Source organism: Phyllobates terribilis, unplaced genomic scaffold (assembly GCF_046119375.1).
Source record: "Phyllobates terribilis strain yellow unplaced genomic scaffold, ASM4611937v1 Scaffold_5__5_contigs__length_657084704, whole genome shotgun sequence".
NCBI lineage: Eukaryota > Metazoa > Chordata > Amphibia > Anura > Dendrobatidae > Phyllobates > Phyllobates terribilis.
This window is the reverse complement of record NW_027362765.1, coordinates 507,220,186-507,292,274: the sequence shown is the minus strand read 5'-3', so window position 1 is coordinate 507,292,274 and position 72,089 is coordinate 507,220,186. Positions and strand designations below refer to the sequence as shown.

At 44.2% G+C, this 72,089-nt stretch overlaps 1 protein-coding gene and 2 long non-coding RNA genes across 3 annotated transcripts; 1 reads left to right on the top strand and 2 right to left on the bottom strand.

The window, feature by feature from the left end:
* Positions 1–19,325: 19,325 nt before the first annotated feature.
* Positions 19,326–71,478, bottom strand: LOC141271647 (uncharacterized). The gene is made up of 6 exons (XM_073681689.1): positions 71,371–71,478; positions 71,099–71,293; positions 56,198–56,275; positions 55,540–55,606; positions 40,071–40,176; positions 19,326–20,834 (listed from the first exon to the last, which is right to left on the bottom strand). The coding sequence occupies exons 1-6, from the start codon at positions 71,476–71,478 to the stop codon at positions 20,717–20,719; spliced, it is 672 nt and encodes a 223-aa protein (XP_073537790.1). The 3' UTR covers positions 19,326–20,716.
* On the bottom strand, positions 45,374–46,437 carry LOC141273585 (uncharacterized). Its single transcript, XR_012322109.1, has 2 exons — positions 45,932–46,437; positions 45,374–45,471 (listed from the first exon to the last, which is right to left on the bottom strand). It is a non-coding gene; the product is annotated as an uncharacterized lncRNA (long non-coding RNA).
* On the top strand, positions 46,448–47,355 carry LOC141273584 (uncharacterized). Its single transcript, XR_012322108.1, has 2 exons — positions 46,448–46,797; positions 47,258–47,355. It is a non-coding gene; the product is annotated as an uncharacterized lncRNA (long non-coding RNA).
* Positions 71,479–72,089: the final 611 nt, after the last annotated feature.

Sequence of the window (72,089 nt, the reverse complement as noted above, 5' to 3'; positions counted from 1 at the left end):
CATCATTCTTGAATATGCTTTAAGATTGCTTAGTATACATCATCAATATCAGATTAGTGGGTGGTCCAACATCCAGCACCCCCACTGATCAGCTATTATAAGTTCCGGCTTAATGTAAACATACTGAATACAGTTCCAATGTTTAGTCCCAGTCAATGTATAGGGATAATCACCAGACAATGCAGATCAGGTCCTAGAATAGCTTATAGTAGTTGATCTTTGGGGATAGATTATATCACATAAGTATATCCCTCACATTTTTGTAAATATTTTATTATATCTTTTCATGGGACAACATTGAAGATATGACACTTTGGTACATTGTAAACTAGTCAGTGTACAGCTTGTATAACAGTGTAAATTTGGTGTGCCCTCTAAATAACTCAACGCACAGCCATTAATGTCTAAACCACTGGCAACAAAAGTGAGTACACCCCTAAGTGAAAATGGCCAAAATGTGTCCAAATATTTTGTGTGGCCACTATTATTTTCAAGCACTGCCTTAAAGAAGTTGTCCATTACTTTTACATTGATGCCCTATCCGTAGGACAAGGCATCAATGTATGATCAATGTATGATCAATGTATGATCGGCCGGGGTCCCGCACGCGGCACACACGCTGATCAGCTCTCATCGGTGCCGGTGGCATCCGCCGGCCGGAAGTGCTCACCTGCGGGGCTCCGCCATCAAGTGGTACTGGCCGCTGCAATGTTCTGCACATCTGCCTCCCATTCATTTGAATAGGATGCGGATGTGCAGTACACCTCGGCGGCCACTACCACTTGACGCGGGACCCCGGCCGATCATACATTGATGCCCTATGGATAGGGCATCGATGTAAAGGTGGTGGACAACCCCTTTAACTCTCTTGGGTATGGAGGTCACTAGAGCTTCACAGTTTGCCACAGAAATCATCTTCCACTCCTCCATGACAACATCACAGAGATGGATGTTAGAGACCTTGCGCTCCTCCACCTTCTGTTTGAGGATGCCCCACAGATGCTCAAAAGGGATTAGGTCTGGAGACATGCTCGACCACTCTAGCACCTCTACCCTCAGTTTCTTTAGCAAGGCAGTGGTCGTCTTGGAGATGTGTTTTGGGTCATTATCATGTGGGAATACTTCACTGCAGCCCAGCTTCCGAAGTGAGGGGATCATCCTCTGCTTCAGTATGTCACAGTACATTTTGGCATTTATGGTTCCCTGAATGAACTGTAGCTCCCCACAGCCGGCAGCATTCATGCAGCCCCAACCATGACACTCCCACCAGCATGCTTGACTGTAGGGAAGACACACTTGTCTTTGTACTCCTCACCTGCTTGCTGCCACACACGCTTTACACCATATGAACCAAATGAGTTTATTTTGGTTTCATCAGACCACAGGACATGGTTCCAGTAATCCAAGTCCTTAGTTTGCTTGTCTTCAGCAAAGTGTTTGTAAGCTTTCTTGTGTATCATCTTTAGAAGAGGCTTCCTTCTGGGATGACAGCCATGCAATAAAAATTTGATGCAGAGTATGGTTTTAGTACTGACAGGCTAACCCCCACCCCTCTGAAACAATACTGGCAGCACTAGTACACCTCTTTTGAAAAAGCAACCTCTGGATATGACGCTAAGCACGTGCATTCAACTTCTTTGGTCCACCATGGCAAGGCCAGTTCTGAATTGAACCTGTCTTGTTAAACCACTGTATGGTCTTGGCCACCGTACTGCAGCTCAGTTTCACAGCGTTGGCAATCTTCTTATAGCCTAGGCCATCTTTATGTAGATAAACAATTCTTTTTTCAGATCCTCAGAGAGTTCTTTGCCATGAGGTGCCATGTTGAACTGCTAGTGACTAGTGTTGAGTGAGCACTAAAATGCTCGGGTGCTCGAAGCTCGGGCCGAGCTCACTGTGATACTCGGGTGCTCGACCTGAGCAACGAGCCCAATGTTAGTCTATGGGAGACCCGAGCATTTTTGCGGCGGCACCCCCGGCAGTCTGTAGAAAGCCTAAAAAGTGCCCAAAACGATAGTGACAGTGCTCAAATGACATGGGGGCAGCATGGGGATCGCCCCAGGAAGCATTTCTGACCCCCAGGTCACTGCTGTCAACAACGTGGTCAGAGGTATTAAGCCACTTTTACGGGCTCACAATAAAACGTTCAAAAACTAAACTGAAACTGCTTTCCTGTGAAATTTGTTAAGGAACATCCTTTCCATGGTAAAGACTTGTGTATAAGGTAAAATAAATAACCAAAAACAAAAATACTCCTCCACGCCTTGGGCTATGTTCACAAGTAGCATTATTTATGCGTTTTTGCACGTTTGTATTGCTTTCAACCGTGACAAATGCATTCACCGGGAAATGTCATTTTAACATTTTACAACCTTATCTGGCCATGTGCTGTGTGACACATGCATACAGTGCTGAAAAGACATGGGAACAGCATGGGGAAGACCCCTGGAAGCATCTCTGACACCCAGATCACTGCCTAAACGTGTGCCCATCAGAAGTGATCCTTGCCGCATCAGAAGATGCAGACTTGCAACTATCCCCGTGCAAGTCCTTGTCCCAGGGCAGTGTTCAATTGTTCAATTGTACCTCCCCCATTCCTTGCAATGCAAGCGCAAGTATGCAGCCTGCCACCCACCCACCCCCAGGCTGCAATACCATACTGCTAGCTTGCTTGCACTTGAAATTGGGCCTTTTAGACATGTGGAGGCGGAATCTGGCCACCACGTCATGGCTGCGTCGGTGGCCTGGTATCCATACTCAGTCCCCAGCCGCCAGGCGGCCGGGTGTCCACGCTTGATCCCCAGCCGCCAGGGGGTGGCCGGGTGCCCACACACAGTCCCCAGCCGCCTGGGGGCGGCCGGGTGTCCATAAATGGTCCCCAGCCGCCCCCATTTATCCCGGTGCGCCTTATACATAAGCGCGCATACCAAAACATTACCTGTGCCCTCCCCAGTGCATTTAGTGGGAAGGACAGGCTAACCACAAACACATGGACAAGTGAATGTGGCCAGGGATGGTCCATCTCACTGACGCCTTCACACTGGGTTAATATTGTGGAAGCCGGGACACAGTTGGACACTGGGATGCAACACGTCCTCCAGACATAGAGGATTGCGGGTCCTGGGTCAATCAGGCTTCAACACAAAGTTGAGATGGTAGACAGCAGCAGTGGTCGGCCTCCTACACAACGAGTAAATTATTCATGATCATGAGGCCATCCATCTCCTTAGCTTTCTGTTCCTTGGAATGCAAGCGCATGTATGTAGTAGCGGCTAGGCCTGAGGTGGTCAGCGTTTTGGCGCATATCCTACCTCCTCCGAGGATTACTGGATGTTTTCTTGCTACTATACCAGTTCTATGACTTCCGTTAAAACAAAGCTTCAGGTGATGAATGATGGATGAGGTGGTGGCAAAGGAGAAAGAGCAGGAGGAACAGGGACCATTCACATCAATATCAGGCCAGTCAACCACACATGTCTTGTAGGATATGTTTCTGTACCAAAAGGAGCGGTTCGGCTACACAGTTATAGGGCATACAGTGAGTGCAATGCCTACCAAAAATTTCACATGCTCCTGGACAAACGGTGGATACCGCGTCCTGCGTCCTTTCAAATTCAGCATACAACACCTACCGGGCTACTGCCTCTGGTTATCTACTTTCATCTACGGCTTGCGGCTCCGACCAGGCCATTGCCTTTAAGTACCTACCGCAAGCGACGGTACACCGATGAAGGTCTATTGTGACCGAATCGTCTGTTTGTTGTTTACTACATTACTTTATTAAAAATTACTTAAAGAACCCATGAGTCTTTTGAGTGCCAGGTTGTTTTTCTATATCTATATGGGCTTGTAACCCTACCTGGGCACCACCACCACTCCAGGAGTGCGGTAGTTTTTATTTTATATACCAAAAATTTTGAGGCACTCCAATGCCCCTTGGAAGTGACATGGAGGTCAGGGGGCCTTAACTAAACAGTTTTTTCCATTTATAGCAACTGGGTCTCCTGTACACTGTTGGCCTTAGCAGTGAATGGAAGGCTTTCCAAAAATTATGAGGAACTGCAATGCCCCTTGAAACAGACGTGGATTACAGCGTACTAAAAACCTTCTACCCATTACTGGCCTATGCATTGAAAAGCAAAAGCTGACTAAAATTAGGAGGAAATGCAATGCCCGTTGGAAGAATCATGGAGGTTAGAGGTAATTAAAAACAACATTTCAATGCCCCTTGGAAGAGCTGTGGAGTTCAGAGTGGTTTAACAAGACGGTTTTAATGCCCCTTGGAAGAGACGTGGAGGTCACAGTAGCTTAACAAGATGATTTTAATGCCCCTTGGAAGAGACGTGGAGTTCCGAGTGGTTTAACAAGACGGTTTTAATGCCCCATGGAAGAGTGGTGGAGGTCGCAGTGGAATAAAAAGACAATATCAATGCCCACTGGAAGAGTGGTGGAGGTTACCGTTGAATAAAAAGACAATATCAATGCCCCTTGGAAGAGTGGTGGAGGTCGCAGTGGAATAAAAATACAATATCAATGCCCCTTGGAAGAGAAGTGGAGGTCACAGTAGCTTAACAAGACGGTTTTAATGCCCCTTGGAAGAGACGTGGAGGTCACAGTAGCTAAATAAGACAGTTTTAATGCCCCTTGGAAGAGACGTGGAGTTCAGAGTGGTTTAACAAGACTGTTTTAATGCCCCTTGGAAGAGACGTGGAGGTCACAGTAGCTTAACAAGACGGTTTTAATGCCCCTTGGAAGAGACGTGGAGTTCAGAGTGGTTTAACAAGATGGTTTTAATGCCCCTTGGAAGAGACAAGGAGTTCAGAGTGGTTTAACAAGACGGTTTTAATGCCCCTTGGAAGAGAAGTGGAGTTCAGAGTGGTTTAACAAGACGGTTTTAATGCCCCTTGGAAGGGTGGTGGAGGTCGCAGTGGACTAAAAAGACAATATAAATGCCCCTTGGAAGAGACATGGAGGTCACAGTAGCCTAACAAGACGGTTTTAATGCCCCATGGAAGAGACGTGGAGGTCACAGTAGCTTAACAAGACGGTTTTAATGCCCCTTGGAAGAGACGTGGAGTTCAGTGTGGTTTAACAAGATGGTTTTAATGCCCCTTGGAAGAGACGTGGAGGTCACAGTAGCTTAACAATATGGTTTTATTGCCCCTTGTAAGAGACGTGGAGGTCACAGTAGCTTAACAAGACGGTTTTAATGCCCCTTGGAAGAGACGTGGAGTTCAGATTGGTTTAACAACATGGTTTTAATGCCCCATAGAAGAGATGTGGAGGTCACAGTAGCTTAACAAGATGGTTTTATTGCCCCTTGGAAGATACGTGGAGTTCAGAGTGATTTAACAAGACGATTTTAATGCCCCTTGGAAGAGTGGTGGAGGTCACAGTAGCTTAACAAGATGGTTTTAATGCCCCTTGGAAGAGACGTGGAGTTCAGAGTGGTTTAACAACACGGTTATAATGCCCCTTGGAAGAGTTGTGGAGGTCGCAGTGGAATAAAAAGACAATATCAATGCTCCTTGGAAGAGACGTGGAGGTCACAGTAGCTTAACAAGATGGTTTTAATGCCCCTTGGAAGAGACGTGGAGGTCACAGTAGCTTAACAAGATGGCGTTAATGCCCCTTGGAAGAGACGTGGAGTTCAGAGTGGTTTAACAAGACGGTTTTAATGCCCCTTGGAAGAGACGTGAAGGTCCCAGTGGAATAAAAATACAATATCAATGCCCCTTGGAAGAGTGGTGGAGGTCGCAGTGGAATAAAAATACAATATCTATGACCCTTGGAAGAGACATGGAGGTCATAGTAGCTTAACAAAATGATTTTAATGCCCCTTGGAAGAGACGTGGAGTTCAGAGTGGTTTAACAAGACGGTTTTAATGCCCCTTGGAAGAGACGTTGAGTTCAGAGTGGTTTAACAAGACGGTTTTAAAGCCACTTGAAGAGTGGTGGAGGTCGCAGTGGAATAAAAAGACAATATCAATGCCCCTTGGAAGAGACGTGGAGGTCACAGTAGCTTATCAAGACGGTTTTAATGCCCCTTGGAAGAGACGTGGAGGTCACAGTAGCTTAACAAGATGGTTTTAATGCCCCTTGGAAGACACGTGGAGTTCAGAGTGGTTTAACAAGACGGTTTTAATGCCCCTTGGAAGAGACGTGGAGGTTACAGTAGCTTAATAAGACGTTTTAATGCCCCTTGGAACAGACCTGGGGTTCAGAGTGGTTTAACAAGACGGTTTTAATGCCCCTTGGAAGAGACGTGGAGGTCACAGTAGCTTAACCAGACGGTTTTAATGCCCCTTGGAAGAGACGTGGAGTTCAGAGTGGTTTAACAAGACAGTTTTAATGCCCCTTGGAAGAGTGGTGGAGGTCACAGTGGAATAAAAAGACAATATCAATTCCCCTTGAAAGAGACGTGGAGGTCACAGTAGCTTAGCAGGATGGTTTTAATGCCCCTTGGAAGAGACGTGGAGGTCACAGTAGCTTAACAAGACGGTTTTATTGCCCCTTGGAAGAGACGTGGAGTTCAGAGCGGTTTAACAAGATGGTTTTAATGCCCCTTGGAAGAGACGTGGAGGTCACAGTAGCTTAACAAGCCGGTTTTAATGCCCCTTGGAAGAGACGTGGAGTTCAGAGTGGTTTAACAAGACGGTTTTAATGCCCCTTGGAAGAGTGGTGGAGGTCACAGTGGAATGAAAAGACAATATCAATGCCCCTTGGAAGAGACGTGGAGGTCACAGTAGCTTAACAAGATGGTTTTAATGCCCCTTGGAAGAGACGTGGAGGTCACAGTAGCTTAACAAGACGGTTTTAATGCCCCTTGGAAGAGACGTGGAGTTCAGAGTGGTTTAACAAGATGGTTTTAATGCCCCTTGGAAGAGACGTGGAGGTCACAGTAGCTTAAACAAGATGGTTTTAATGCCCCTTGGAAGAGCTGTGGAGTTCAGAGTGGTTTAACAAGACGTTTTTAATGCCCCTAGGAAGAGACGTGGAGGTCACATTAGCTTAACAAGACGGTTTTAATGCCCCTTGGAAGAGACGTGGAGTTCAGAGTGGTTTAGCAAAACGGTTTTAATGCCCCTTGGCAGAGACGTGGAGGTCCCAGTGGAATAAAAAGACAATATCAATGCCCCCTGGAAGAGTGGTGGAGGTCCCAGTGGAATAAAAAGACAATATCAATGCCCCTTGGAAGAGTTGTGGGGGTTACAGTGGAATAAAAAGACAATATCAATGCCCCTTGGAAGAGTGGTGGAGGTCGCAGTGGAATAAAAATACAATATCAATGCCCCTTGGAAGAGTGGTGGAGGTCGCAGTGGAATAAAAAGACAATATCAATGCCCCTTGGAAGAGTGGTGGAGGTCCCAGTGGAATAAAAAGACAATATCAATGACCCTTGGAAGAGACGTGAAGGTCACAGTAGCTTAACAAGACGATATTAATACCCCTTGGAAGAGACGTTGAGTTCAGAGTGGTTTAACAAGACGGTTTTAAAGCCCCTTGGAAGAGACGTGGAGGTCACAGTAGCTTAACAAGACGGTTTTAATGCCCCTTGGAGGAGACGTGGAGTTCAGAGTGGTTTAACAAGACGGTTTTAATGCCCCTTGGAAGAGACGTGGAGGTCCCAGTGGAATAAAAAGACAATATCAATGCTCCTTGGAAGAGACGTGGAGGTCACAGTAGCTTAACAAGATGGTTTTAATGCCCCTTGGAAGAGACGTGGAGGTCACAGTAGCTTAACAAGATGGTGTTAATGCCCCTTGGAAGAGACGTGGAGTTCAGAGTGGTTTAACAAGACGGTTTTAATGCCCCTTGGAAGAGACGTGAAGGTCCCAGTGGAATAAAAATACAATATCAATGCCCCTTGGAAGAGTGGTGGAGGTCGCAGTGGAATAAAAATACAATATCTATGACCCTTGGAAGAGACATGGAGGTCATAGTAGCTTAACAAAATGATTTTAATGCCCCTTGGAAGAGACGTGGAGTTCAGAGTGGTTTAACAAGACGGTTTTAATGCCCCTTGGAAGAGACGTTGAGTTCAGAGTGGTTTAACAAGACGGTTTTAAAGCCACTTGAAGAGTGGTGGAGGTCGCAGTGGAATAAAAAGACAATATCAATGCCCCTTGGAAGAGACGTGGAGGTCACAGTAGCTTATCAAGACGGTTTTAATGCCCCTTGGAAGAGACGTGGAGGTCACAGTAGCTTAACAAGATGGTTTTAATGCCCCTTGGAAGACACGTGGAGTTCAGAGTGGTTTAACAAGACGGTTTTAATGCCCCTTGGAACAGACCTGGGGTTCAGAGTGGTTTAACAAGACGGTTTTAATGCCCCTTGGAAGAGACGTGGAGGTCACAGTAGCTTAACCAGACGGTTTTAATGCCCCTTGGAAGAGACGTGGAGTTCAGAGTGGTTTAACAAGACGGTTTTAATGCCCCTTGGAAGAGTGGTGGAGGTCACAGTGGAATAAAAAGACAATATCAATTCCCCTTGAAAGAGACGTGGAGGTCACAGTAGCTTAGCAGGATGGTTTTAATGCCCCTTGGAAGAGACGTGGAGGTCACAGTAGCTTAACAAGACGGTTTTAATGCCCCTTGGAAGAGACGTGGAGTTCAGAGCGGTTTAACAAGATGGTTTTAATGCCCCTTGGAAGAGACGTGGAGGTCACAGTAGCTTAACAAGCCGGTTTTAATGCCCCTTGGAAGAGACGTGGAGTTCAGAGTGGTTTAACAAGACGGTTTTAATGCCCCTTGGAAGAGTGGTGGAGGTCACAGTGGAATGAAAAGACAATATCAATGCCCCTTGGAAGAGACGTGGAGGTCACAGTAGCTTAACAAGATGGTTTTAATGCCCCTTGGAAGAGACGTGGAGGTCACAGTAGCTTAACAAGACGGTTTTAATGCCCCTTGGAAGAGACGTGGAGTTCAGAGTGGTTTAACAAGATGGTTTTAATGCCCCTTGGAAGAGACGTGGAGGTCACAGTAGCTTAAACAAGATGGTTTTAATGCCCCTTGGAAGAGCTGTGGAGTTCAGAGTGGTTTAACAAGACGTTTTTAATGCCCCTAGGAAGAGACGTGGAGGTCACATTAGCTTAACAAGACGGTTTTAATGCCCCTTGGAAGAGACGTGGAGTTCAGAGTGGTTTAGCAAAACGGTTTTAATGCCCCTTGGAAGAGACGTGGAGGTCCCAGTGGAATAAAAAGACAATATCAATGCCCCCTGGAAGAGTGGTGGAGGTCCCAGTGGAATAAAAAGACAATATCAATGCCCCTTGGAAGAGTTGTGGGGGTTACAGTGGAATAAAAAGACAATATCAATGCCCCTTGGAAGAGTGGTGGAGGTCGCAGTGGAATAAAAATACAATATCAATGCCCCTTGGAAGAGTGGTGGAGGTCGCAGTGGAATAAAAAGACAATATCAATGCCCCTTGGAAGAGTGGTGGAGGTCCCAGTGGAATAAAAAGACAATATCAATGACCCTTGGAAGAGACGTGAAGGTCACAGTAGCTTAACAAGACGATATTAATACCCCTTGGAAGAGACGTTGAGTTCAGAGTGGTTTAACAAGACGGTTTTAAAGCCCCTTGGAAGAGACGTGGAGGTCACAGTAGCTTAACAAGACGGTTTTAATGCCCCTTGGAGGAGACGTGGAGTTCAGAGTGGTTTAACAAGACGGTTTTAATGCCCCTTGGAAGAGACGTGGAGGTCCCAGTGGAATAAAAAGACAATATCAATGCCCCTTGGAAGAGTGGTGGAGGTCCCAGTGGAATAAAAAGACAATATCAATGCCCCTTGGAAAGTGGTGGAGGTCCCAGTGGAATAAAAAGACAATATCAATGCCCCTTGGAAAGTGGTGGAGGTTACAGTGGAATAAAAAGACAATATCAATGCCCCTTGGAAGAGTGGTGGAGGTCGCAGTGGAATAAAAAGACAATATCAATGCCCCTTGGAAGAGTGGTGGAGGTCTCAGTGGAATAAAAAGACGATATCAATGCCCCTTGGAAGAGTGGTGGAGGTCCCAGTGGAATAAAAAGACAATATCAATGACCCTTGGAAGAGACGTGAAGGTCACAGTAGCTTAACAAGACGATTTTAATACCCCTTGGAAGAGACGTGGAGTTTAGAGTGGTTTAACAAGACGGTTTTAAAGCCCCTTGGAAGAGACGTGGAGGTCACAGTAGTTTAACAAGATGGTTTTAATTAGTGTTGAGCCACCCCCGTAGTGTTCGGGTTCGGTTCGGTTCGTCGAACACCGGGATGTTCGAGGAACTGTTCGTCGAACTGTTCGTCGAACACCTTAGAACACCGTCGAACACCGTTAAAACCAATGGCAGGCAAACAAAAACACATAGAAACACATAGAAAACACCTGCAAAGGTGTCCAAAAGCTGACAAACTGCTCAGAAGACACTCTCTTTAAAAAAGCCGGCCGGCAATTCAGCAGCGGCATACACCGGTACCCGACAATTTAGACAAGAAGGAATAGAGCATCACACATAGATTAGATAGATAGAAACATGTCAGTCACACATATAAGAAGCACAGTGACAGTGTTGGTTACTGCACTTGTCATTTAGTGTAAAGGATTTATTAAAAAAAATATTAGTGTTTTCATGCACCGTCTCTTTAAAAAAGCCGGCCGGCAATTCAGCATCTGTACCCGACAATTTAGAACAGAAAGAATAGAGCTTCACACATAGATTAGATAGATAGAAACATGTCAGTCACATTTATAATAAGTACAGCGACAGTGTTGGTTACTGTACTTGTCATTTAGTGTTAAAATAAAGGATTTATTAAAATAAAAATTGGCGTGGGATCCCCCATAATTTTAGGCTCTAGCGGAGGTTAAGCAGACGGCTGGGGCAGATGTTTGAAGCCTCGGAAGGGGGTAATACCCACGGAGCTTACCAGGCTACTAATATCAGCCCCCAGCTGAATACTTAGCCTTTACTAGCTATTAAAATGGGGGACCCCCCCAAAAAAATGACGTGGGGTCCCCCCTATTTTAATAGCTAGCAAAGGCAGACAGCTGGGGGCTGATATTAATAGCTCAGGAAGGGTGCCATGAATATTGGCCCCCTCCCAGGCTAGAAACACCAGCCGTCAGCCGCCCCAGAAATGGCGCATCCATAGGATGCGCCAATTCTGGCACTTAGCCTCGCTCTTCCCACTGCCCTGTAGCGGTGGCAGTGGGGTAATAGGGCTGGGGTTGATGTCAGCTTATAATGCCAGCTGACATCAAGCCCAGGTTAGTAATGGAGAGGCGTCTATAAGACACCCCCATTACTAACCCCATAGTCAAAGTTAAAAAAAACACAAACACCCAGAATAAAGCTCACCTCATGCACGTCACTGACAGCGTGGGAGAATTCTCCTGCACTCAGCACTTCAGCGTGAGAATTTTCCCACGCTGTCAGTGACGTGCATGAGGTGAGCCGAGTTCATTAGACATGACCTCGGCTCATCTGGATGCCGTCACAGCGAGACAGTGAGGAGCGCAAGCATGCCTGCGCTTCTCAGTGTCCGCGGGATGACAGGCTGGATGGCAGCGTTCTGCTGCGGTCCAGCCTGTCATCTCGATGTAGCAGAGCTGAAGCTGTCGTGGGAACCATGGAAAGGTAAGGATGAGGTTGCTATATTATTTTTCTTTTATTGCAGGAGATCGTTGGCTTCAGCTGGAATGGGTGTGATGGTAAGTATGGTTTAATTTAGAACAATAAAGAATTGTGCGTTTATTTCAATTAAAGGACTTTATTCTGGGTGTTGTGTTTTTTTTAAATACTTTACTAGAAATTCATGGTGGTCATGTCTAATACTGGCGTGACCCCATGAATTTTGGGCTTGGGGCCAGCTGATAATACCAAGCTGGCCCTAACCCCTTTATTACCCAGTGAGCCACCGCACCAGGGCCCTGGATGAGTTGGGTACAGCGCCAGAAGATGGCGCTTCTATGAACGCGCCATTTTCCGGGGTGGCTGCGGACTGCAATTTGCAGCGGGGGGGGGGCCCAGAAAGCTTGGGCCTCCCTGCGCTGCAGATTCCAGCCCCCAGCTGCCTAGTTGTACCTGGCTGGACACAAAAATAGGGCGAAGCCCCACGTATTTTTTTTTTAATTATTTCATGAAATTCATGAAATAATTAAGAAAAATAGGCCTTCCCTATATAGTTGTGTCCGGCCAGGTGCAAATAGGCAGCTGGTGGTTGGGGGCAGCCCGTTCCTGCCTGCTGTACCTGGCTGGACACAAATATAGTGCGAAGCCCCACTTCAATTTTTTTTAATTATTTCATGAAATTCATGAAATAATTAAGAAAAAAAGGCCTTCCCTTTATTGTTGTGTCCGGCCAGGTACAAATAGGCAGCTGGTGGTTGGGGGCAGCCCGTTCCTGCCTGCTGTACCTGGCTGGACACAAATATAGTGCGAAGCCCCACGTATTTTTTTTTTAATTATTTCATGAAATTCATGAAATAATTAAGAAAAAAAGGCCTTCCCTATATTGTTGTGTCCGGCCAGGTACAAATAGGCAGCTGGTGGTTGGGGGCAGCCCGTTCCTGCCTGCTGTACCTGGCTGGACACAAATATAGTGCGAAGCCCCACTTCAATTTTTTTAAATTATTTCAGGAAATTCATGAAATAATTAAAAAAAAATTGACGTGGGGCTTCGCACTATATTTGTGTCCAGTCAGGTGCAGCAGGCAGGAACGGGCTGCCCCCGACCACCAGCTGCCTATTTGTACCTGGCCGGACACAACAATATAGGGAAGCCCTTTTTTTCTTAATTATTTCATGAAATAATTTAAAGAAAATTGACGTGGGGCTTCGCCCTGTTTTTGTGTCCAGCCAGGTACAACTAGGCAGCTGGGGGCTGGAATCCGCAGCGCAGGGAGGCCCAAGCTTTCTGGGCCCCACCCGCTGCAAATTGCAGTCCGCAGCCACCCCGGAAAATGGCGCTTCTCAGTGTCTGCGGGATGACAGGCTGGATGGCAGCGTTCTGCTGCGGTCCAGCCTGTCATCTCGATGTAGCAGAGCTGGACCCGTCCTGGGAACCATGGAAAGGTAAGGATGAGGTTGCTTTATTATTTTTCTTTTATTGCAGGAGATCGTTGGCTTCAGCTGGAATGGGCGTGATGGTAAGTATGGTTTAATTTAGAACAATAAAGGATTGTGTCTTTATTTCAATTAAAGGACTTTATTCTGGGTGTTTGTGTTTTTTTTAACTTTGACTATGGGGTTAGTAATGGGGGTGTCTTATAGACGCCTCTCCATTACTAACCTGGGCTTGATGTCAGCTGGCATTATAAGCTGACATCAACCCCAACCCTATTACCCCACTGCCACCGCACCAGGGCAGCGTGGAAGAGCGAGGCTAAGTGCCAGATTTGGCGCATCCTATGAATGCGCCATTTCTGGGGCGGCTGACGGCTGGTGTTTCTAGCCTGGGAGGGGGCCAATATTCATGGCTCCCTTCCTGGGCTATTAATATCAGCCCCCAGCTGTCTGCCTAGCCTTTGCTAGCTATTAAATTAGGGGGGACCCCACGTCATTTTTTTTGGGGGGTCCCCCATTTTAATAGCTAGTAAAGGCTATGTATTCAGCTGGGGGCTGATATTAGTAGCCTGGGAAGCTCCGTCGGTATTACCCCCTTCCCAGGCTTCAAACATCTGCCCCAGCCGTCTGCTTAACCTCCGCTAGAGCCTAAAATTAAGGGGAACCCCACGCCAATTTTTTTAATAATAAATCCTTTATTTTAATACTAAATGACAAGTACAGTAACCAACACTATCACTGTACTTCATATATATGTGACTGACATGTTTCTATCTATCTAATCTATGTGTGAAGCTCTATTCTGTCTGTTATAAATTGTCGGGTACCGCTGCTGAATTGCCGGCCGGCTTTCTTAAAGAGACGGTGCATGAAAACACTATTATTTTTTTTAATAAATCCTTTACACTAAATGACAAGTACAGTAAGCAACACTGTCACTGTACTTCATATATATGTGACTGACATGTTTCTATCTATCTAATCTATGTGTGATTCTCTATTCCTTCTATTCTAAATTGTTGGGTACAGATGCTGAATTGCCGGCCGGCTTTTTTAAAGAGACGGTGCATGAAAACACTATTATTTTTTTTAATAAATCCTTTACACTAAATGACAAGTACAGTAATCAACACTGTCACTGTACTTCATATATATGTGACTGACATGTTTCTATCTATCTAATCTATGTGTGAAGCTCTATTCTGTCTGTTATAAATTGTCGGGTACCCTGCTGAATTGCCGGACGGCTTTTTTAAAGAGACAGTGCATGAAAACACTATTATTTTTTTTGATAAATCCTTTACGCTAAATGACAAGTACAGTAAGCAGCACTTTCACTGTACTTCGTATATATGTGGCTGACATGTTTATATCTATCTAATCTATGTGTGAAGCTCTATTCTTTCGGTTCTAAATTGTCGGGTACCGGTGTATGCCGCTGCTGAATTGCCGGCTTTTCATTTTTCACTGTTGGCACTGTTCCCATCGATTTGGGCAATCACTGTAATGCCACAACCACCATGGCTGTGGCATTACAGTGAGTGGCAGACAATCCCTGCATGATTGGTGCTCTAAATAGCGCCAGACATGCAGGACACGCATTTGGTGCACGAACAGTTATCGAACATAACCTCGAACAGCCGAATTTTTTGCAAATCGTTCGGGTTCGTCGAACAACTCGAACACCGCCCAAAACAGCTCGAATTTGAGATTAGCGAACAGTTCTAGTCGAACACCGCTCATCTCTAATCACCACCAACAGAGCGATACCACCAGAGCAATACCACCAGAGCAATACCACCACCTCCCCCAGAGCAATACCACCAGAGCGATACCTCCACCAAAGCGATACCACCAGAGCAATACCACCACCAGAGTGATACCACCACAGCGAAACCACCACCACCACAGCGATACCACCACCACCAGATCGATACCGCCTCCACCACCACCACCAGAGCGATGCCAACACCAGAGCGATGCCACCACCAGTGCGATGCAACCAGAGCGATACCACCACCACCAGAGCGATACCACCACCACCAGAGCAATACCACCACCACCAGAGCGATACCATCACCGCTAGAGCGATACCATCACCGCTAGAGCGATACAACCACCACCACCAGAGCGATACCATCACACCAGAGTGATACCACCAGAACGATACCACCACCACCAGAGCGATAACACCAGAGCGATACCACCACCACCAGAGCGATACCACCACCAGAGCGATACCACCACCACCAGAGCGATACCGCCACCACCAGAGCGATGCCACCAGAGCGATACCACCACCACGATACCACCACCACCAGAGCGATACCACCAGAGCGATACCACCACCACCAGAGCGAAACCATCACCACCAGAGCAATACCACCACCACCAGAGCAATACCACCAGAGCTATACCACCAGAGCAATACCACCACCAACAGAGCGATACCATCAGAGTGATACCACCAGAGCAATACCACCACCTCCCCCAGAGCAATACCACCAGAGCGATACCTCCACCAAAGCGATACCACCAGAGCAATACCACCACCAGAGTGATACCACCACAGCGATACCCCACAGCGAAACCACCACCACCACAGCGATACCACCACCACCAGATCGATACCGCCTCCACCACCACCACCAGAGCGATGCCAACACCAGAGCGATGCCACCACCAGAGCGATACCACCACCAGTGCGATGCAACCAGAGCGATACCACCACCACCAGAGCGATACCACCACCATCAGAGCGATACCACCACCACCAGAGCAATACTACCACCACCAGAGCAATACCACCACCACCAGAGCGATACCATCACCGTTAGAGCGATACCATCACCGCTAGAGCGATACAACCACCACCACCAGAGCGATACCATCACCACCAGAGCGATACCATCACACCAGAGTGATACCACCAGAACGATACCACCACCACCAGAACGATACCACCAGAGCGATACCACCACCAGCAGAGCGATACCACCAGCAGAGCAATACAATCACCAGAGCGATACCACCAGAGCGAAAACCACCACCATCAGAGCGATACCACCAGAGCGACACCACCACCGCGAGAACGATACCACCAGAGCGATACCACCACCAGAGCGATACCACCCCACCACCAGAGTGATGCCCCCAGAGCGATACCACCAGAGCGATACCACCATCACCACCACCAGAGCGATACCACCACCACCAGAGCCCAATCACTTTTTTAATGTCAATTTTGGATTGCAGCCCAATAAACTTGGTTTCTACCTTTCATTACTCCTGAATTTCTCTTCATTTACATGCTGCTCTCCAGATTAGGTTGTGCTCCCTGTGCTTTCTTGTCTAAACTCACAATCAGATCCCTCACCCCGCCCAATTCACACTCAATGGCTGTTAGTAATCCACCCAGGCCAGCACTGCCTTCATTCATTCCAGCATTGGAGCTGACTGAGCAGTGATCCTGTGCTTTTATCTGTGGCAGCGCAGCACTGATCACTGCACGTCATACCTCATCCACAATGGTGATAGAGTCATCACATGTCCCCTACATTAACCAGGGGCATAACAATTGCGGTCGCATAAAGTGAGACTGGGTCCATATGACAATTGGATGTGCACCTCAGGACGCACAATCAGCTGAAGTGTGTTGCGGTGCAGAGACACGCTGGGTCCCTGCACTTCAATACACGCCGCCGGCCAATCAGAGGCCAGCAGCTGATGTTGGCATGCCAGGCATAGACATGTATCTAGGGGTAATATTTCTCCTTGCGAAGAGTGACGTGTTAAGTAAGTCAGGTGAGGAGTCTTTTAAAGCTGCAGTGCTCCTCTGGGAAATATGCAAATTGTCTCTTCAGAGAGGAAGAGGAATAGAACTCACACTTTGCACTGACGAGGGACAGTACCCCGAAACACAGTGTCTGCAAATTGAGTTTCTGGTCTTGGCTTTTTATCCTAAGTCATGTGATAAGGCTCGTTAAAGGATCACTATTGACTTTTAGGATTGCTACTTCCTGTAGGTGGCACTACAGTTCTAGTCCTCTTCCTCTCTGAAGAGATAATAGGCATAGACATCGCATGGCACTGACGTTAGCCCACACACACAGTCTAGCCTATGCTGGGGCTACAAGAAGTGTGGTCACAACATAGGTCAAGCCGCCAAACTTCGCTCTGTGCCGCTGCTGCTGCATGGTAGCGTGATGCAGGTGAGTAGGGTCACATTGCGACCCCTGCTGTGACAAGTTCCAATTTCTTTTTAATCTGCTTGTTGCTGTACATAATGTCACCCTATTCACTGAATTTCTTCTGCTATATAATGTAGAAGCAGATTACAATGATTTTAACTGTGTAACCACCATCAATATATAATAGTGTAATGTAGAGCTGAAGAAAAAGATTCACAGGACTCCATGGGAACTAGATCAGGGTCAAGTTATTCAGTCGATCAAGAACTAGTACGCACTTGCATTAAATGCCACATACAGTGGGTACGGAAAGTATTCAGGCCCCTTTAAATTTTTCATTCTTTGTTTCATTGCAGCCATTTGGTAAATTCTAAAAAGTTCATTTTTTTTCTTATTGATGTACACTCTCCACCCCATCTTGACTGAAAAAAACAGAAATGTAGAAATTTTTGCAAATTTATTGAATTGTATTGTGTAGAAGCACCCTTTTGAGCTAGTACAAGTCTTCTTGGGAATGATGCAACAAGTTTTTCACACCTGGATTTGGGGATCCTCTGCCATTCTTCCTTGCAGATCCTCTCCAGTTCCGTCAGGTTGGATGGTGAACGTTGGTGGACAGCCATTTTCAGGTCTCTCCAGAGATGCTCAATTGGGTTTAGGTCAGGGCTCTGGCTGGGCCAGTCAAGAATGGTCACAGAGTTGTTCTGAAGCCACTCCTTTGTTATTTTAGCTGTGTGCTTAGGTTCATTGTCTTGTTGGAAGGTGAACCTTCGGCCAAGTCTGAGGTCCAGAGCACTCTGGAAGAGGTTTGCATCCAGGATATCTCTGTACTTGGCCGCATTCATGTTTCCTTCAATTGCAACTAGTTGTTCTGTCCCTGCAGCTGAAAAACACCCCCATAGCATGATGCTGCCATGTTTCACTGTTGGGATAGTATTGGGCAGGTGATGAGCAGTGCCTGGTTTTCTCCACACACACCCCTTAGAATTATAACCAAAAAGTTCTATCTTCGTCTCATCAGACCAGAGAATCTTATTTCTCATAGTCTGGGAGTCCTTCATGTGTTTTTGAGCAAACTTTATGCAGGCTTTCATATGTCTTGCACTGAGGAGAGGCTTCCGTCGGGCCACTCTGCCATAAAGGCTTAATTGGTGGTGGGCTGCAGTGATAGTTGACTTTGTGGGACTTTCTCCCATCTCCCTACTGCATCTCTGGAGCTCAGCCACAGTGATCTTGGGGTTTTTATTTACCTCTCTCACCAAGGCTCTTCTCGCACGCTTGCTCAGTTTGGCTGGACGACGAGGTCTAGGAAGACTTCTGGTGGTCCCAAACTTCTTCCATTTAAGGATTATGGAGGCCATTGTGCTCCCCCAACCTGGTATTTATGTTTCCCCCATCCTGATATGTATGGCCCTCCCATCCTGGTATATATGGCCCTCCTGTGGCGCCCTGCCGCGCACGGGGGCCACAGAACCCAGTAGGGTGCATGAATGGACTTCTCCACAAGAGGCCCTCACACATTCACACACCTCCACCTTACCACCTCAGACCACCAGAGGGAGCCCCATTAGGGATATATAAACTGGAGGGTGGAGTCAGGCAGGGAAGTCTAGTGTGCTCAGAGAGAGTGTAGCACACAGGCTGCTGTGTGAGGCAAGTTCAGGCCTACAGCGCGCACTAAAGCCTAGTGAGGGCCCTGAGAGTGGCCAAAGGCGAGAGGGGAGAAGAAGCAACGAGGGGGCAGAGGAGCGTACCAGGCTCACCCCGAACTATACACCGGACACCGGGTCCGCGCCTACAGGGCCCCTTTATACCCAGTAGGGACCACCGGATACCTGGAGGACTACAAGTCCCAGGTTGACCAACACTGACTACCGTACCAGGGCTAGGAGTCACGGAGGCCCCAGCGTCCAGGGAGAGTGATCTCCAAGAGAAGGCCCTACCACCAGGTCAGCATGTGCAAGTGAGAGAGAGACAGTAATTAAGCCAGGCCTAGCTCCAGGCAGGTCAGAAGCTTAGCAAGTGAAAGCAACGGATCAGGAGGCCCTATACCCGCTCACTGGGGAGAGTCCAGAAGTGCACCCTTCGTACTGAGTACCCTGGACCATACCTGCATCTACACCAGTAAAGGTACCGAAGCGAACCCCCGTGTGAGTGTCTGTCATTTCTCCCTGAACCATCCTGGCCGTCTCTCACCTGTACCACCATCCCTTTCCACACGCTGCCCTGAGGCCCGCTCCACCTGTGGGGAGCTGTTCCATCATAAGCTGCCCTAACATCTGCCTCAGAGGACTGTCGCAGCGCTGGTAGACCTTACCAGGCACCACAGGTGGCGTCACGAACTATTCCAAAAACCCCATAGAAACCCAAAACCCCCTTTTCTTTTTGGTTGACCGCCCTCGGCCACGGACCGGGCCAGCCACCGTGATATTCCCCACCAGCATCCATAAGCCCGGCTACCGAGTACCCCACTGCCCCGGGGTCGCATCACTCCCATCATGGTGTCTATGGCCCTCCCACTCTGGTGGATATGGCCCTCCCATCCTGGTGGATATGGCCCTCCCATCCTTGTGTATATGGCCCTACCGTCCTGGTGTATATGGCCCTACCATCCTGGTATATATGATCTCCATCCTTGTATATGCGGACCTGAACTCCATTGAAACTCCCCTGTCCCTTCCCCTTTGCATTTAGGCCGACTGTCAGTCAGTGCCGGGGGTGCGGTTACAGCTGCCGCTCTGTATGGTTAGAGCGATGATTGAACCAGCGCCAACACCGCCCCCGTGACTGAAATCAAATGCTGCCGGGGAGAATAAAGTTAATTTTCTCCTTTCAGCGCGCTCTGGGCAGGTTAGTAACGCTATTATCCTGTAGATTAACCCCATATCTGCTGGTTAATAGTGTTTTTCTAGTGACAGGTTCCCTTTAAAGTTCATTTTCTCCCAAGTGTTTTCTGTAAATCAGCCGGGCACTTTCATAACACTATTATCCTGCAGATTAACCATCTATCTGCTCAACCTCTCAGGTCTCCTTTAAGAGCTTCCCTGCCGCCTGCTCTCTCACTAGATAGAACTGTTACCTCTGCAAACAATCTGACTGATCCACATGGCTTGGTCTTTCTTTGACTCACTCAGAAACCTTCACTGAACTTGCACTTGCACATTTTGGGCCTTTTAGGCTCCAGAGCTAGGGTGCGATTGCAACCCTGGCACCCATTGTAGTTACGCCCCTGCCTATAACTGCTGAACCCCTCTCCAATAAGCCCCCCTCCTGACAGCGCTCGTCTTTGGCAGAAATCACATAGGCCCTGATTCATTATTGCTGTTTCTCCATTTTTCTGGAGTAATTTGCTCCTTATTAGTGGCTTTAGTATTTGAGCCTTATTTGCTTTATGTTTTGTGCCACTTTTTAAGTTGTCTTTCTTTTTCAAGTCTTTTTTCATTTTCTTGACAACTTTGCTTATCCAGATGTTTTAGATTCATGAATTGCGACATTTACCAAATATCACATTCTTTTGGGCATTTCTCTCCAGTTCTGGAGGAATTTTCAATGTCGCACATTTCGGTGACTTTTTTAAAAAATTGCGAGTTTTGGTGCTGAAAAAGAGAAAAAACAATTAAAAACAATAAAAAGCATTTTTGCTTTTCCCAAAATTAATGGACCGTGTAAATCCATATCATGAATGCTGATACATTTGAAAGCAATGATGGGAAAGGGAGCCGTCAGGTATTGTTCCCTCTTCCATCATTCCCCCTCTGAGTCTGAGCTCTGTGACGTCTCAGCATAGAAGGCATTATGACATTACTACAGCACACCCTCTGTGCTCAGCAGTGCAGGGGCTGGAGATGCGAAGGATTAGGGAGGGGTGAGTGTTTGTTTATTAATTTTATATGTATGGAGGACTATATGGGGCCCATAATACTATATGGAGCACTATATGGTGCCCATAATACTGTATGGAGGACTAGATGGGGCCCATATCTGTATGAAGCACTATATGGGGCCCATTATACAGTACTAAGGACTATGTGGTGCCCATAATACTGTACGGAGGACTATGTGTTGCCCATAATACTGTATGGAGCACTATATGGGGAACATTACATTGTATGCAGAACTATGTGGGGCCCATAATATTGTATGGAGGACTATGTGGTGCCGATAATACTGCAGGGAGAACTATATGAGGAACATTATACTGTATGGAGCACCATGTGGTGCCCATAATACTGTGTGGAGCACTATATGGGGAACATTATACTGCATGGAGCACTATGTAGTGCCCATAATACTGTATGGAGCACTATGTGGTGCCCATAATACTGTATGGAACACTATATGGGGAACATTATATTGTATGGAGGACTATGTGGTGCCCATAATACTGTATGGAGGACTATGTGGTGCCCATAATACTGTATGGAGCACTATATGGGGAACATTATAATTGTATGGAGGACTATGTGGTACCCATAAAACTGAATGTCCCAAAAAAGACTCAGGAGCTCATGCATACAAAAGTAAAAGACAGTGTCCATGCCAGGGTGTTCAATTGCAAAAGAGGTGTTTATTCCGCCATCCCAAAACACACAATGTTTCGACCCTGTGTGGGTCTTTGTCAAGGAGCTCATGCAGTTTGAGTGTTTAGAAAATAAATCTCAGACTAAGGGCCCAGAAAGCAGCATATTCCGACATGAGAACGGCCGGTCTTGGTGAATCGGAGCTAAATCTTTATTTGTCCATTTCAAATGTAATAGAAATGTGCTGGCTGCAGTGAGGAGGTCATGTGACTGCAGGTGATTGGCAGTTACTGGTCGCTCCTGACATCTGTAATGTTATCATTTGTATCTCAGGTGACAGTTGGGAGAGAGCGACGCAGCGACTTGTCTACAAGGAGCATCCGCAGAGTTTTTAGCTTCAAAGGCACTGTGTTTTGGCATTTTTTCCTTCCCTTCCCATTTGTACCGTCCCCCATTTCCCCTTTTTTCATTTTTGCAGGATTTACCGGATTCCATCATCCTTTACTGGTCATCGTGTGGCAAGTATCATTCTCTGTGCCCCATATACAGTTCACAGAGCACAATACATTCACATTACACAATGTATACACAGAGGGAGGAGCGCAGCTGTTCGCATTATTTGGTTGGGAAGGAGCTGTATAACAGATTTATAGCTTTAGAGTTGTAAAATAAACATTAAAAGTGTGCATCATCCATCAGAGGTATCTGTTAGCTTATATGTCCCAGCGTATACATTAAATGGATGCCTAAATGTGATGTAAAAATAGTCTAACACTGGCCAAAGAAGGAAAGGGGACAAGGGAGCAGGAGAACTCTATATGTGTATACACACAGCAAGCTTTATAGGAAAGTAATGTGGAGAACTGAAATTACCTGTATAATAAGTGTGTGTTCTTATATCTCAGACATTAGCGCCAACAGACTAATTGGTAACAAAACTGGTATAAGGGTCAAGAAAATAATAATTAAGTCAATATAGCGAGTCATAAATAAATGTCATAAAAGATGAACTTTATTGATGAAGTAAAAAGGTGCAGTGGATATACAAAAAATAGGAAGACAGCGCAGATCACACATATAAATAGCAAAATGTAAAGGAGGCTGACTGCTTAGTATAAAATCACAAATATAGTATATTAGATGTAACCCTCATCAGAAATATATATAAGCAAATATGTGTAAAAATACATATCTAATATTGATGATGCAATCAGAAGATACGGTGTGTATGGTGACTAAATAATGGTCAAGTATACAAGATTGGGGTAAAAGGTAAATATATTCCCATACATGGCACGGTCAAATAGTTGGCATACACTCAGGATGGATGGGAAAAAATGACTTTAGTACATACTTGGTTCACAGCAGGAGCTGCCTTACGATGTGCCCACCCCGACACATCACAGGAAGAGGGAGAATAAAAATGCAGCACTAGCCAATTGGAGAGGGACGCAGAGTGTAGTGACGCATGCGTGCACTGGTGAAGTCCGGGAGCTTGCCTCGACCCACGTCACATGACCGACCATGACACAAACTGGGTTGCGGCGCCGAAGGGCTCGAAAGATACAGGAAGAGGAGAGCCGGCCGGGCACCAGACGAGCCAATGTGCAAAAGAAGTCTAGCATTCATAGTTGAGAAATCAACGTGATTAGTTGGAGAGTAATACTCACAAAAGGCCACAAGATGGTGCAAAAGAGCATGGTATTAACTGTATACAGCACAATGGAGAGACAACATTATGTGATATTATGACAAAAGGATATTAATATTGCCATAAATAAGATACATATTATTGCAAATATCTATAGTGACAAATATAAAAAAAAATATGAAATGGAAAATAATGTAATTAAATAAAATAAAAGTATAATATAATGTAATAAAAAAGTGTGTCATTTATGAATGCGTGTGAAGAGAGAAAAAGAATATATATAATATTTATATATCCAAACAAGCAATCATGGGTGAACGTGAATAAGGGAACACATAGATCAATGTTTATACCACTCAAAGTGACATGATTTCATTACATTAGATAAGAGTAAATACATGTATGTGAATCCACAATGTAAAATGTGTACGGAAATAAAGGGGAGTAATGGGTGTGGAAAAAGGGAAGAAGGGATGGATAGATGGGGGAGAGGGGGAAAAGAACGTCTAAGTACCATATTTTGTGGACTATAAGACGCATCGGACCATAAGAGACACCTAGGTTTTAGAGGAGGTAAATAGAAAATAAAATTTGAAGCAAAAAATGTGGTCATGATGCAGTTATGGGGGTTCTGCTGCTGCCACTGTTATGGAGATAATGTCCCCCAATTCTGTATTTATGTCCCCCATCTTGGTGTATATGTGGACCATCCTTGTCCCATCCTGGTATATATGATCCCCATCCTGATATACAGTATATGGCCCCCATTCTGGTATATATGATTCCCATCCAGGTATACAGTATATGGCCCCAATCTTGGTATATATGGCCCCCATCCTGGTATATATGATCCACATTATGGTATATATGGCCCTTCTTCCTGTTATATATGGCCCTCCAGCCTGGTATATATGTCCCCCCATCCTGCTATACCGTGGGGAAAAGACGTATTTGATACATTGCCGATTTTGCAAGTTTTCCCACCTACAAAGAATGCAGAGGTCTGTAATTTTTATTGTAGGTGCACTTCACTTATGAGAGACAGAATCTTAAAAAACTTACATTGTGTGATTTTTAAATAATTAATTTGCATTTTATTTCATGAAATAAGTATTTGATACAATATAAAAACAGAACTTAATATTTGGTACAGAAACCTTTGTTTGTAATTACAGAGGTCAGACATTTCCTGCAGCAGGGATTTTGGCCCACTCCTCCATACAGATCTTTCAGGTTTTGGGGCTGTCTCTGGGCAGCATTGAGTTTCAGCTCCCTCCAAAGATTTTCTACTGGGTTCAGGTCTGGAGACTGGCTAGGCCACTCCAGGACCGTGAAATTTCTTACGGAGCCACTCCTTAGTTGCCCTGGCTGTGTATTTCAGGTCGTTGGCATGCTGGAAGACCCAACCACAACCCATCTTCAGTGCTCTTACTGATGAAAGAGGTTGTTGGCCAAAATCTCGCGATACATGACCCCATCCATCCTCCCTCCCTTCAATACGGTGCAGTATTGCAGTCCACTTTGCAGAAAAGCACTCCCAAAATATGATGTTTACCCCACCATGCTACACAGTTGGGACGGTGTTCTTGGGGTTGTACTCATCCTTCTTCCTCCAAATATGGCGAGTGGAGTTGATGGCAAAAAGTTCTATTTTGGTCTCATCTGACCACATGACCTTTTCCCATGCCTCATCTGAATCATCCAGATGGTCATTGGCGAACTTAAAACGGGCCTGGAAATGTGCTGACGTGAGCAGGGGGACCTTGCATGCCCTGCAGGATTTTAATCCATGACGGCTTAGTGTGTTACTAATGATAATGTTTAATACTCTGGTCCCAACTCCCTTCAGGTCATTGACCAGGTCCTCCTGTGTAGTTGCGCTGAATCCTGACCTTTCTAAGAATCATCCTTACCCCATGAGGCGAGATCATACAATGTGATTTACTGTTTATTATGTTTCGATTCTGTCTTTCACAGTTGCAGTGTACGTACGATAAAATTACAGACCTCTCCATTCTTTGTAGTGGGAGAACTTGCAATATCGACAGTGTATCAAATATTTATTTTCCCCACTGTATATGTCCCACCCATCCTGGTATATATGTCCCCACCCATCCTGGTATATATATCCCCACTCATCCTGGTATATCTCTATCCTGGTATATGTGGCCCTCCATCCAGGTACATGTGTTGCCCATCCTCGTATATATGTCCCGTCATCCTGGTATATGATCTCCATCACGCCGCACACATAAAATAAATAAACCATTCTACTCACCTTCCCTTTGCGTCCTCTTCTGATGCCGGCAACTGACTTCAGCGTGTAAGTGTCATGACGTCAATGCCATGTGTCCCCACATGCCAACGTCAGCTGCCGGAATATTCACTGCTCCCCACGCCCGGGATTATGGGCATGGGGAGCAGTGAATATTAATTTTCCTTAATAGCGGACACACGTGATCGTCCAGCCACAGCTGGAATCCGGCGTCTGCGGCTAACACGTGCACCCTATATTGAAAAAAAAAAAATGAACTGCTCCACACTCCCACAGTCCCACCCACCTCTACGTCCTGGCTTCAGTGCAGAGAGGTGGACGGTATTATTGGCATGGGGAGCGATGCATATTCATTTTCTTTAATAGCAGGCACAGGTGGTAGCCCCAGCACTGGCTCCTGCCTCCAATGACCCTGCTCCTGCCTCCCTTGACTCGCTTCTTCGCCGCTGTCCACCCCCCCAATTCCACAGCCACAGACAGGTCCATCATAAGATTGCCCCTCCTCCACTTTCCTCCAATTTTTTTGGTGAAAAGAGCATCTTATAGTCTGCAAAATACGGTGTATGAAAAACACAAGGACACAGTAAAACAAACGTATAAAAATACTCTGTTGTAAAAAAGTAACAGTAAACAGCAAGTGCTGGTAAAAATGTGATAAAAAAAGGGTATTTGGTTGACATGTTTTTTTTGCAAAAAATGTATACTAAGCCACTCTACCCATGTCAAGGTGACCCACATCAGAGCAGTCCCTATCTGACGTATTTAAAAACTGATCATGTGTATAGTACCTATATGAGCAGATCTGACAGGCAATGTCCATGTGGACACGCTACAGAGAATGGCATTTATGTGCATGGCCCACAAGGGAGGGGTGGAGACCTCCATAATCTTTTAAATACATCAGATAGGGACTGCTCTGATGTGGGTTACCTTGACGTTGTTAGAGTGGCTTAGTATACATTTTTTGCAAAAAAACATGTCAACCAAATACCCTGTTTTTTATCACCTTTTTACTAGCACTTGCTGTTTACTGTTACTTTTTTACAACAGAGTATTTTTATACGTTTGTTTTACTGTGTCCTTCTGTTTTTCAGTCTTTTGGTGGTGTGAACACTGTCCTTCAGACTTGTTCACTGTATGCATGGCTCATGTGCTTGTATTCAAAATGCGGTATATGTAAAACACCTATATGAAAATAACTGAGTATAGAGGTCTCACATAAATTGAGAGTAGAATAAATGGTGGAAGGTGTAAAAACCAAAGAGGACACAGTAACGCAACATTGTGCAGTAATATATAGAAATTGTATATCTACATAGATGGTAAAATTGCGCATATCAGATGGTTCAGAGGGACAGTGAATGACGATGAGAATGATGTGACAATACATCGCAGTCACTCCCAGAAACTAAGGGCACAGTCACAGTCGGCCAAAGTAATCATGAGGAAGTGAGCGGCCACAGCTCTGACTTCCTCTTGATTACATGTACATGACTCGCCCAGGGGGATATGGGGGACTCGGTACCCGGGCCTTTACCTTCTTGGGATGTCACGGCGGTCTGCTCCCGGGCCCGTACCCTGGGGTCACTCTTTAAAAGGGGTTTGGTTGCTTGGGGAGATGGATAACTGTATTGTCTCGTGACGCCACCTGTGGTTCCTGGTAATGGGTACCGGCGCTGCTGCAGACCTCTGGAGCAGATGTTAGGGCAGCTTGGTTGGTGCGGCTCTCTACAGGCAGAGCACAGCTCCAGGGCAGTGTAGGTGCAGATGGTGATGCTGGGCGTTGTAGTGCAGGAGCGACAGCATGGTAGTAATAACTGACAGAAGCAATGGGGTGCAGTCATCCGAGTTTACTCACAGTTCTTTAGGTTCTTCAGGTGGCACTGTACAGGTGTCAGCCTCCCACGTCGCGCTGCGTTTACCAGGCAGGGGTTCAGCACTCCCTCAAGTATCTCAAGAGCACTTAACGGGACCCCTCTCTTTATGTTCCTTTCTTAGCCGACTTCTCGAACTGGGTCTCTCCCTCCTGCCCTGCGCCTCGCCACACAAAGTCCCGATCGGGTACCTTGAGATCCGACTGGGCAACTTGAAGTTCCCGGACCTGACTTGGTGCCCTTTTCGGACCTTTGGACCCTGAAAGTGCAGAAGCCTCCGGTTTTTCAGCCGAGACCTGAAGTAACTCGGCTAGTCCAGGGACCGGTGCCCTTCTTGCGGCCTGATCCCTCTGATGCCTGGGAGATTCGGGCGTACGGGTGCCATCCTGCACTCACCGTACCCCCTGGGATCCATTCTGTTACTGGAGCCTTTCTCCTCCGCTCCCCTCTCACTCTTGGGCCTCTCTTACTAGGCCCCACTCTGGAGCAGAGCTCCTGAAGAGACTCTGCTCCTCAGACTGCTCCTCTCCTCTTCTCTCTCACTGAATCCACCCCTACACATGATGGCTTCCCTTCTTATATATATCTCCAAGTGCTCCCCTGTTCTGCGTCCTCCACCCACACCCACTACTTGGTTCCCCCTCACTTTTGGTTCCCCCCACTCCAGCCAGGGACGGGGCAGCAGAAGAAGTGCATAATGCCCTTCCAGCCGGCCTGGAGTAGTGTAGTGTTGAGTGCAGGTGTTGGGGTCCCGGGCAGTACTCCATACTTACCTGAGAGAAGGAGATGCCACACCTCTGGGTGAGGTGCAGTACCTCTGTGGCAACTGAACTCTCAGGGGCGCCACATACATTCAAGGTGAGGACAGTGACACCAGCAATGATTGTGCACTGGGCTCACAAGTCATAACAACCTCAAGTGAATCCCGGGAGAGCGAATGCTGACAACACTGGAAAAGTGCCGACACGAGAGGTGAGTATGGGAGTTTTTATTTTCATGGTGGCAAACATTCAAATTGAGAAGGGGTTGTCCCAATAGTGGACACCCCCTTTAAGCTGATGAGTAGTGAATACCACATATATTTTTGAATAGCGGCATGTGGCATAATAAATGGCTTTTGTGGTACAAAATATTTGATTATTGATGTTAAAATGTTTCAGTCCTGTGGAATCACAAAAGGTGTAAGTGCGTTCAATGTTAGGACAGGAAATGCATCTGCCACAAGGTGAACATCCCCGACGAGGGCGGACATTATCCAAAAAGATGATTGGATCACTGTGGTAGTGACTTTCACCACATGGTCACGGAGGTTTTTACTTCTCCGAAAGGTGATACTAGGTCTATTAGGTAAGTATTTGGATAGAGTAGAATCTGCCAAAAAGGATGGGCCACGATTTTTTATTTCCTTTTCAAGGAGGCTTGGGAAAACTCTTGATTTTACAGTTATATTACAGTATTAACTATGGGCAATCAGACAATCCAAGGTCCAAATCCCCCAAAAGGATTAAAGAAAAAAGTAAAAAAAAATCTAAAGAATTATAAAAAGTCTAAAAAAGTCAATCACACTCCCTTGCTTCCATTAAAAATAAAGATATTTAAAAAAATAGATAAACATATTTGATATCTCCACATTTGTAAAAGTACAATCTATCAAAAAAATTAATTAACTGTAGAGCAATGGTCTCCAACATTTCTTACATTGAGAACCACATTCAGCTCTGAGAGAGGGTCACAAGCCACATCCAGACCCCAACCTGTCCCCTGACTAGTGACATCTAGCTCCCACTCCCCCTCGCAGTAGTGACACCCAGAGCTCCCATGACCAGCATGACGGCCAAGCTTTCACACAGAAATCACACTAAGGCCTCCTTCACACATCCTGGTAATTCCTGTACATCCGTGTGCTATCCATATGTCCATGTGTCCGTGTGCCATCTGTGTGTCCTTATGCAGCATCCGTGTTTTGTACAGGAAAAAAACGGATGCTATTTAAACTATTTATTTTTAAAGTTTAATTGCAAGAAATTTAACAACACAGGACTTGCAGGAGGGAGAACAGATGATAGATCGATAGATAGATGGATACATAGATACATAAATACATGAGCGATATATATAATCAGTGCTTTGGGGTTGTAGCTTACTGTACATGTAATTTATTCATAAATGATTACATTTAAAAAAAAATGGCGTGGGATCTCCCTACATTTTATTAACCAGCAGAGGGAAAGCGGACAGCTGGGACTGATGTTTATAGCCTGGGAAGAGGATAATACCCATGTAGCTTCCCAGGCTATTAATATCAGCTCACAGCTGTATACTTATTCTTTACTGGTTATTAAAATGGGGGACCCCCCAAAAAAATTATGTGGGCCCCCCCCCTATATTAATAATCAGTAAAGGCTAGGCAGACAGATATTAATAGCCTAGGAAGGGGCCATGGATATTGGTCCCCTCCCATATTAAAACATCAGCTCTCAGCCACCCCTGAAATTGCGCATTCATAAGGTTCTGGCGCTTAGCCTCCACTCTTCCCGCTTGTCCTGATGCAGTGGCAAGTGGGGTAATAGGGTTGGGGTTGATGTCAGCTTTGTATCGGCAGCTGACATCAAGTCCAGGGGTTAGTAATGGAGAGGCGTCTATAAGACGCCCCCATTATTAACTCCAGAGTCAATAGTTGAATAAAATACAAATACCCAGAATAAAATACTTTATTTGAAATAAAAGTTCACACTGTTTTACACATTTATTTAAAAATAAAAAACACATTTATACTCACCTTATGCTCATTCCTCTGAAGCCAAAGTCCCCTGTAAAAAAATCAAAAATAAAAACCAACCATGTTCCTCATACTGTCAATCACTGTATTCCATCTCTGTGATATTTAGTTTAGACCCTGAATGGTGCCTAGATGCGACCGTCCAGGCTGTAAACCAGGACACAATGAGCTGCTGCAACCGACGTCATAGAGGTTACCACCTGTCACTGAAGGTGTGTTCCCATGGGCAGTTCAGTGCAAGCCAGGACAATGAACTGCTGTGACCTCAGTGACATCACCGCGAGCACCATGAAAAATTTCTCACAGTGTTGCCCTGAGCTCACTGATCTCACTGCTGTTAACAGTGAATTGCGCTGAATATATGAGCTCAGCGCAACAGCGTGAAAAATTTCTCATGGTGCTAGCGGTGATCTCACTGAGGTCACTGTGACGCGCCCAGGGGATGGGGACGACTCGGCGCTTTGGCCTTGTTGTTGCCTGATCTCGGGGGATGTCGCAGTGGCAGGCTCCCAGGCCCGTACCCTGGGGTCACTCTTAAAAGAAGGGGAAAGTTAAATGGGATAGGGGAATGTTCGTGACGCCACCCGTGGTGTCTAGTGAGGATCACCAGCGCTGCAACAGTTCTCTGAGGCCGGTGTTCAGGCAGCTTAGTTGGTACGGCTCCCCAGAGGTGGAGCGGGACCTCAGGGCAGTGTAGAGAGAGTGTAGAGTAGAGCGTTGGCGGGTGCAGAGCCGCGGAGGGAAGAACAGACAGAGGCAGTAGTTGAAGTCATCCAAGCCTTTACTCACTTTGGTGATTACTCAGCTCAGAGCTTCTCTCTGCTGTCACACGGCAAGCTGCGGCCGCCAGGGTGGGGTTCAGCACTCTCCAGGTAGTTCCGGGGCACTTTACAGGACCCCCGCTCTAGTGTGTTCCTCTCTGGTTCAACTTCTCCCACCTTGTGTCCCCCACTGAGTCCCGTACAGGTACTGCAATGTCGCTTGTGGGTAACATGTTGCTCCCGGACCGACTGGGTGCCCTTTTTGGTGACTTGTGGTGAGAACGTGGCGTAAGGCCTGGTCCCTCTGGATAAACTCAGATTAGGGCATACAGGTGGCGACTCGGCTCCGTCCGTATCCCCCTGGGATCCACATAAGCCTCCGGACTTTTCCGACAGAGACATAAAGTGCAAAGTCAGATAATCGGGGACCGGTACCCCCTCTTGCGGCAGGGTCTCTCTGGCTGGGCCAGAATAAGGTATGCAGGTGGCGACTCCGCTCCGTCCGCACCCCCTGAGATCCTTTCGCCTGTGGAGTCTATCTCCTCTGCTCCCCTCCTGGGCCTTCTTGCTTGGACCCTGACCGGGGACAGAGACGTCTCGAGGCCTGAGACCGGGAACCGTGGACCCTCAGCCGGCTGCAGCCTTGTGCGGACTTGCCGTCCCAAGGACCCATGACCAAAGTTTACCTTGTTATAAAGATGGCCTCCAGTTATATAGAATTCTAATAAAGTGCTTAGGTAAATGCTTCCTCACCCTTACTCACTACGTGGTTCCCCCTAACTTTGGTTCCCCCCAACTCCTGCATTCAGGCCCGGGGCCGCACTATGGTGCATTAGGCCCCCTACAGAACTGGAGTGGTGTAGTGTTGAGTGTGTGGTTGGGGTCCTGTGTAGTACTCCATCCTTACCTGGGAGAGGAGATACCACACCTCGTTCTGAGGTGCAGTACCCCTGTGGCGACTGAACCCTCAGGGGCGCCACAACTGCAGTTCCTCGACCTGGCTTGCAGTGAACTGCCCGTGGGAACGCACCTTCAGTGACCGGCGGTAACCTCTATGACGTCACCGTTTGTTACTGAAGTTGCGCTAACAGCAGCTCATTGTGTCCTGGCTTACAGCCTGGACGGTCGCATCTTGGCACCGTTCAGGTTGTAAACCAGTGATCATAGACATTGATTACACTTTGATTAAGCAAATGAGCATAGGCATCTTAATAGATTACCAGTAGTGATGAGCGAGTTTGCTCGTTTAACCCTTTAATCAAGCATGCTCGGGTGCTCGCCTAGTATTTGCAGCATGCTCGGCATCTATTTTTATCCGCCGCGGCTGCATGTTTCACGGCTGTTAGACAGCTGCGACACATGCACGGATTGCCTGTTTGTTAGGCAATCCCTGCATGTGTCGCAGCTGTCTAACAGCCGTGACACATGCAGCCGCAGTGGAGTAAACATAGATGCCGAAATACTTGGCGAGCACCCGAGCATGCTTGATTAAAGGGTTAAACAAGCAAACTCGCTCATCACTACTGGTAATCTATTAAGATGCCTATGCTCATTTACTTATTCTGTTTGGTGTCTTGATTTTTTGTTTTGCCCTATTTGTGTACTTTCCCTGATTACTCCTGATCATTTCTGCATATACTTATAGGGGTCAGGGACTTAATAATAATTGATGCACACTTTAATGTATAACATCTTTATCTTTTCAAACATGGACAGTGCATTGCTGTTTATTTAGTTACATTGACACACATCCAGGATTTTGTGATTACTACTACTTGTGCTGCACTTTATATTAGGGGTGTAATAGGGTCCTATATATCATATCCTGTCAATATATTATATATTTTTTGTAGACCCTTCCATATGTTGGATGTTAAATGTGTAATTGGGTACACACCTTATAATATATATTTTTGAGAGTTTTTAACTTCATCAATAAAGGTTATATTTTAGGGGCTATTTTTTGGTGGTTACTGAATAAACGTCATAACTGGTGTAAAATGCTGGGATCAGATGAGTAATAAATACGTCATGTTCAGAAAGTGAACTAAGTCCGCACCTCTGACTGCATGGCGCAGGGGAATACAGATTTGTGCATTGATCCTGTATATTGTACTTATGTGGTCGGGCACTCAGATATTGTATTCTCTGTTATATTTATTTACTCAGCACATTTCTAGTCTTATACAATGGGGAAAAAAAGTATTTAGTCAGCCACCAATTGTGCAAGTTCTCCCACTTAAAAAGATGAGCGAGGCCTGTAATTTACATCATAGGTAGACCTCAACCATGAGAGACAAAATGAGAAAACAAATCCTGAAAATCACATTGTCTGATTTGGAAAGAATTTTTTTTTAAATTTTGGTGGAAAATAAGTATTTCGTCAATTAGAAAAGTTCATCTCAAGACTTTGTTATATATTCTTTGTTGGCAATGACAGAGGTCAAACGTTTTCTGTAAGTCTTCACAAGGTTGGCACACACTGTTGCTGGTATGTTGGCCCATTCCTCCATGCAGTTCTGCTCTAGAGCAGTGATGTTTTGGGGCTGTAGCTGGGCAACACGGACTTTCAACTCCCTCCAAAGGTTTTCTATAGGGTTTAGATCTGGAGACTGGCTAGGCCACTCCAGGACCTTGAAATGCTTCTTACGAAGCCACTCCTTCGTTGCTCTGGCGGTGTGCTTGGGATCATTGTCATGCTGAAAGACCCAGCCTCGTTTCATCTTCAATGCCCTTGCTGATGGAAGGAGGTTTGCACTCAAAATCTCACGATACATGGCCCCAATTATTTTTTCATGTACACGGATCACTCATCCTGGTCCCTGGGCAGAGAAACAGCCCCAAAGCATGATGTTGCCACCCCCATGCTTCACAGTAGGTATGGTGTTCTTTGGATGCAACTCAGCATTCTTTCTCCTCCAAACATGACGAGTTGTGTTTCTACCAAACAGTTCTACTTTGGTTTCATCTGACCATATGACATTCTTTCAATACTCCTCTGGATAATCCAAATGCTTTCTAGCAAACTTCAGATGAGTCCGGACATGTAATGGCTTAAGCAGGGGGATACGTCTGGCACTGCAGGATCTGAGTCCCTGGCGGCGTAGTGTGCTACTGATGGTAGCCTGTGTAAAACTGGTCCCAGCTCTCTGCAGGTCATTCACTAGGTCCCCCCGTGTGGTTCTGGGATTTTTGCTCACCGTTTTTGAGATCATTTTGACCCCATGGGGTGAGATCTTGTGTGGAGCCCCAGATCGAGGGAGATTATCAGTGAGTGGTTTTGTATGTCTTCAATTTTCTAATTATTGCTCCCACAGTTGATTTCTTCACACCAAGCTGCTTGCCTATTGCAGATTCAGTCTTCCCAGCCTGGTGCAGGGCTACAATTTTCTTTCTGGTGTTCTTCGACAGCTCTTTGGTCTTCACCATAGTGGAGTTTGGAGTGTGACTGAGGTTGCGGACAGGTGTCTTTTATATTGATAACAAGTTCAAACATGTGCCAGTACTACAGGTAATGAGTGGAGGACAGAGGAGCCTCTTAAAGAAGAAGTTACAGGTCTGTGAGAGCCAGAAATCTTGCTTGTTTGTAGGTGACCAAATACTTATTTTCCACCAAAATTTGAAAAAAAATTCTTTCCAAATCAGACAATGATTTTCAGGATTTGTTTTCTCATTTTGTCTCTCATAGTTCAGGTCTAACTATGATGTCAATTACAGGCCTGTCTCATCTTTTTAAGTAAGAGAACTTGCACAATTGGTGACTGACTATATACTCCCCCCCCCCACTGTATTCTGGTCTCACTTTGTAACTTTATACTAGTGACTCTGCAATATGACATTCTTACATGTTTAAACATATATTTCTAATATCTGCCCAGGAACCAGCGATGTCCGGATCTACATCCTCTGATAGCGAGATGGACGATGCCGAGACCTACATGTCGATGATTTCTGACCTGCTGGACAGCTTTATAGAAAGTGTCAGTGCCAGGCTCCTTCATCTATTAGATTGGCTGTGTACTGTATATGTTTGATTTCATTCAGAAAAACAGATGATTTTCATCTCCATTTTCATCCATATGGCATTTATATGACCAAATACAATTTCCTATGTTAAAGAATTGTTGGTATCCATGAAAATCTTACACTATGTAGTAGTGTAAGATATATAGTACATACATATAGTATGTATATAGATCCATATTGGATCCAATTTTTTTGCGCTCTCATAGACTTAAATAGGCAAGTCTAATCTGACCTACAGAAGAAACTAATGCATGATAAGATGTGTTTTTGCATGCAGACTCGGTCCATTAACCCCTTCATGACTGAGCATTTCCCGTTTTTGCATTTTGGTTTTTTGCTCCCCTTGTTCCCAGAGCCATAACTATTTTTCAGTCAATATGGCCGTGTGAGGGCCTATTTTTTGCGGGATGAGTTGTACTTTTGAACAACATCATTGATTTTACCATATCGTGTACTGAAAAATGGGAAAAAATGCCAAGTGTGGTGAAATTGCAAAAAAAGCGCAATTCCACAGTTTATTGTTTTTTTTTAACCAAGTTCACTGAATCTTAAAACTGACCTGCCTTTATTATTCTCCAAGTCATTACAAGTTCATAGACACCTAACATGTCCAGGTTCTTTTTTATTTAATTGGTGAAAAAAAAATCCAAAGTTTGCTAAAAAAAAAAAATGGCTCCATTTTCCGAGACTCGTAGCGTCTGCATTTTTCATGATCTGGGGCCGAATGAGGGCTTATTTTTTCCACGTGGAGCTGACATTTTTATTGATACCAGATTGGGCCTAGATCCAATGGTTTTGTCGCCCGTTATTGCATTTTATTGCAATGTTGGTCGACCAAAAAAACGTAATTCTGGCGTTTAAAATTTTTGTCTCATTACGCCGTTTGCCGATTGGATTAATTCTCTTTTTATATTGGTAGATTGGGCGATTCTGAACGCAGCGATACCAAATATGTGTTTGTGTGTTTTTTTTTATTGGTTTATTTTGAATGGGGCGAAAGGGGGGTGATTTAAAGGGAATCTGTCACCCCCTGGGACCTATCAGACCTCTAATATGGGCATACAGGTGATAGAAATGTGAATCTATACTTACATGTATGGCCCATAGTAGAGGTTTGCTTGCTTTGAAATACATTTTAGTTTTGATAAGCTTCGCGTCCGGGGTACACAAAGAAAAATCCCCGCCTGTTAACTTAATTTACATATTCCCCCTGTGACGTGCAGGGGAGGGGGGGAAGTATGGAAATTAAGTAGGTAGGCAGGGATTTCTTAGCGTCTCCTGGATGCAAAGCTTGTCAAAACTAAGTTAATAAAAATGTATTTCAAGGCAAGCAAACCGCTAATATGGAACATACAGGTAAGTATAGATTCACATTTCTATCACCTGTATGCCCATATTAGAGGTCTGATAGGTCCCAGAGGGGTCACAGATTCCCTTTAAACTTTTATATATATTTTTAAAAACATTTTTTTTATTACATTTTGCTTGCTTCAATAGTCTCTATTAGAGACTAGAAGCAGCACTTACCTGATCGGATCTGCTGCATACAGGCGATGAGCAGATTGCCTGTATGTAGCAGAATTGCTCACTTGCTATGAGCGCCAACCACTGGGCGGCGCTCATAGCAATCTGGACATGACAACCTACTGGCAACCCATCAGTGACCTGCGATCATGTGACGGAGTCGCAGATGGGTGGGGTAAGTGACTCGCTTCTGGCATGACGATGTTAAATGCCACTGTCTGAGATTGACTGCGGCATTTAACTAGTTAACAGCCGTGGCTGTTGCAGGCACATGTCAGCTGTATAGATCAGCTGACATGTGCCCGGTTTAGCGCGGGCTCAGCGCCGGAGCCCACGCTGAACAGGGGGTGATGACGTGGTGCATACTATTATGTACATCAAAAAGGGGTTAAAAAAAAAAACGCGCTCCTATCAACTAATCGAATTACATTGGTCCTAGCGCCGTCCGTGTGATTCATGTTTTTTCATGCACAGACCGAAATTAAAATTGTGTGAACTTGGCCTTACGATCAGAGGCTGAGTGTGTTTTGCCAGAGTGGTCTGCTAGTTTTGCTGTCAAAATGGCAGAAACTCTGCAGATCGGAACAAATCCTTAACCTGAATAAGAAAAGCAGTAATTTTCCAGATCCCACTGAGATTGTTGAGGAATTCAGCACAGATTATATTTGATAACGTGTGATGTGCATTGGGAGGGCAGATACATACAGCTCTGGCAAAAATTAAGAGACCACTGCACAGTTTTCTAAAAATCGTCATCTCTACATGTCTGACAGCCATTCCATTCCAGCGTCAGTTGAATTCCAACCAAAGTCCACCTCATTCTACTTAATGTGCTTCTGATAAGGTGATGACCTGAACCAAATCTTATGTAATGAGGGAAAGTATAAGAAACACTGCTGTGGTCTTCACAATCCTCTTGCAATAGGACAAGCTGGATGGCAAAACAAGTGCTAGGAATAGCCCAAAAGTAATTTGAATGAAAAAATAATTTTAACCATGCCAAAGGAGTTGAAAAGAAAAGTCTTGAGTGAGGAAAAAAAGGTCTCAATTCTGGTTTTACTAGCAGAGGGATACAGTGAGCATCATGTTGCCTCCATCCTTAAAATTTCGAAGACTTCAGTCCATTACAACATGGTCAAGCAGCAGACATTGGGAACAACAAAGCTACAGACCGTCATCTTATTCGAATGTCACTCAGCAACCGCATGATGACATCAAGTGACCTACAAAATGAATTGCAAATGGCAGCTGGGGTGAAGTGCACGGCAAGAACAGTTCGTAACCGGCTCCTAGAGACAGGCCTCAAGTCATATAAAGCTAGAAAAAAGCCTTTCATCAATGAGAAGCAAAGGATAGCCAGGCTGAAGTTTGCCAGAGACCATAAGGATTGGACCATAGACGACTGGAGTAAGGTAATCTTCTCTGATGAGTCTAATTTTCAGTTTTGCCCAACACCTGGTCGTCTAATGGTTAGACGGAGAACTGGAGAGGCATACAATCCATAGTGTCTTGAACCCACTGTGAAATTTGGCGGAGGATCGGTGATGATCTGGGGATGCTTCAGCATAGTTGGAATTAGGCAGGTTAATCTTTGCGAAGGACGTATAAATCAAGCCGCATACAAGGTTATCCTTGAAAAACACTTGCTTCCTTCTGCTCAGACAATATTCCCCAACTCTGAGGACTGTTTTTTGCAGCAGCACAATGCCCCATGCCACACAGCTAGGTCAATCAATGTGTGGAATTAAGGAGCACCACATCAAGACTCTGTCATGGACAGCCCAATCTCCAGACCTGAACCCCATTGAAAACCTCTGGAATGTAATCAAGAGGAAGATGGATAGTCACAAGCCATCAAAGAAGAACTGCTTAAATTTTTGTGCCAGGAGTGGCATAAGGTCACCCAAAAGCAGTGTGAAAGACTGGTGGAAAGCATGCCAAGACGCATGAAAGCTGTGATTAAAAACCATGGTTCTTCCACCAAATATTGATTTCTGAACTCTTCCTGAGTTAAAACATGAATATTGTTGTTTCTAAATGATTAAGAACTTGTTTTCTTGGCACTATTTGAGGTCTGAAAACACTGTTTCTTTTTTATTATTTTGACGATTTCTCATTTGCTGCAAATAAATACAAAATTTTTAGCTTTGAATTTCGGAGACATGATGTCAGTTGTTTATAGAATAAAACAACAATGTACATTTTACTCAAAAGTATACCTGTAAAGAGAAAAATCAGAGAAAATGAAAATTTTGCAGTGGTCTCTTAATTTTTGCCAGAGCTGTATAAAGGATGATCCGATTTGGCTATTGATAAAAATGTGTGTAACAGAAGCCACGTAAGTTAAGTTTTTTAGATTTGTTACTAGAATGCAGATAATACAGTTACTATTAATGTTTTTTTTTCTCATTGCAACAGATGAGAGACTCTGTGCTACAGATGACGGAATACTACGTAAGCGATATGAGCAGATCATATTATTAAAGTGTATTCCAACTGCACCATAGAAACTTTCACTAGCGCGTTTCACACAAACAAATTGATCTTAGTCAAAGTTCACAGTAACTGAAGTCACAGTGCAATATATACTACCTGCTACCAATCACACACAAGGAGAAAAAACACACAAAATCACAGGAGAATAAGTGTGAGGGCCGCGAGTAGTGTCAGATCTGCTGTGTTCAAGTCAGTCAGCGGAAATATTGTATATTTGGTCAGTTAATGAGAGTTAAATCATTATAGTTCACCGAGGTCACTCTGCTCCGTGAGACATGTACACAAAGTAATATTCAGAAAAAAGCAAAATTGTATGACTAGCCGCGTATTAAGCAACTGATTAAAAGGGCACAAAATTATATATATTTGTGTGTCGACAATTTTTGTTATATGAAGCATAAAACAAGTGCATCAAAACTAGAATATAGAAAAAACACGAATACACAGAAAAACACCAATAATATCATAGTGCAGATCTGAGAGCACCAAACATTTTCCCAGTACAATTTGTAATTTTCCTCTTTTCTTCTATAAGGATCAGGATGTGGATGGTTATGACGACAATGACGGGGTAAGAGACTCATTGCCACCATGGTTTATATAAGTGCTCCCTTACCTATGGCCCTGCAGGCATCTCTAAGCTACAAATCCTCGTATGCAATAATATGAGGAATGTATAAAATGACTGAAATCAAAGGGGTTGTTCAGCCCTGGTGTAATTTACGACAGAATGCAAGCAGAATGTAATGTTCTACTGACATGACCACTTGTATGCAAATTGCATACTTTTGGTCATACGACAACTGCTGACACCGACAGGCGAAGCCGAATCCTGACAGTGTGTTAGGGTACAATTCTTTATGAAAATTCCACAAGGGCTACACAACTCCTTTATAATATTAAAAAAAATAAATACTAACTCTTACCTGTTGTATTGCAGCCCATCTACATGAAGCTGGATGATGGCATTAGGATCCCAGAGGATGAGGTAAGTGATGGTGGTGATGATCCAGGGTTTATCTTCATACTGAACTGAAAGGACATGATTTATATTAGCATCATGTAGAGTAAAAAAACTGGAATTGTCAATCTCTTTGGTTATAGTAGTTATATACAGATCCCCATCACTATGCACAGCATTTATTCAGATACACAGTTGATTATATATCAGTATCACGCCCATCTCTCAGCCGATGCACTTTTTAGCTTCTCTGATTATTACACATAGGGAATGGCTCCGGGTCACAGGCCCTGATTCATCATTGCCTTTGCGCCAGATTTTTGTCTAGTTTTGTGTGTTTAGCGCCTTTTTTGTTTACACCTATTTCATTATTTTATTTCCGCCTTTTTTTAAGTCTATACTATACGTGCTTGCCTGGTTTTTAAATTTTGTTTTCTGCTTTGTGGGCAGAGTCTGGTAATTCCAGATATTTTATCCTGATTCATCAATTGAAACCTTTTCAAAATTTAAAAATTTGCCACAAGTTTACTCCAGTCCAACCCGGCTGCATTTTTCAGTAAGCCAGTATTAGGGGCAACTTTTGGTGCCAAAAGTTACAGAAAATAGTTCAAGACGGAGAAAGACCATTTTTTACTTAATGCCAAATTCATAAATCTGTTGCACCAATTTGATAAATTTGACACCCAAAAACGCAACTAATACCACAAGACAAAAAAAGGAAAGGAACTTAAAAATGCATATGATGAATCAGGGCCACGATATTTAGCTTTATTTCATTGTGTTTATAGGAACCAGAGACTGAGAATATTGCAGAAGAAGACATCACTTCTACAGATGAAGAACAACCTGTCCAAGAAAAAGGCAGCCAAAGTACAGAGGAGGAAACCACTTGCTGCGCCTGGCCCCGCATTAATGCAAGAAGGATGATGAGAAGAGGAAGGGCCAGGATTGCCTCCTTCATAAATACTTTATTCAGATAAGTATAAATAAGAAAGGATAAGGATAAGTATAGGTAAGAAACGATAAGTATATGTAAAAAAAACAAAAAAAAAAAAAAAAGATAAGTATAGATAGGAAAGGTTAAGTATAGATAAATATAGGTAAGAAACAATAAGTATATTTAAAATAAAAAAGTATAAGTTGGTAAAAAAAGATAAGAATACGAAATAAAGGATAAATATATTTAAATTCAATAAAAATAAGAAAAAAAAAAGTATTGGTAGTGAAGGATAGCTATAGGTACGAGAGGATAAGTATAGGAAAACAGAAGTATAGGTAAGTACACTGCTCAAAAACATAAAGGGAACTCTTAAACAACAGAATATAACTCCAAGTAAATCAAAATTCTGTGAAATCAAACTGTCCACTTAGGAAGCAAAACTGACAATAAATTTCACATGCTGTTGTGCAAATGGAACAGACAATAGATGGAAATTATTGGCAATTATCAAGACACCCTCAATAAAGGAGTGATTCTGCAGGTGGGGACCACAGACCACATCTCAGTACCAATGCTTTCTGGCTGATGTTTTGGTCACTTTTGAATGTTGGTTGTGCTTTCACACTCGTGTTAGCATGAGACGGACTCTACAACCCGCAGAAGTTGCTCAGGTAGTGCAGCTCATCCAGGATGGCACATCAATGCGAGCTGTGGCAAGAAGGTTTGCTGTGTCTGTCAGAGTAGTGTCCAGAGGCTGGAAGCGCTACCAGGAGACAGGCCAGTACACCAGGAGACGTGGAGGGGGCCGTAGGAGGGCAACAACCCAGCAGCAGGACCGCTACCTCCGCCTTTGTGCAAGGAGGAACAGGAGGAGCACTGCCAGAGCCCTGCAAAATGACCTCCAGCAGGCCACAAATGTGCATGTGCCTGCACAAACGGTTAGAAACCGACTCCATGAGGGTGGTATGAGGGCCCGACGTCCACAGATGGGGGTTGTGCTCACAGCCCAACACCGTGTAGGACACTTGGCATGTGCCACAGAACATCAGAATTGGCAAAGTCGCCACTGGCACCCTGTGCTCTTCACAGATGAAAGCAGGTTCACACTGAGCACATGTAACAGACGTGACAGAGTCTGGAACGCCGTGGAAAGCATTCTGCTGCCTGCAACATCTTTCAGCATGACCGGTTTGGCAGTGGGTCAGTAATAGTGTGGGGTGACATTTCTTTGGAGGGCCGCACAGCCCTCCATGTGCTCGCCAGAGGTAGCCTGACTGCCATTAGGTACCGAGATGAGATTCTCAGATGCATTGTGAGACCATATACTGGTGTGGTTGACCCTGGGTTCCTTCTAATACAGGACAATGCCAGACCTCATGTGGCTGTAGTGTGTCAGCAGTTCCTGCAAGATGAAGGCATTGAAGCTATGGACTGGCCCACCCATTCCTCAGACCTGAATCCGATTGAGCACATCTGGGACATAATGTCTTGCTCCATCCACCAACGTCACGTTGCACCACAGACTGTCCAGGAGTTGGCTGATGCTTTAGTCCAGGTCTGGGAGGAGATCCCACAGGAGACCATCCGCAACCTCATCAGGAGCATGCCCAGGCGTGGCAGGAAGGTCATACAAGCACATGGAGGCCACACACAATACTGAGCCTCATTTTGACTTTTTTTAAGGACATTACATCAAAGTTGGATCAGCCTGTAGTGTGTTTTTACACCTTAATTTTGGGGGTGACTCCATATCCAGGCCTCCATTGGTTAATAAATTTGATTTCCATTGATGATTTTTGTGTGATTTTGTTGTCAGCACATTCAACTTTGTACAGAACAAAGTATTCAATGAGAATATTTCATTCATTCAGATCTAGGATGTGTTATTTGTGTGTTCCCTTTATTTTTTTGAGCAATGTATTAGTAAGAAAAAATAAGTTCATTAAAAATTCAATTAAAGTAAGAAAAAAAGGATAGGTATAGGTAAGAAAGGATATACACTGCTCAAAAAAATAAAGGGAACACTCAAATAACACATCCTAGATCTGAATGAATGAAATATTCTCATTGAATACTTTGTTCTGTATAAATTTGAATGTGCTGACAACAAAATCACACAAAAATCATCAATGGAAATCAAATTTATTAACCAATGGAGGCCTGGATTTAGAGTCACCCCCAAAATTAAAGTGTAAAAACACACTACAGGCTGATCCAACTTTGATGTAATGTCCTTAAAAAAGTCAAAATGAGGCTCAGTTTTGTGTGTTGCCTCCACGTGCCTGTATGACCTCCCTAAAACACCTGGGCATGCTCCTGATGAGGTTGCGGATGGTTTCCTGTGGGATTTCCTCCCAGACCTGGAACAAAGCATCTGCCAACTCCTAGACAGCCTGTGGTGCAACGTGACGTTGGTGGAAGGAGCGAGACATGATGTGCTCAATCGGATTCAGGTCTGGGGAACGGGCGGGCCAGTCCATAGCTTCAATGCCTTCATTTTGCAGGAACTGTTGACACACTCCAGCCACATGAGGTCTGGCATTGTCCTGCATTAGGAGGAACTGAGGGCCAACCGCACCAGCATATGATCTCACAAGGGGTCTGAGAATCTCATCTCGGTACCTAATGGCAGTCAGGCTACCTATGGCGAGCGCATTGAGGGCTGTGCGGCCCTCCAAAGAAATTCCACCCCACACCATTACTGACCCACTGCCAAACCGGTCATACTGAAGGATGTTGCAGGCAGCAGATCGCTCTCCATGGCGTCTCCAGACTCTGCCACATGTGCTCAGTGTGAACCTGCTTTCATCTGTGAAGAGCACAGGGTGCCAGTGGCGACTTTGAAAAATCCTGGTGGTCTGTGGCCAATGCCAAGCATCCTGCACGGTGTTGGGCTGTGAGCACAACCCCTGTCTGTGGATATCGGGCCCTCATACCACCCTCATGGAGTCTGTTTCTAACCGTTTGTGCAGACACATGCACATTTATGGCCTGCTGGAGGTCATTTTGCAGGGCTCTGGCAGTGCTCCTCCTGTTCCTCCTTGCACAAAGGCGGAGGTAGCGGTCCTCCTGCTGGGTTGTTGCCCTCCTACGGCCCCCTCCATGTCTCCTGGTGTACTGGCCTGTCTCCTGGTAGTGTCTCCAGCCTCTGGACACTACACTGACAGACACAGCAAACCTTCTTGCTACAGCTCGCCTTGATGTGCCATCCTGGATAAGTTGCACTACCTGAGCAACTTCTGTGAGTAGTAGAGTCCATCTCATGCTACCATAAGTGTGAAAGCAAAACCAACATTCAAAAGTGACCAAAACATCAGCCAGAAAGCATTGGTACTGAGATGTGATCTGTGGTCCCCACCTGCAGAACCACTCCTTTATTGAGGGTGTCTTGATAATTGCCAATAATTTCCATCTATTGTCTATTCCATTTGCACAACAGCATGTGAAATTGATTGTCAATCAGTGTTGCTTCCTAAGTGGACAGTTTGATTTCACAGAAGTTTGATTTACTTGGAGTTATATTCTGTTGTTTAAGTGTTCCCTTTATGTTTTTGAGCAGTGTATATAGGTGGGAAAGGATAAGTACAGATAAATAAGGATAAATATATTTAAAATTTAAAAAATAAAAAATAAGGAGAATACTTATAGATAAGGATAAGTATGTTCAGCATTCAATAAACATTTTTTTAAAAAGGATAAGCATATGTAAGCATATGCTACGTATAGGTAGCAAAGAATAAATATAAGTAAGAACGGATAAATGTAGTTACAAGAGGATAAGTATCGGTAAATATAGGAAAGGAAGAATCATTATAGGCAAGTAGTGATAAGTATAGGAAATAAAATAATAAGTATAGGTAAGCTAGAATAAGCTAGAATAAGTATAGGTAAGTATTGGTAAGAAAGTATAAGTAAAAGTAAAAATAAGTGTAGGTAAAAAAGAATAAATATAGGTATGAAAGATTAAGTATAGGTAAGTAGAGATAAGTAAAAAAAGATAGGTATAGGTACAAAAATGATAAGTAGAAGTATATGTAAGAAAGGTAAGTATATGTAAGAAACATATACACATAGGATTTGGATACATGAGTGCACCCCCTTTGAAAAGTTAGATTTTAATCAATGTCTCACTGAATAGAAGACTAATTTCCAACATTTTTACTAGACTGACTTTGATAGCATAAAAGTAAGGTTAATAATACAACTTTCATTACAAAATCTTCAATTCTACTCAAATTAGTTGATGCAAAAATGAATACACCCTACACAAAAAACTGCTACATCCAATATTTGTATGCAAAAATCAAAGAAACTTCGGCACTCCAATGTAGATGCACAAAAAATTATATTTTATTGTATCGGTAGAACCCCACAGAAAGTAGATCGGCCAACGTTTCGACCTAAAAGGTCTTTATCAGGGCCTTTTCTAAGCATAAATGAAAAATGCATGTTTTAATAAATCAGGAATTAAACCAACATTGTCTGTACACAGGTCGGGATATATTGCATGTAATATGACACAAGGTCTAATTAAATTTACATAATAAAGAAAAATTGCAGATAAGAAATACGATCACCATGCATAATATATAGGGGGCTATCTTCAATAACAATGAAGAAATGGCATAAAACAAGAGACATACTCTAATAAAGGGCTGTGCTTCATGGTATACATGGAATAATGTGTAGTCACAGAAGCCCAGTATCATCAAAATCAATTAATAGACAAAGGATGTTCCATGGGGGAAAAAGGAAAGAAAGGGAATCTGGAGAGGCAGGCATTCTATAGTGCCTATAGGTAGAAGGCATACTAGTCAAATAGAGCGAAATAGGTACATTCTAAATAACAGGAAGGGCGACATAAACCCATTCTGTGTATGACATACCTGGTAGATGGGGGAATGTATGAGACAGGTGAAGCGGTGACATGCCGTGCAGTATGAGAGAGATGAAGCCCCATCCTTCTTATAGCCGGTGAGGCAATTAATGCCATGTGTATGGTAGTGTCGGTAATGTGTGTCCGTTCATGCGTGGCGTGCGTGGTGCCCTCTTCCGGTGTGAGTGCTGGAACGCAGAAGAAAGAGTAGTGAGACGCAGGGAAGTTCCTGTCATGCGCAGTGCAACAGTCGCGCTGAGGACACACAGTGGACACTTAATGAATTACATGGGAGGAATAGGAATGATGTATTAAAAGTGTTCACCACAGAATATACCTATCTGAAAGGGAATGATCTGGTCATAAGGCACTTATACTGTATCACAATAGAGAAAATAATTTTTCATTTAATTTATAATATGCAGAAGAGGGAGTCCTCAATAAATGTACATGTAATACGATTCTGAGGTGACAGAGTGCTTTAGCTTAGGACCTAAAAAAGAAGGAAACAGTCAATGCCTTATGACCAGATCATTCCCTTTCAGATAGGTATATTCTGTGGTGAACACTTTTAATACATCATTCCTATTCCTCCCATGTAATTCATTAAGTGTCCACTGTGTGTCCTCAGCGCGACTGTTGCACTGCGCATGACAGGAACTTCCCTGCGTCTCACTACTCTTTCTTCTGCGTTCCAGCACTCACACCGGAAGAGGGCACCACGCACGCCACGCATGAACGGACACACATTACCGACACTACCATACACATGGCATTAATTGCCTCACCGGCTATAAGAAGGATGGGGCTTCATCTCTCTCATACTGCACGGCATGTCACCGCTTCACCTGTCTCATACATTCCCCCATCTACCAGGTATGTCATACACAGAATGGGTTTATGTCGCCCTTCCTGTTATTTAGAATGTACCTATTTCGCTCTATTTGACTAGTATGCCTTCTACCTATAGGCACTATAGAATGCCTGCCTCTCCAGATTCCCTTTCTTTCCTTTTTCCCCCATGGAACATCCTTTGTCTATTAATTGATTTTGATGATACTGGGCTTCTGTGACTACACATTATTCCATGTATACCATGAAGCACAGCCCTTTATTAGAGTATGTCTCTTGTTTTATGCCATTTCTTCATTGTTATTGAAGATAGCCCCCTATATATTATGCATGGTGATCGTATTTCTTATCTGCAATTTTTCTTTATTATGTAAATTTAATTAGACCTTGTGTCATATTACATGCAATATATCCCGACCTGTGTACAGACAATGTTGGTTTAATTCCTGATATATTAAAACATGCATTTTTCATTTATGCTTAGAAAAGGCCCTGATAAAGACCTTTTAGGTCGAAACGTTGGCCGATCTACTTTCTGTGGGGTTCTACCGATACAATAAAATATAATTTTTTGTGCATCTACATTGGAGTGCCGAAGTTTCTTTGATTTTTGCTAGTAATATATTACTTCAGAGCACCCATTTATTTGACAGTGAAGCGATCCCTTACTTCATTGATCCAATATTTGTATGACCATGATTTTTATGAATCGCAACAAGTCTTCAAGGCATGGAATGAAGAAGATGGTGACGTATTCCACCATCTATCTTTTTTCATTCTTCAACAATGACCTCTTTTTATAGCCTGGATGCCTGTAATGTTCAACTTGTCTCTTCAGAATTCCCCATAGGTCTTCAGTTGGGTTCAGATCAGGAGACATACTTGGCCTCTGAATCACGTTCACCCTGTTCTTCTACAGAAATGCAACAATAACCTTAAATGTGTGTTCATTATCATGTTGCTAAATTACACATCTACCAAGGACATGGGGTGATGGTAGCATATTCTCTATCAATATAGAGCAGTACACCTGTAAATTTAGGATACCCTCAATGAATTGTAGCTCACTGACACCAGCAGCACTCAAATAACCCCACATAAGGACACTGCTACCACTATGTTTCACTGTAGGCACCATGCATTTAGAAAAAAGTAATTATAAAAATGCCTGGAGACTAAAGTGAAACATGGTGGTGGAAGTGTCCTTATGTGGGGTTACATGGGTTCTGCTGGTGTAGGGGAATCACAGTTCATGCAGGGTATTATAAATTCACAGATGTACTGCCACTATACAGTAGATGTAATATCGATATTGAAAGAGAAGATGCTACCCTCACTCCGTGCCTTTGGTAGCTGCGCTCTTTTCCAACATGACAATCCAAAAGACACATTATTATTATTATTTATTGTTATAGCGCCATTTATTCCATGGCGTTTTACATGTGAAAAGGGGTATTCATAGCAAAAACAAGTACAATAATCTTGAACACAATGTGACAGCGACTGGTACAGGAGGAGCGAGGACCCTGCATTTCTGATAAAGAACAGGGTGAACGTGATTCAGGGGCAAGTGTCTCCTGATCTGAACCCAATCAAACACCTATGGGGAATTCTGAAGAGACAAGTTGAGCATCGCTCTCCATCCAATGTCCAGGCTATAAAAGAGGTAAATTTTGAAGAATGGTATAAAAGTTAGATGTTACACTATGTCGCCGACTTGTTCATTTCATGCCTAAAAGACTTGGTATTGTTCTTAAAAAAATCATAGAGGTCATACAAAATACTAGATGTAGCATTTTGATGTGGGTGTATTCATTTTTGCATCAACTAATTTGAATAAAACTGAAAATTTTGTAATGAAGGTTATATTATTAACCTTACTTTCATGCTATGGCTTAATAAAATGTTATATGAAAATCAGCCTTGTAAAAATTGGAGACTGTTCTTGTATTAAGTGAGACATTGATTAAAATCTTATTTTTCAAAGCTTGTGTACTCATTTACGTGTGTGTATGTATGTTACGCCGAGCACTGTATATGTGTGTTTGTGTGTGTGTTGTATGTGTGTGTATGTATGTATGTATAGACATATATATAAAGACTAACAAAACGTCAGGGTGCCAGGCTTCCCAGGTAAAGATCAAACCTTAAATAGAACAAGAAAAATGGAGGCCGCGCACCAGATGAAAAAGTGAAAAAAGTGCTATTTATTAACCCATAATGGCGACGTTTCGGTTCTAAGTGAGAACCTTTTTCAAGCAGTACAGAAGTGCATGTGCATACCTTATGGAGAACATCAATTACAAAAAGTGTTTAACAATAATTACACAAGTAAGAGCATATCCCATCATATATAGTAAGATATACATGCAGTGAATGACAATTCATAATGATGACATTGGAATAAAGTGCATTATGATGACCAGAATAGAAAAACAATGGAAATAATACATAAAAAAGATTAAATATTAATTAAGAAACAGCTGTATATGACTAATCATGCCATGACTCACCCTATTGTATTTTGAAAACAGCGCCAATATCGACATCAAGACAGAAAGCCTGCATGCACCCTAAAATGAGGGATCGTACCAGCTCCATTTTGGACAAGGGATTTGAATTAATATGTGCCAGAAAAGTAACATTAAATCATCAATGAGGAATAGTGATGAGCGAGTGTGCTAGTTTAACCCTTTAACTAAGCATGCTCGGGTGCTTATCGAGTAGCTTCGGCGTGCTCGTATATTATGTTCGAGTCCCTGCGTCTGGGGGTTTTCTGTTTGGATTAAGTCCTGTGCCATTTTTGGCGATCTTAAATAAATATGTATAAAGTCCTCCTTGCATATTATATTTTCTCTTTAGTGATTTAATGTTACTTTCCTGGCACATTTTAATTCAAATCCCTTGTCCAAAATGCAGCTGGTGCGATCCCGCATTTTAGGGTGCATGCAGGCTTTCTGTCTTGTATCATTGGTCAGCCGGCTATACTGCCGTAACTTCAGGATACTCTGACGCATGCGCAGATGATGCTTTGACTCTCCTTTACCAAGATGGCGCCGGAAACCTCATAGTGTCTTTGCACATGCATGAAATGCCGCTTATGTCCCTTTCTTCTTTCTGACTTGCGCATTAAATGTAGCAGGACGCTGATATTGGCGCTGTTTTTAAAATACAATGTACAGCTGTTAATTAATATTTAATCTTTTTCATGTATTATTTACATTGTTTTTCTATTCTGGTCATCATAATGCACTTTATTCCAATGTCATCATTATGAATTGACATTCACTGTATGTATATCTTACTCTATATGATGGGATATGCTCTTGTGTAATTATTGTTAAACACTTTTTGCAATTGGCGTTCTCCATAAGGTATGCACATGCACTTCTGTACTGCTTGAGAAAGGTTCTTACTTAGATCCGAAACGTCGCCATTATGGGCTAATAGCACTTTTTTCACTTTTTCATTTGCTGTGCTGCCTCCATTTTTTTTGTTTTATATATATCCATATTTAAATATATATATATTTACATGAATATGAAACAAGCACATGTCTGTTTGTATCAATCTATGTTAATGTGTGCAAATCATTCACTATGTGTGTATATATGAGCTACATAGTCTACATGTATGTATTTTGTGGGTGTGAATAAATGTATATGTTTGTATGAATTTTAGTATGAATGTGTCTCAGTGTGAGATATGTGAATGTATGTTTGCGAATGTCGCCGTGTGTATCTGCAGATATGTAAGCATATATGTGTATGTGTCACAGCGTGTATATGTGTGAATGTATGTGTGACTGTGTGTTAATCATTTTTAAGCAGCTGACCTTTTGTTTGTTGGGTGATCGCCCGCCTGTTTACACTACACAATTATCAGAAAATGACTGTTCCTAAAAACGCCGATTCCCGATAATTGACTAGTGTAAGTGCGCCCTTTGTTAGACATAAGCTATAAATAGTCTAGATATAAAGATAAGATAGAAATATACGTATTAGATATGTATAAATGTTCCATGTAGAGCGGTGATAGGGCCCATCCAGAGCTGACATTGCAGTGAACCAGGGATTAGCCGATCGCCAGTACTTGGGGTCAGGAAGGAATTTTTCCCCACACATGGGGTTGTTTTGCCTTCCTCTGGTTCACATCCGTTTTATGCAGTAAATCCTATAAATGGCACTGGATGATTAAATTATTCTAAATTTCATAATAGATAAGAATAAAGATTAATAAACTCCATTCATTGTGTCTGTGTCTTCTTTATATGCTGTTCTCTCTGCTGAGACTATTTTAATTTTGGACAGCCGTAGTGTTAGAAATGGCCAAGGAATAGTTAATCTGATTTTTTGTTTTTGCGGGGAGTTGCGTCACGTGATCTCGCTGCCGATTCTTTCCCACCATGACAGTGATGTACTGTCCATCTGTCATATGGCTTTCCCAGACTAATGTCACTGCCCCAATATGCCGCAGATCATCAATCACATGTTGTACTTGGGATAGGGCTAACATCATCAGCGACTGCTCTTTACCCCAGTGTAGTCTCCTCCACTAATGTCCCCGCATATCACAGATCATGTAGAGATCGGCCATATTCATAGAATCATAGAATCATAGAATGGTAGAGTTGGAAGGGACCTCCTGGGTCATCTGGTCCAACCCCCTGCTCAAAGCAGGATTCACTAGATCATCTCAGACAGATGTCTGTCCAGCCTCTGTTTGAAGACGTCCATTGAAGGGGAACTCACCACCTCTCGTGGCAGCCTGTTCCACTCATTAATCACCCTAACTGTCAAAAAGTTTTTTCTAATATCTAATCTGTGTCTCCTCCCATTTAGTTTCATCCCATTGCTTCTAGTCTTTCCTTGTGCAAATGAGAATAAAGATGATCCTTCTACAATGTGACAGCCCTTGACATATTTGTAGACAGCTATTAAGTCTCCTCTCAGTCTTCTTTTTTGCAAGCTAAACATTCCCAAATCCTGCAACCGTTCCTCATAGGACATGGATTGCAGACCAGTCACCATTCTGGTCGCTCTTCTCTGAACTTGCTCCAGTTTGTCTATGTCTTTTTTAAAATGTGGTGCCCAAAACTGTACACAGTATTCCAGATGAGGTCTGACCAAAGAGGAGTAAAGACCGATAATGACTTCACGTGATCTAGACTGTATGCTTCTGTTAATACATCCCAGAATTGTATTTGCCTTTTTTGCTGCTGCATCACACTGTTGACTCATGTTCAGTCTATGATCTATTAGTATACCTAAGTCTTTTTCACATGTACTGTTGCTTAGCTCTATTCCTCCCATTCTGTATATGCTTTTTTCATTTTTATTGCCCAGATGTAGTACTTTGCATTTTTCCCTGTTAAAAACCATTCTGTTGGTTGCTGCCCACTGCTCCAGTTTATTTAGGTCTTTTTGAATCCTCTCTCTCTCTTCTCTAGTATTAGCTATCCCTCCTAGCTTTGTGTCATCAGCAAATTTAATCAGTTTACCCTCAATTCCTTCATCTAAATCATTGATAAAGATGTTGAACAATACAGGTCCCAGGACGGAGCCCTGTGGTACCCCACTTGAGACATTCATCCAGCTGGATGTGAAGCCATTTACAACCACCCTTTGAGTCCGATCACTAAGCCAGTTATGAATCCACCTAACAGTTGCCTGGTCCATTGCATACTTGGTCATTTTTTCAATAAGGATGGTGTGAGATACTTTGTCAAATGCTTTGCTGAAGTCAAGATATACTATATCTACAGCATTTCCCTGATCCACCCAGTCAGTGATTCTGTCATAGAAGGAAATTAAGTTAGTCTGACATGACTTGTTAGTTACAAACCCATGCTGACTCTGGTTAATCACTTCATTCTTATCCATGTACTTACATACATGTTGTTTAATAATTTGTTCAAAGATCTTTCCTGGTATAGAAGTCAGACTCACCGGCCTATAGTTCCCTGGGTCCACCTTCTTCCCCTTTTTGAAGATAGGAACAACATTTGCTCTTCTCCAGTCTTCTGGGACTTCTCCTGTTCTCCAAGAATTTTCAAAGATTATGGAGAGTGGTTCTAAAATTTCTTCTACGATCTCCTTCAGTACTCTGGGGTGTAATTCATCTGGACCTGGTGACTTGAACTCATTTATGTTAGCTAAATATTCCCTCACAATCTTTCTGTTTACAGATAACTTGGATTCCTCTATTCCTTTAAAAGGACAGTGAAGATCAGTTGATGTTACATTTTCTTTCTGAGAGAAAACAGATGCAAAATAGGAATTAAAAAGTTCGGCCTTCTCAACATCCTCTCTTACCATTTCTCCATTTTCATCCTGTAAAAATCCTATAGCATCTTTGACTTTTCTTTTACTTTTGACATACCCCCAAAATCCTTTTTTATTGCTTTTGACATCTCTTGCAAGCCTTAATTCATTGTCAGCTTTAGCTAACCTGATACGTGCCCTGCAGGATCTGCAGACTGCATTATAATCTTCTTTAGATATGCCTCCCTCTTTCCATTTAATAAACATTTCTTTCTTTCTTTTTAGCATGTGTTTAAGTTCTGTGTTCATCCATCCTGGTTTCCTTAAATTTTTCCCATTCTTCCTACTTTTTGGGATTGTTAATGATTGTGCTTTGAGAATCTCATTTTTAAAAATTTCCCATCCTTCCTGGACATTTTTGTCCTTAAGGACATCCAGCCATTGGATCCCTCCTATTCTCTTTCTGAGTCTCTTAAAATCTGCCTTTCTAAAATCTAACCTTGAAGTTTGAGTCTTCACATGTCTTCCTCCTCTAGTTATCCAAAATTCTATAATAGCATGATCGCTGCCTCCTAGGGTCCCAGCCACCTTTACCTCCTCAACCATTTCCTCCCTGTTTATAAGGATTAGATCCAAAGTAGCAGATCCCCTTGTTTTTCCCCCTACCTTTTGGAAGATAAAGTTGTCAGCAAGAGAGGATAAGAATTTGCTTGACCTGTTAGTTTTACTTGAGAGAGATTCCCAACAAATGTCTGGATAGTTGAAATCTCCCATGACCACTACGTCATATTTTTTGGAGAACTTGGTCATTTGATACATAAAGAGTTCATCCATATCTTCAGCTTGCCCAGGTGGCCTGTAGTAAATGCCTACAATGGTGTCCTTTCCGTTGTTCTCTCCTTGTATTCTTACCCAAACAGTTTCCACAGAACTCCCAGTCTCTGAAGCTTCCATCTCTGTGCAGATATACGCTTTTCTAACATACAATGCAACACCTCCTCCTCGTTTATCAAGTCTGTTTCTTGCAAATAAGTTGTATCCTTTTAGCCTTTTATTCCAATCATGTGTATCGTCCCACCAAGTTTCAGTGATTCCAATGACATCATATTCCTTTTCCTGCATTAGTAGTTCCAATTCTCCTTGTTTGTTGCCCATGCTTTGTGCATTTGTATAAAAACATTTTAGTTTGTGATTGGTTTCTCTTCCTCCCATATTTTTATTATTTAAATTGTTTTGTCTTTGTTCTTCCTTTCCACTTCCAGTAGCAGAGATCTCAATAGTATTTGTCAGCTGTATGGCTTTTTCTGGCCTTTTGCTTCCCTTCCCACATTGTTCTAGTTTAAAGCTCTTCTGATGAGTGTAGCAAGGCGACTTCCAAATACATGTTTTCCAGTCTTCGTAAGGTGCACCCCATCTCTAGCAAGTAGTCCATCGTATAGGTAATTCATTCCGTGATCCAGAAATCCAAATCCTTGTTGACGGCACCATCGACGTAGCCAGTTGTTCACCTGTAGAATCTTATTCCACCTCATTGTTCCATGGCCATCCACTGGGAGGATGGATGAGAAGACCACCTGCGCTCCCAATTCTTTCACTTTCTTGCCTAAGTCTTCAAAGTCACTGCAGATGGTTTCCAGGTCCTTTCTTGCGGTGTCATTTGTCCCCACATGTATTAGCAGGAATGGGTAGTGATCTGTAGGTCTGAAGAGTCTTGATATCCTGTCAGACACATCTTTAATTTTTGCTCCTGGAAGACAGCACATTTCTCTTGAGGTTATGTCTGGTCTGCAGATAGCGGCCTCTGTTCCTCTTAACAGGGAATCCCCCATGACCACCACTCTCCGTTTTTTCTTCACAACATTCTTCTTTCTCCATCCAGGAGGATTCTGAGGGCTTACAAGGTTATTCATTGCTGGCAAAGTCTTATCTTGCTGTATTTCTTCATGGTGCTCCTGCGAGAGAGCCTGGTACTGGTTCCTGAGCAGTATGGGTGCTGACTGCCTCTTGATCCTCCTGCTTCGGTGGGTCACATGCTTCCATTCCTCTGTTTCGTCAGGTGCAGTTCGAATTTCTTCTCTTTCTGAATCATGAAGAGATAATTCTGCTCTGTCTAAGAACTCTTCACCTTCCTTAATGATTTTCAAGGTAGTTAACCTCTCTTCTAGATTTCGCAACTTTTCCTCCAACAGGGACACAAGCTTGCATTTCTGGCATGTGAAGTTTGGCTTTTCCACCGGCAAGTCTGTGAACATGTAGCAGGATATGCAGCTCACCAAATGGCTCCTGGACTCTTCCATGTTCTTATTGTTAATGTTCTGAAAACAGTGAAAAAAGCTTAAAAAAAAGCTTCAAAATGCACGCGGTTTACCGATGTCCTCTTTTCAGCTCCAACAGCCAAAATCCAGTGTTCTTTGAGCTCGCGGAGACTCTTCACTTACCCCAAAATGCAGTGGGAATATGCAAATTATCTCCTCAGGACTCCTTCCATAGTCTCTGTACTTACCCTGCGGTAGCTCCACACCGTGCTCCATGTCAGGAGCCTCCAGCCCATCACATATGGAAAGGTGAACCTGGAGCAAGGTAATGTAGGGGAAAAAGAATATATTAGTGCAGCACGAGATGTATTGGGTGGATACAGATGGAGAAAGGCCTTACATAACACAGAGGTATAGTAGCAGGATAAAAATGGTGGGAACGGGATGCCACAATGTAAAGTTATAATTGTAGTAAGCTGAACTGGCACCACGACCATAAACCTGAAAGCAAACGAGTGGCATGTGCCCAGGAAAATGGACCAGAAAAAAACACCAAAAGCAAGAAAAAATGCATTGATATAATTTTCAACGCAAAAACTTCATTTTCAAAGTCTAAGATAATGTATTCCGATTGTAATCTTGAATATTGGTGGTAGATCCACTTTAACTACTTTTATTTACTCCTTTTTCAAATATATTTATGTAAAATCTGATGCCAATACTTCTAAAAAAAGTTATAAAAGCAACTACAAAAAAGCCCCATAAAACAAAATATTGTAGAATCACTTTTTGTGGATGCCAGAACAGGAGAGCCAAGAAGGTTTTACTTTTGCAAACCATTATGTATCCTACCCCCTGGATAATATCACATCTGCTGTGAAATGAAGAAATAACACAAGGACTAACCTTACTAAGGCTCGCTATGGACACGTTCCTGACAGTTTTGCAGCTGAATATATTATTTATTCTGGTGGTCAGTGGTATCTGGAGGTTTGGTCCATGGTGGGTGGTAGATTTTAGATGGGAACATAGAAGAAATGATAGAAATGTCTTATGAAAATAGTGAAAAGATCACTTGTAAAATAAAAAAAAATTGAAAAAAAAATACACTCCTTAACATTGAAATTACTACACCAATAAGGAAAAGTCATAAAAAGTTATGGAAATCACAGGATGGATAGAAACAAAATTTCAATACATCGTGATTTATTCAGTACCGAGTATCAGCGCGAAGCGCAGAAATCCCCACACTTATACACCTTGCCCACTGTCAATGAGGTTATTAAAGAAGCTGTCCACTACATTCACATTGATAGCCTATCTATAGGATAGGGTATCAATGTATGATCGGCCGGGGTCCCGCACGTGGCACCCCTGACGATCAGGTGATATCAGTGCCGGCGGCCGGAAGTCCTTACCTGCGGTGCTTGGCCGTCCATCTGTAGTGGCCGCCGCGGGGTACTACACATCAGCCTCCCATTCAATTGAATGGAAGGTGGATGTGCAGTAACAAGCGCCGGCCACAACAACAGAACAGCCAAGCACAGCAGGTAAGGACTTCTGGCCGGCAGCCGCTGGCACCAATAACAACTGATGGGCGAGGAAGCCGCGTGCGGGACCCCGGCCGATCATACATTGATGCCCTATCCTATAGATTGATGCCCTATCCTATAGATAGGGCATCAATGTGAAAGTAGTGGACAACCCCTTTAATGGCTGTCTGAGGAACTTTCTGCCACACTGGATGCATTTGGGCAAATCATCAACATCCGCTGCTGGCAGCTCCCTGTGCAAATTGCTGACTAATGATGTTCCAGATGTGCTTGATGGGAGACAAGTCTGGAGACGCTGCAGGCCATGTTAGACCATTTACGCCTCGCTGCTCACAGTAGAGGGGAAATATGCGGTCTGGTGTTGTCTTGTTGAAAAATGGCTCCTGGGACACTTTAGAGAAATGGCTTTAACACTGGATCCATGACGAAATCAATGTAATGTCGAGCAGTTAGTGTACTTAGAATTAAGACTAGCGGGGTCTGGCTACCATATATTACGCCGCCTCAACCATAACCCGAGCAGCATAACCTGTGTGATTTTCCTTTGTGAAGACCTCTTCATTGACCTCACGCCACCACTCTCATAGGCTATGATGTGATGAGCTCTGCCTTTTACTTGGATGCAGTGGTAGTCAAAGATTGCCATGTGGGCAATATCATGAAGCGGCTTTGCCTCTGTATGGTGAATTTTTAAAAATTTTAAATCTAGAATGCAAAGGAGAACAACAGGAATAAAATTCAAGCAAACACTAGCCAATTTTGACCTACTGACAAGTCCTCATTAAACAATAGGTCATTTTCTGATGACACATTCCCTTTTACTGCCATGATGAAATCTAACAGCTTATAAGTGTGCAGGAGAAAATATTCATGCAGATCATTTGAATCAGAATCATCTGAAAGAATTTCCTTGCGGAAAGATGAATCTCAAGATACATATCCCAGATGAGAAGGGGATTTAAGGAGAGTTTTTTTTTTTTTAACTTTCTCTTACTTTTCCGGCTTTCAACATGCAACTCATGTCTGGAGGCAGATAAAAGTAGAATTAGACTTACCGGTAATTCAGTTTCTAATAACCCACCACAACAGCACACTGGAGGATGTAACTGGACCCTAATAAGGACAGGAAACACAAAGAGTCAAATAGTGCCTCCCACATCCTCCCTCCAGTTTTATTACAAAGGACCACAAGACTATGAATGCTTCAAATTATAATTTATTATCACTTGATTCGAAAATATAAGAAATAATTGAGCAAAGGGAGGGAATTACCCATGCTGTCGTGGTGGGTAATTGGAAACCGTATTACAGAGTAAGTCTAATTCTATTTTTTCAAATAACCCCACATGACAGCGCACCGGAGGAATACCAAAGAGTAATGTCTAGGGAGGGACAATATCATGGAGAACTTTTCTCCCAAAGGACAAATCTCTAACAGACGCTAAGTTTAGTCTGTAATGTTTGGAGAAGATCTGGATCGAGGATCAGGTAGCAGCCCTGCAGACCTGCTCGATGGAAGCGCTGGCTTTCTCAACCCAGTAGACCGATACTGCTCTAGTGGAGCGAGCTGTCAGTTTCTTTGGAGGCAAGAGGTTCGGAATCTAATATGCTTCAATAATCGCTCTTTTGATCCATATGACAATCGTAGCTTTAGAAGTCTTCTTTCCCTTATTTTGGCCATAAAGTTGGATAAACAGATTTTGGTCTTTCCTCCACATCTGTGTTTCTTGGAGGTAATGAAGGACCACTCTTCTTACGTCCAGAGTGTGGAATTCTTCCTCCCTCTTCTTTGGTGGATTTTGGCAGAATGAGGGAAGAATTATCTCTTGAGATTTGTGGACCTCTGAGACTACCTTAGATAGAAATGATGGGTCGAGACGAAAAATAAGTCGGTCTTCCAGGATTCTCCAGTATGGCTCATTAATTAGGAGAGCCTGCAGTTCACTAACCCTTCTGGCTGTAGTGATTGCTACAACCTAGGCCTTCTTCCACAACAGTCTGTCTGGTTTTATTGATGATAAGGGCTCAAATGGTGGAAGTGTCAGCCTCTTATGGACGATATTAAGGTCCCAGGAGGTGACTAGATCGAGCATTCTAGGATGAAAGTGGGAGGCTGCTGCAATGAATATCTTCACCCAACGATATTCAGCCAGGCTCTGGTCAAAATAAGAACTTAATGCTGCCACCTGGACCTTGAGGGTACTGCGTTTGAAACCTTTTTCCAGGCCATACTGCAAAAAATCAAGGATTTAGGCAATGTTTGGTTGCCAAAGATCTGGATGTTCAGGCGCACACCATGATACAAAAGTCTACCATATTTTCTGTTATATATTGTGTTTGTTATAGGCTTCCTGCTTTTTAGAAGGGTCTTAATGGCTCTGAGAGGCCCCTGGCTTTTAATATTGAGAATTCAGAAGCCAGGCAGACAGGTGTAAATTCTCGAGGTCTGGATGGTAAATTGGCCCTTGGTGAAGGAGGTCTCTAACTGGTGGAAGGAACAGGGGACCGTCTTTAATCAGGTTGCTTAAGGTGCCAAACCAGTTTCTTTTCAGCCAGAATGGTGCTATCAGGATTACTCTGGCCCTCTCTGTTCTTATTTTCGGCAGTGTTCTTGGTAGGATTGGAACCGGAGGGAAGGTGTACGCCAGTTTGAATTTCCATTGGTGGGAGTACGCGTCCACGCCTAGACAGGTATCATCTGGGTTTATGAAAAAGTACTTGGCTACTTTTGCGATCTGGCATCCTATCCGGAAAAGATCTACCTCTGGGCAACCCCACCTTCTGGTCAATATCGCGAAGACTTCTGGATTTAGGCTCCATTCTCCCGGATTAATATCTCTCCTGCTCAGGAAATCGGCCTGGATGTTGACAGAACTTTTTATATGGAGGGCTGATAAGGAGAGAAGATGCTCTTTGGCCCAGGAGAATATTCTTGCTGATATAGTGTTCAGGCCTTCGTGTCTCATGTTTCCTTGATGACATAGGTGCGTGACCGTAGTTGTCTGAGTAGATTTTTTACATGGACATTCTGGATCAGAGATGTTGCTGATCTGAGTACTTCCTGTACCGCCTTCAGCTCCCTGAAATTGGAAGATTGCTGGCTGACCTTTTTTGACCAGAGTCCCTGGAAGGAGTTTTGGGAGATGATGGCTCCCCATCCTCTTTTGCTGGCGTCTACCTTTATTGTCACCAGAGGGTCCTGGATCCAGGGGACTCGCCTGTGTAGGTTCCTTGGGCTGAGCCACCAGGATAGAGAGGCTTTTACCAGGGCGGCAGGTATTGGAATTTTCATGTCCAGGGATTCTGGGGATCATTTCCAATTTGCAAGAATATGGGTCTGGAGGGTTCTGATGTGTGCTTCGGCCCAAGCTACCGTCTGGATGCAATATGTCATGGAGCCGAGGACTGACATAGCAAACCTCACAGACATCGAAATATTGTTGCTCCATAGTACACCAATCCTTGATCTTAACTGATTCTGCTTTTGCTTGGGCAAAAATTATGTCTGACTGGGAGAATCCAGTAGAACACTTAGGAACGTCTTTGCCGTGGATGGAACCTTGTTGGACTGTTGGTAGTTCACTAGCCATCTCAGAGATGTTAGGATCTGGGTTGTTGTCTGTAAATGTTTCTGGAGTAACGGTATTGAGGGGACCACAAACAAGAAGTCATTGAGGTATGGTATTATGCAAATATTCTGACCTCTGATGTAAGCCATAACTTCTGCCATAATCTTCTTGAAGATTCATGGCACCGATGTTATCTCGAACGGGAGGATATTGAATTGAAGTGCATTATCTGACTTGCCTGGACCACCGCAAACCTTCCGATAAGTTGAGTGAATAGGAATGTGATAGTATGCGTCTTTTCAGAGGCGTAGCTAGGTGTTCAACTCGGGGTGGGGGGTAGCGAAACATCTGAGTGGGCCCCTGACCAGGTAACTGTGGGTACAACTACAGTGGTGAACCCTGACCTTAGGTATAGAGGAACCTCAGCAGATAAACACGCTGTTTACTTAAAATTAATTTCTATACAAAGACCAACACTGATCTTACCACCATATGGTGACCATATAGTGGTAGATACCAGACCTGCAGACCATACAAGTAATTACAGTACAGGTATATATACCTGAATTCTGCAAAGAATACAATGAAAACACATTTGACTTTTCACATTTCCAGCCCCATCCCCATCTATTCCCAATCTATACAAACTCCTCATCCTGCTGATACCCCAATACTGAGCCTCTGCTGTGAATGTGTCCTTGTTACAGCACCTGCTGTGTGGTACAAAAACAGAGCTCCTCTTAGTGCCTCACATAATAGTGCCCACCACTGTGTCCCTTGCAAAATAATAATGCCTCCTTTGTGCCCTTTAGATGGTAAAATTACTTCTTGTGCAAATGCCCTAGAAAAGTGTCCACATTTTGCCCTTTTATTGCCCTTATAACAATAATGCTTCTTAAGTGCCCACTTATTTATTTATTTTACTCACTTATATAGCACCATTAATTCCACAGCTCTTCACAGACAATATTGGCACTGTCCCCATTAGGGCTCACAATCTAAATTCCTTATCAGTATGTCTTTGGAATATGGGAGGAAACCGGAGAACCCGGAGGAAACCCACAAAATCACTGGGAGAACATTCCAGCTCCTTGCAGATGTTGTCCTTGGTGAGATTTAAACCCAGCGCTGCAAGGCTGCAGTGCTAACTACTGAGCCACCATGGTGCCCACTTGAAATTGAATAATATCCACTGGGTCCCCCAATACACAGCTCCTCTATATACAGTATGTTGGACTCATAGCTCCCTTATACAGAGTATGATGTCCCCACAGCTCCCCTATTTACAGTATGATTAGCCCATAGCTCCCCTATGCACAATATAATGCCCCACTGCTTTCCTATACACAGTATGGTGGGCCCACAACTCCCATATACACAGAACCACCATCAGTACATGAATGTAGCACCAGAACTACTATACTGTAGGTAAATGAATGCAGTGCCAGAACTACCATCAATAGATGAATACATCACTAGAACCACACTTTTCCTCCTCTGCATACTGCCCACAAGATACTGTGCCTTCCCATTAATATCCCTCATATACAATAAAAGTCCCTATAACCTTTTGCTCTTTAAGGCGCTTACCTTTTTCACTTCGACAGCAGGGTGACCGCAGCAGCAGGCTGAAAGCCACTGTAGGAAGCCAGAGGCAGAAAGGTGACAGCCTCAGCTGCGTGATGACCTCTGATCAGTTATGGATTGGTACATTTGTACACGATCAGGACCACGGTCAGTACATGAATCCATTACCAGATCCACTGTCAGTACCTGAATCCATACTCCACCCTCACTTCTCCATATTGTCCCCAAAGCTCTCACCTTTCCATACGGTCCCCTCACGCTCCCATCTCTACATATTGTGTCCCCAAAGCTCTCACCTCTCCATACTGTCCCGCCGCGCTCCCATCTTTGCATACTGTTCCTCCACTTCTCCATACTGTGCCCGCACTTCTCCATATTGTCCCCCACGCTCTCAGCTGTCCATAATGTCCCCCCATGCTCCCATCTCTACATACTGTTCCCCTACTTCTCCATACCATCCCCTCACACTGCCACTTCTCCATATGGTCCCCACACGCTCCCAATTCTCTATCCTGTACCCCCATGTCTCCATATTGTCCCCTAAGCTCCCACCTCTCTATACTGTCAGCCCACTTCTTCATATTGTACACCCATTTCTGCATACGGTCCATCCACACTCCCATTTCTACATACGGTATCCCCACACTGCCACCTCTCCATAATGTCCCCCACTTCTCCATATGGTCCCCCACTCATCCATATTGTCCCCAACTTCTCCATAAAATCCCACCACACTCCCACTTCTCCATATGGTGCTCAGACGCTCCCAATTATCCATCCTGTTCCCCCATATTGTCCCTCATGCCTCCACCTCTCCATACTGTCTCCCCACTTCTTCATATTGAAAACCCATTTCTCCATACGGCCCCCCACATATCAATAATGTCCCCCACTTCTCCAAATGGTCCCCCCCACTCCTCCATATTGTCCCCCATGCTCCCTTCTCTCCATACTGTCTTAACCCTCCTCCATATTGTCCCCCATGCTCCCTCCTCTACATACTGTCCCAACACTACTCAATATTGTCCGCCCACCCCCACGCTGATCCCTCTCACAATATTCCTCACTGCCCCAAAATATGCAAGCAGTGACTCCATGCTTTGCTGTTCTGCGGCTCAATCATCTGACAGCAGCAGAGTGATGGGGTTCACTGCACATCGGGCTGGGGAGATGAGGAGCGCTCCCCTCCTCCCAGCGCTGCAGTGTTGCTCAGACTTATTCACGTCTAAGAGATGTGAATACATCTGAGCACAGGGAAAAGGGAGCCAGCAGCGAGCAACATGCTATGCAGCCCTGGCTTAACCATATTGGAGCACTGTGCACTCCGATATAGTTAAGGGTAGTGTAGCTCCGGGTGATTGCCGTGGTGGGCCCCCCTTGAGCACGGGGCCCGGGGTGACCACACTCTCTGCCCCCAGAAGCTATGCTACTGCGTCTTGTAGAATCGATCGTAGCCCTGGTGAACGTTTGTCCTGTCAGGGGAACTGTTGATCTAATAGACTCCATTTTGAACCTCCTGTATATAATGTGCTGGTTCAAGGGTTTCAGGTTTATTATAATTCGGTGGGGCCCACTTGGTTTCTTTATCAGAAAAAGACAGGAATAATGTCCCCTGTTTTTTCCCTTTCCGGAACTAGGGAGAATACCCCTAAGGATAGTAGGTTTTTCAGACTGAATATTAGGGTGTCTTGAATTTTTTGAGATGAGAGTTGTGTTATTTTCACTCTCTGTGGGGGATAGGAGGCAAACTCTATTTTTACTCCTTCTTGGACGTATTTTAGGGTCCATGAGTTTGTATATAACCTGCACCATTGGGGAAGGAATCCTGAGATACGACTCCCTACGTTTGTCTTGGCGTCATGGTTTAATTTGACGTTGGCCTTGGGAGAGAAATAAATTTCTGCGTCGTCCACCTTTTGCATAGCTCCATCTGCCTGACTTTCCTTTTCCTCTGTAGTGAGGAGGCGGTTTCTTGGAAAGGCCGAAAGGATCTATTTCTAGAGCTTTTAGGCTCAGGCAGGGATTTCATCTTGTCTGAAGCCTTCTGTAGTTTGTCGTCAAGAGCTGGTCAGAACATGTATTTTCCCTTAAAGAGAATAGAACACAACTTTATTTTTGAAGTCAAAGTCTTACTGAATTCGATAAGACTGACGATCTTGCTGCCACTCTTACCGCCGATGTGCCTGACAGAAATTCCATGGCGTTTTGGAGGAGAGGTAAAGACGCTAGAATGTCTTCTCTGGGAGTAACCGCAGAAAGATGTTCTAGTTGTATAAGCCAACGAGACATTGATCGTACTGCGCATGTGGAGAAGGTATTGGTGTTCAGCAGTGCTGCTGAAGCCTCCCAGGATTTCCTTAAAAGGCCATCCATTTTGCCCTTCAGGGGATCCTTCAGTTGGGAGGAATCCTCAAATGGCAAAGTTATCTTCTTGGCCACTCGTGTAACCTGAATATCTATTTTCAGTACCTTGGACCAGCATTCCGCAGTTTCTTCATCCACTGGAAACCTGTCTCAGTTCAGCGGTTTGCTTAGCCTCTTCTCCGGAGAATCTCATTCCTCCAAGACTAGGTCTTGGATATTCTTATGCATGGGAAATACCAATCTGCTCCTTGACCAGAGACCCCTGAACATCTCTTATTGTACCGTACGGGTAGTCTTCTCCTCTTCTACCTCCATGGTTCTCCTTATTGACATAAGGAGCTCTTCCATGTTTTCAGAAGAGAAATAGTATTTCCTATCTTGGAGAGCTTCCGGGCCTGGGCTTACTTAGCCTTCCTCTAGAAGTTCCTCCGGTATGGACATCTACTCTTGAGTGTCCTAGTCTCCCTCTTCTTCCTCGCTAATCTTCCTCTTTTTAGCTGCTGAAGGTATACTGGGAATGTGTGTAGACTGGGACAAAGAGGCCAGGGAAGACTGGATTTCCTGGCAGAATATCCCTTTTATTTCCTCCATTAGGGAGGGTTGCTCCTCTGAGGATTTCCTAAGTGCTATCCTGACATAGGGATTTCCTATGAGTGGATGCCAACTTTTTCGCACAAATTGCACATTTGCAGCTTGATGCCTTAGATTTGCTCTTTGGTGCATGTTCCTTGTCCTCCTGAAAGAGAGGGAAAAGGAATAAAGCTATCATAAACCATACCTGCACCATGGAGAGTACTCCCAATGCCAGAATAGGTGGGAAGAACCTAAACCTTCCATGTTAACCACACAGGATTGGTCCTACCTTAGGATGTTTTCTGTCCAGGGCTCTTATATGTGTGACCGGACCCAGCACCTTCCTCTTCATTAGAGGGACTCCTCCCCCCCATCGTCTAGGTGTGAGAGCATTTGCGCCTTTACGTTCCAGCGTGGGGCCCAAAAAACGAAAGTGAGATCATCAAAAGACGCCCGACGTCTGACATCACTTCTGGCGAACGGCCTGCATCATATGCGCTCCAGCGCGGGACAAGTCGGAGGTATCAGAGCCCAGCGTCCCACACTTCCTAGGTCTGGCGCGTGAGGACGGGGGAGGAGACGGGCTAGAGAGCTCAGGGAGGCCTTCAGCTCATAGATCCCCCAGACCTTACCCGAAGACGCGGATTGGAGGGGAAGTCCTGAGTCCACATAGGAGACAGGAGCAGCGTCTGGAGAGGAGAGGTAAGGCCAATCAATACCCTGCTGGCCGGCTACTAATCTTCCCCAGTGCCTGCCACCAGCACAGAGCACCATAGGATGATCTCTTCATCCCAATAGGGATAGGAAAAAACACTGGAGGGAGGATTTGGGAGGGACTATTTGACCTCTTCGTGTTTCCTGTCCCTATTAGGGTGGGGTTACAACCTCTGGTGTGCTGCCGTGGGGGGTTATTGGAGAAAATATAGTTAAAATAATGACTGGAAAAAAGGATCAAAACCTTGTGAGTTAGACAAAGAAGAGATTTAGTGGAGCAAACTTTTGCAATGTTGATAAAAACACAACAGATGGTATAAAATATAGATTTATAGAACCAGGATATGTAGCCAGAAATAAGCAAAAGCACCCACACACAAATACCTACAGAATAGGCATATATAACACTTGTGATACTAAGCCACATAATGACCAGAAGAGGGCAGTATATATACACTCCCTGACAGAAGTTATGTCGCTTATCCATGTTATGTAAATAAAAGCTTATAACCTGAGGTTAAAGTCATCCATTGGTTTTATAAATTACTCTTTTGAAAGCTGAAACCCTCCCTAATTTGGTTTCGGTTAAGAAAATAAATTGGCATCAATGCTGAAATATTGATCATTTAATGAACACAGAATGGTCAGATTTTGACAAGACAAAAGTTTTGTCGCCTGGTCATATAATGCACCCAATCCTAGTTTACATCCTCACCAGTGCTCAGTAAATGATCGGTTAATTAGTGGGTGTGTATAAAAGGAAACCCAGCACCCCAGACCTTCACTTGAACTGCAACTTGAGCTCTGACAACATGCCAAAAATCCACCCTGCGACCAAAGCCTTGATTATCAAGAGGCTGAAGACCAGATCCACTGCAGAGGTGGCTGGCACCTTTAATGTATCTCAACGTCAAGTACAAAGAATTAAAAAAAGATTTGAAGAGACTGGAGATGTGTTTGACAAGCCCAGGTCCGGCAGACCCCACAAGACAACTGCTCAGGAGGAACGTTTGTTGGTTAGAAAATCCAAAGCATGCCCCTCTTCCACTGCAGCCGAGCTCCAACAGGCTTGGTCACCTCAAGTCCCTGTGTCAACTAGAACAGTTTGTAGGATTCTGTCTCGAAATGGCCTCCATGGTCGAATCAATGCCCAGAAGCCAGCACTAAACAAAAGGCATTTGCAAAGTCCCACAGCCTGCTAAACAGATGGACGCTGGAAAAGTGGCAGAAGGTGGATTTCTCTGATGAATCATCAGTAGAATTACACCACAGCCACCGTAAATACTGCAGGAGACCTACTGGAGCCCATATGGATCCAAAATACACCCAGAAAACAGTTAAATTTGGTGTTGGAAAGATCATGGTCTGGGGTTACATTCAGTATGGGGGTGTGTGAAACATTTGCAAGGTGGAAGACAATATCGATAGCCTAAAATATCAAGAAGTATTAGCTACCTTTTACATTCCAAATCATAAAAGGGGTCAAATTCTGCAGCAGGATGGTGCTCCATCTCATACATCCATCTCTACAACAAAGTTCCTCCAGGCAAAAGAGATCAAGGTGCTCAAGGACTGGCCAGCTCAGCCACCAGACATGAACATCATTGAGCATGTTTGGGGCAGGATGAAAGAGGAAGCTTGGAAGACAAAACCAAAGAATCTAGATGAACTCTGGGAGGCATGCAAGACTGCATTCTTTGCTATTCCTGATGACTTCATTAATAAATTGTATGAATCATTGTTGAACCGCATGGATACAGTCCTTCAAGCTCATGGAAGTCACCCAAAATATTAAATATGACTCTAATAGCACCACAACTTCATTCACCAATGTTATGCAACATATATTTGTATTTTAAGATAATTATTTGTTTGAATATCACATTACTTTCTGAGGGCGACAAAACTTTTGTCTTGCCAAAATCTGACCATTCTGTGTTTATTAGGCTATGTGCCCACGATGCAGGAATGCTCTGGATTTTTCCTGAGCGTTTCTGCATCTCCCCTGGAATAAAAAACGCATGCGGATTGTACATGCGTTTTTCCTGCCAGGGACATGCGGATGTGAAGCGTTCTTCACTTGCATTTCCGCATGCGGGTTGACAAGCTCTTTCCAAGCGATTTTAGCATCACTTGGAAAGTGCTTGTCAACTTGGTCACACTATATAAATCCATCCAACCTTTATGGATATATATAGTGTGACCTAAAGAATGGTTAAAAATAAACAATAAAATATATACTTACCTTCCGATGGCCCCCGCAGTCTTGCTTCACTCGGTGCTGACTGCCGGCAGATCGCGGTACACTGCACTGAAGGACCTGCCGACGTCAGCGTCGCATGACCCGTCACATGACTATGACGTCAGCGCAGGTCCTTCAGTCTATCGCGATTTGCCGGCATGAGAGGAGGAGCGCACTAGGGGCCGCCAGAAGGTAAGTATCATATTTATTTTTTATTTTATTCTTTTTTTCACAGTTTCTATGGTACCCGGGTCCGGAGGAGAGTCTCCTCTCCTCTAGACCCGGGTACCATCCGCACATTGGAACGCGTGGATTGCGCATCTACATATACAGTGATGCATAATCCATGCGTTCTAATGCAAGTCAATGGCGGCTAAAACGCAGAGCTTCCGCAAAATAATTGGTAGTGCTTCGTTTTTTTCCGCAATGATAATCATTGGGGAACATGGCAGGCCTTCTACCATGCATTTTTTAAGCGTTTCTGCAGCGTTTTTGCCACTGTGGAAACGATTAAAAAACGCATTGTGGGCACACAGCCTTAAATGATTAATATTTCAGCATTGATGCCAATTTATTTTCTTAACCTAAATCAAATTTGGGAGGGTTTCAGCTTTCAAAAGAGTAATTTATAAAACCAATGGATGAACGTCAGGTTATAAGCTTTTATTTACATAACATGGATAAGCGACATAACTTCTGTCAGGGAGTGTAGTAAGGCTAATGCACAATGATGTGAAATCAGCAGAAGGCAGCAGCTTACAGTGAGCTTCATAGACTACAGCACCGTACAGGATCTCCCATACCTTACAGGCAGAGTGGTACAGTATTCTGGCAGAGCGCACTGCCAGCATCTATAAACACGGATTACTGATGTCATCAGCAGTGTACCAGAGCTGAGAACCAGCACCATCCACATTACTACCAGACATAGCCGCACAGCGCACTGCGTGCCGCCATGTCTGGTGAAGTGCCAGCAGTCAAGCAGCGTCAGCGGTCCTGCACAGATGCAGGGAAGCGACCTAGGCCTCGATGGCGAGCGGGCTCCTCTGATAGTCTAGGGCCCCGGCACTTGCCCAGGTGCGCCGGGTGCTAACGCAGGCCCCGGTCAGCAGTGTACCAGAGCTGAGAACCTGCACGCCAAAACTGAATAGAATATGGCCTTAAGACAATTGCAGATTGCTCCCTTACCAGCTGTATCAGGAGCAGGAGACTTAGGACGGGGTCACACTAGCATATTGCATTCGATGTGATATGCTAATGTCACTCGGCTCAAACCCTGCTGCAAGCGTGAGCCGAGTGTCAGTGCTCTGTGCTCCGATCCTCTTGCATAAGAGAATCACAGCACAGGTAAGAAGGAGACGGAGAAATTAATTTCTCCATTGCCAGCATCCACGGTAATCACACTGCACTTAATTGACATTGATGTTTCACACACACCCATAGACTTGTATGGTAAAGTGCAAACCGATTCTCGGTCCGAATGTTATGAGATGTTTTATCACATAGCACTCGGCCATGTTATACGCTTGTGTGACCCCGGCCTTAGGCTGTGTGCACACGTTAAGTATTTACAGCAGAAATTTCAGTTCCATTTCTGCCTCTCTTGGCAGAAAAGAAGCTGCTGATAAAAAGCAAGTTTTGGTGCCTTTATGCTACTTTTTTTGGTTACATGTGTCATTTGTCTACAGTACATGCTCAATAAAGTTATTTTTATTCACCAAAAATGCAACAAATGCGCAGGGTTGTGTTTTTTTTCCAGTGTTTTTGCACTTTCTCATTACAGCACGGTGGCTTTGTGGTTAGCACTGCAGCTTTGCAGCGCTGGGGTCCTGGGTTCAAATCCCACCAAGGACAACATCTACAAGGAGTTTGTACGTTCTCCCCGTGTTTGGGTTGTCTTCCTCCAGGTTCTCCGGTTTCCTCCCACACTCCAAAAACATACTGATAGGGAATGTAGATTCTGAGCCCCAATAGGCACAGTGCCAATAATGTCTTTCAATTGTCTGAAGTGTAAAGCAAAAAGAAAAAAAGTATGATTAAGAACCCCTGTTTGGTTCGAAATGCGTAAGGTCTGCCTTACATATGGAGCTTTTTTAATGGAACTAATAAAATGCACGTTTTAACTTTACATCTCTTGTGATGGATATGGAGATGGTGCTGGAGTTTTTCTAATTTACTTCTTACTGAATTGTAAAGCGCTGCGGAATTTGTTGGCGCTGTATAAATAAAAAGATTATTATTTCTATGGTGAAAAAGCGCAGAATGAAGTGACATGCTGCAGATTTCAAAACAGCAGCAGTTTTCCAATTCAGTCAGAAAAAAAAACAAGTATGTGCATGACATTTCTGAAATCTCATAGCTTTTGCTCATACTGTAAAAAGCAGCTTTTAATTTGCATTAAAAAATACAGCAAAAACGCACCATGTGAACATTGCCTTAAAAGAATTTTCTGAAGTTGTATCTTCAGGAGTGCACCACTCCCCTGACTCCCGGCTTCCTGGTTGTGGGAGTTGGTGTGCTCCTGAAGATTTAAAGTTCAGGCTGGGATGGTTGCATCACTGGTCCAAACTGAGCGCTCTCCCAGGACTCAAGCACAGGCAGATTTGCCTCTGCAACATGGGAGTAGTGAAGGAGGACTGAAACCGTCCAGATCCAACCAGCTTTAGAGAGGTGCGAGCAGGCCTTAAAGTATACAGCCTCCTTGCAGGCTCGCACTCCTTACCTAAGTAACTTGTCGCTCTTAGGGCGCAGTCAGACGGCCAAACGGAACAGAGATCGTAACGCAGTGCACAGACTGGCCAGAGGTTCTCCTGATCCGAACGTGACAGCTTCATACAAGTACATAAAGCTGTCATGCTTAGGTCGGGCAATCGCTGGCCAGTCCGTGCACTGCGGTCTGATCTCAGGCTGTTTGACTGTTACCCCGGTGGCGGGTAACCTAGGCAACGAGCTGTAAAGTATAAAAGTAAAAATTCAATAATTCTTGAGAATATAAAGAATATTAAAAAGGATTAGGTGTCTAGCTGCTGAAGGATAAGGACATCAAGCTGGGAGCTCCCTGAGTCTAACTCGCAATTTCTGCAATTAAAACAAGTTTCTCAGGTCCATCCACCATTCTAACATCTCAGGTGACAACCCAGAATTGGAAGGCATCCCGCGGAGAGCCTCCAAGAGCAGCGGTACCGATTTCTGAGGTCGGGCCTACCTGGATCCCTGAAGCCGCGGTCTTTCCTGCTGGGTAGTCCCGGAGCGCGCCCAGGAGGGTGCCGGCGGTACTGACTGGGGAGGGCACGCGGAGGCTCTGAGGATCGCTTGGAGCTCGGCTTCCTCCTGCCGCAAAGGACAAGAGACAGTGACCGGAGAGAAGCGCTGCGACTGCTGAGTTGCTGTCCGGTAAGATCTGGAACGGAGTTAGGGGAATACCCTGATGCCCAGCCCCACGCCGTGCACTGCAGGGTCCCGGACCCACGCTCATACGGGCCACATAGAGGAGAGGACACCGGAGCTGCTGGCGGCCACGGAGGCTTGCCCTCTGAGCCGTATCTGCCGCCTGAGGGGGTTTCCCGCCACAGAAGCGCCCGCCATCTTGGGGAGAGTGAGACCCGAGGAGAAGCTGGTTATTAGCAGCACAGACTCTGACATAGGCCACAATAAATCCATACTGGGCAATCCAATAAAACCGGGTCCTATATGTGGCATCACCCTTCCACTATAAAACCTCTATAGACACATAGATACTGCTCTATAGGTGGAAAAAAAGCCTGTGCACATGAGAATCCTGCAGTGGGCTCCTTTTCTCCTTTTCCTAATATACAGAAGATCTCTAATATCATCATCGCAGAGTCTCTGGCAGCATCTTGTGGATATATGCAAAATAACACCATAACCAGTCTTAACCCGCTACTGCATCCAAGATTTATTACTGCTACCTTCTAATACCCAGCCACAGTGTGGCATAAAATCTATAAATGGACAATAGGTAGTATACTCTGATGACCATGAAATAAGAACAACCTGCAAAATATGAATCTGTAAGTCTTCCGTTTCAGGCGCCGACCATGTGAATTCTAATTAACAGCTTATGTTCTCCCCTATGGTTTCCCATTTAACCATCTGATCCCCACATTCAGAACCCTCAAGGTCTTTCTTGTCATCAACTAGCTGAAGGCTATCTTACATACCAACTTTTGTGTTTA

Excerpts from the sequence above, each read along its gene's own strand:
- LOC141271647 (XM_073681689.1), bottom strand. The coding sequence starts at position 71,478 with ATGGCGGGCGCTTCTGTGGCGGGAAACCCCCTCAGGCGGCAGATACGG. Across the intron at positions 55,607-56,197 it reads CCATAGCGAGCCTTAGTAAG|GTTCACCTTTCCATATGTGA; the intron begins GTTAGTCCTTGT and ends ACCTTGCTCCAG. Across the intron at positions 20,835-40,070 it reads GATGGGCTGCAATACAACAG|CACCAAAACTCGCAATTTTT; the intron begins GTAAGAGTTAGT and ends TCTCTTTTTCAG.